This window comes from Hippopotamus amphibius, chromosome 1, assembly GCF_030028045.1.
Source record: "Hippopotamus amphibius kiboko isolate mHipAmp2 chromosome 1, mHipAmp2.hap2, whole genome shotgun sequence".
NCBI lineage: Eukaryota > Metazoa > Chordata > Mammalia > Artiodactyla > Hippopotamidae > Hippopotamus > Hippopotamus amphibius.
The window spans coordinates 121092874-121164962 of record NC_080186.1 but is presented as its reverse complement, the minus strand read 5'-3'; the positions used below and the strand labels follow the sequence as shown (position 1 = coordinate 121164962).

General features: G+C 36.8%; 2 protein-coding genes and 3 pseudogenes across 2 annotated transcripts; 2 read left to right on the top strand and 3 right to left on the bottom strand.

The window, feature by feature from the left end:
• Positions 1–1895, bottom strand: part of LOC130838432 (heterogeneous nuclear ribonucleoprotein A1-like) — a 2325-nt pseudogene extending 430 nt beyond the window's left edge.
• A 5591-nt stretch (positions 1896–7486) lies between these two features.
• LOC130837258 (olfactory receptor 6P1) lies at positions 7487–8440 on the top strand. Its single transcript, XM_057710075.1, has one exon. It carries the CDS (start codon positions 7487–7489, stop codon positions 8438–8440), a length of 954 nt encoding a protein of 317 aa, XP_057566058.1.
• A 12452-nt stretch (positions 8441–20892) lies between these two features.
• Positions 20893–21863, top strand: LOC130839167 (olfactory receptor 6Y1). Its single transcript, XM_057713100.1, has one exon. The coding sequence runs from the start codon at positions 20893–20895 to the stop codon at positions 21859–21861; it is 969 nt and encodes a 322-aa protein (XP_057569083.1). The 3' UTR covers positions 21862–21863.
• Positions 21864–30084: 8221 nt separating this feature from the next.
• On the bottom strand, positions 30085–43663 carry LOC130838386 (olfactory receptor 10R2-like; annotated as a pseudogene).
• Positions 43664–58473: 14810 nt separating this feature from the next.
• Positions 58474–59408, bottom strand: LOC130838331 (olfactory receptor 10R2-like; annotated as a pseudogene).
• Positions 59409–72089: the final 12681 nt, after the last annotated feature.

The following is a 72089-nucleotide window of genomic DNA, read 5'->3' as shown; positions in this document are numbered from 1 at the left end:
CTTACTTCACAGTTGTGGCCGTTCACAGTGTGGTATTTCTATATGACAATCTTGTCTACGGAGTCATGGTCATCAAAGGTTATGAAAGCAAAGCCTCTCTTTTTGCCACTGCGTCAGTCAGTCATGATTTCAATCACTTCAATTTTCCCATACTGTTCAAAATAATCTCTTAAGTGATGTTCCTCAGTGTCTTCTTTAATGCCACCGACAAAAATCTTTTTCACAGTTAAGTGGGCACCAGGTCTTTGAGAATCTTCTCTTGAGACGGCCCTCTTTGGTTCCACAACTCTTCCATCCACCTTGTGTGGCCTTGCATTCATGGCTGCATCCACCTCCTCCACAGTGGCGTAGGTGACAAACCCAAAGCCTCTGGAGCGCTTTGTGTTTGGATCCCTCATTACCACACAGTCTGTGAGCGTTCCCCATTGCTCAAAATGGCTCCTCAGACTCTCATCAGTTGTTTCAAAGCTCAAACCTCTGATGAAGAGCTTCCGCAGCTGTTCGGGCTCTTTGGGAGACTCTGACTTAGACGTGACGGCAGTGTAGGGGGGAGACGTCAACGATGCTTACTTGGCGGTGTCCACGGGCAGAAAGCACCAATAGCCATTTTCAAGATCTTCAGCTTCCTCTCTTTTCATAAATTCTGTCCTTCTTGTTAAATTTATCAAATGTGCTCCTGTTATATTTACTGATTTTTACTACTTCAAAGTTTACAAGCAGGAGACAGGCATAAAACCCAGGGCAACATTTCTAACTTATTGCTGCATGTGTCTGCCTCTTCTCTGAGCTTAGTGTGTCGAGACTGAACTCATCACTGATTTTCTCAGGTTATTCCCCCTTTGTGTTTCCTAAGAGTTAGCATCTCCTCACTCCTTCAGGCTAAAAACTCAGAGATATACCTTACAGCATCATCTAATCTGTGGTAAAAACTATTGTTTGTAACCTTGTTATTTGCAGTAACAAAAAACTTTATTGCAGAGAGGAGTGAAAATTACTTCTATTACAGTGTTCTGAGCTCACTCTCCAATATTGCATCCTCAGCCGGATGTTATTGGCCTCTGGTTGAGCAGTTCCAGTGATAAGAAGATTAACATATATCCCAGAAGATAACCTCCCCCTTTGGGGACAGTTCTAGTAGACTGAGAAACAAAGGGGCTAACCGTACATGAATGGCAGTCAGGAACCCAGATTTATGAGAGAAGAAAAAACAAATCATTTTCAAAAACATATTCAGATTTGTATCAGGAATCTGAAATTACTCCTCTGCTTATCCTCATCCAATTATCCTGAGGTCTTCCCTGGGTGTTCTCCAAGCCCCGTTCTCTTCACAAAAGAATTTTAAAAAGGGTAAACAAGAAAGGATGCATTCCTCATTGGAGCCTGTAGACTTATGCATGGGAAATAAAGAAGTTATCCCTCACACATAAACACATACAAGTGATATAAATGTAAAGGTGGACAGTTTGACAAATAATATTTTCTCAACATTTAATCATTTAAAGAGCCTGCAAGAATTAGTCCACAACTCTCTTGTTTTATTTTTTTTATTTCCTTAACAGAATTTCAGACTTGAATTATCTTTTTATCTATGTACTATGCAGCCAAATAGGCTCTTCAGTACCCCTGAGAATAGAATTTGCAGATGCACTAATAGATGACATGCTGGCAATGAACTCATTGACTTTATCCTGCATCCCTCCAGAGCTACATCCCTCCAGATTATGTTCTTTCATTGTATCATATATGCCCTAGAACAAATGGTCCCTGAAGTGACTTGGACACAGTCTTGTTGGGGAGAGGTAAGTCACCATGACAATGTGTCCTAAGGGGCTACATCCTAACGATGAGGTGATAAGGGCTGCCTGCTGCTCCTCCTGCTTGCTTAAGGGCCTCATCTGCTGAACCTCTTTCCTGCCATGCCACTAACTAGCAGAGACCATCAGGAAACAACAGCTTTACTGAAAAGTGGCTGGGGCTGCCCACACCTGCTTAGCAGCAACAGGTAACCAGCCTACTGATAAACATCGTTAGATGGGTATATGAGTGAATGCAGAGGACCGGCAAGAATAGAACTAGGCAAAACTCTATTAAAATATTTTCCTTACTTAGGTTAGATGCCCTCAGATTCTTCATCTATTCCTTTTGGTTTTTTGATCCTTCATAATCCTGAAAATCTCTCAAATTTCTTCAGATGCTCAGTTGGCTTAAAAATCTCAAAAAAGTCATCCAAATATCTTTACCGAGTACCCTGTTCTTTTACACATATCCAAATGTTTATTATTAGGGATTTGTTGCCTAAGAAATACATCTGAAATGTCCACAAATATAAAAATTGTTCTTAAGCTAAGTAGTGGTGAAGTGCTGGAGATCATGAATGTGATGGAAAAAAACCAGGAAATTGTGTATGGAAAGGGGGATCCAGAGAGCAGAGGCCAATGGTAGGAGAATCAGGTGCCAATCTTGTGTATGTTCAGACGGCAGCACCTCCTTGCCCTTGACCGGGCCCAAAGCCATACCTACCACTGAGTCCATATCCATTCAGCTCCAACATAAATGAGATTGTAAAGAACTACTGATGGAATCTGACTGTCATGCACAGATGAGCTAAAACACAACACAACAAAAGAAAATTCTTTTTTGACCTGAATTAGTGAGTTCATCTGGCTATACTTATGAACATCTATCTATTTCCTTGGAGGACATATAGAATAATGATTAAGCTTCTTCCCATACCTCCATGACTTGTTGGGGAGCTGACTTTACCCCAGCTTCATATTTCCTAGATGTGTGATCTTGAAAAAAATCACTCATCTTTCTGTGTCATTTATAGAGAAGACAGTGCTTAAACTCATTGTGGTCTTAGGACTAAGCCAGCATATAAAAAGTACTAAGTGCCTTGGACATAGTAGAGTTTTATTTGTATGTCTTCTTTAAAAGCCATATAGACACAGGCTACTATAGTCATTGTAATGATTCCAGACAGTCCTCAGTTGTTGATTCACCAAGTTCTTTGCTGAGTTATGAGTATTCAATTTCTGATGATCTAATGAAGACTTCAAAGAAAACAAATCAAACTTAATTTTCTCTGAAAATGAGACATGCCAGTATAATGGGCCCTGCCCAGGGTGTCTCTAGATAAAGGTACGTGCGTCTTCCTGAAAAGCACCACTGGGAGTCAGGAAATGTACTGCTTCATTTATGTAACATCTAGGAGGTAGAGGCTGTGTAGAAATCGAAGCAATTACGCTGGCAAAAATAGATGTTTGAGGTGACCCAAATCACCCCATCCAGCTGGGGAAAGTGTGGGTTTCTGACCCACAGACCTCTGGAATCACCAACGTGTTTTAAAACATGAAGGAAGTTTCACACTCTGGGCAAATCATTCTCTCATAAATTGTCCCTTTGATTGTCACAGAAGCCAATGAAGTAGGAATGACAGGGACCATCACCAGTAGTAGCAGCATCCCTATGTGATAAATTTAAAAAACAGGTTAAGCCTTCTACCCGTGAAATAGAGGAGGACTTTTATTTCCCAATATCCTAAGTTGTTACTTTATTTATTTATAATTCATTCAATAAATAGTTATTGGTTACCTATTATGTGTAAAGCACTTAATGAGGATAGAGAAATGAGTGAGTTCTTCTGCTCTTGAGGAGGAAAAATTCAGGTAAATCATAATTGCCCCATAGATCTGTTAATAGAGTCATAGTCACAAAGGCAGATGTTAGGGGTCTACTAGACAAAGTCTTCACAGAAGAATTGATGTTTGTAATGTTTATCATGTGCAAAGGACCAGAGGTAGAAAGCAGAGTGGTGTCTTAAAGAATTCTGACATGACTGGAGGAATAAAAGAGTGATGATTGATAGATATATGGAAGAGAGGGTGACTATGAAAGGGAACATTTGAGAGCAAGTAACAGATGAATTGTAAAAAAGACCATCAATATCATTTAATCCTGAGAAGACCTATGGATAAAGAGCTGCTCTTGGTTCTAAAGGGAAGTGCAATGAGAGAAATCTTAGAGGTCTTCCTCATTAATTGTATTTTGGAACTTAAGCTGTCAAATGAAGAAGGGTGTGTTCAAAGAGCTTATCTGTGTGTGAATGTTGAAACTCCAGGCTCATCTGCCCAGTGCTGCCCTGGTGCTAGAATGCTACCCTGCTATCATAAAAATCCTGAAGTGCCAATAAAGGAGGACTATTGTTCCAAGAATGACAAGTGAGGAAACACATAAACCAGAAGTTAGAATACACAGGAAATAAAAGAGGGGGACAAATAATACAAGAATTCAGTGTACACAGTACACTGGTATACTCAGAGCTTCCTGGGGGATCTGAGTACTGTCAGTAGGGAAGGTAGATTTGCAGCAGGGTGTAGAAAATGGGGAGAGACAGTGTCTGGCAGGGATTAGGAGCCAGAGTTGCTCTGGCTAGAGAAGAAACTCCTCGGCGATAGCAGTCCAGTCTAAATAGCAAATAGTATTCTGTTTTCAATCACTGCGCTCAAAAGTTGTGAAGATTATGATGTAAAATGATATTGAGGAGTGGATAGGAGTTAGGGTCATGGGCATCTCTGGGCACAAGGGACCCTTCTTCAGGCTTGCATTTGAATCAGCAGACTATGTTAACCACTGTGGGCTGCAGACCAAAACAAACTTCAAAAACCTTGTGATCCAGAGGATGAGTTTCCCATGGTGCTTCCCACATGCCACCCCATTTTCTAACAACTTCTCTCCCCTGTCCCTCAGGACTGGTTCTGGGCCAAATGGGATTTCAGCCAAATTTGTGTTCTGTTTGTGTAATTTACAAAATATGTATCTGAATGATGTAAATTATTCTAGTGCACAAACCAAGACTGAAACTCATTCCACTAATATTTTTTGAGTGTCTACATGTTCTAGGCACTGCTTTGTATACTGAGCATAGAGGGATGAAGACAGGTCCCTCTGTAGACTTTGTCATTTCTCAGTCTACTTCAGCATCTGAATTCTCTTACCACAGCAATTTTCCAAACATGAGTCATTGTGCACTGGAAGGTGCAGAAGGCTTTCCAAGATCCAGGTATAAATTGTTCCAAAGGAATCATTCCCTGATCTTCAACTCCCTTGTCAGCTCTTCTTAAAATTGATATGCTAGAGAAAGTATTTCTTTTTCTTCCCCACTTTCCTTTTCAAACTTTTTCTCCTTCTGCAAGGGAATGCTTAACTGAATCTTACTGTGTAGAGGTGCCTCAGAGTATAAGTTAGTGTCAGCGCCAATGTCAGTGCTGAGAGAGTGAATGACTGGGTAACAACCTTTTGCATATCAGTGGTTTCCAACCTGTTTCTTTCAACACGATTGAAATGGAAGCTAACTGAGTTGTCAGCTAATAGATCAATAAAAATCATTTTGATGATAGATCAGTGTGTAATTTCTGACACAAGACTAATAGAAAGTTCAAATAATTTACTGTTATTACTATAACAAAACAATCCATTCCCCGAGCTATGGTATATCAATGTCATTTATGTGATCTAGTTTCCTCAGTGTTTATATCTCCAAAATGAAAAGTAAAAATGGAGTAGATGCTGAAACCTTTCTCATTATGGTAATAAGTAGTCTTCAGGAATGCACACAAGAACTGCAAGAAAGTACAATCCAATTATAAAATGGTATTCCAATAAATTTTTAAAATGTTGCTTTTTAAAATTTATTATTTTTTACTACTTTTTTGAAATATATGCTAATCATATAATAACATCCAGAAGAAAATCTTTTTATAGCTTCAAGAGTACAGGAAACAAACAAACAAAAATGTAAGTAGGTATCATAGATAGAGATAGAAGAATCAATAAAAGGCTTGCCATTATAAAAATGTATTACAATACCATGAATTATGAGTTTAGTAAGAAAAATAATATAAAATTTCCATTTTTAAAGATACATGAATCACATAATTATTTAAACAAGTATTAATGGATATCACAGTACCAATATTTAGATTTCACTGAATGTAGAAAAGGATCGATATAATAGCTTCATTTTAAATGTCAATACTCACAATGCAGTGGAAATTAGGTTCCTTGCAACTATTTAAAAAAATAGATGACAAATTTAAAACATGCAAGCTGATGCATTTTAAAGTTGCTGAAAGGAAAAAAAAAATGTGAAGACAAGTGCTTAAGTTTCACCAAAAATGAAAATGCTTGATGACATCCAATATATGATCCAATTTCAAGTTAGATTTATAATTTTACCAGATGCCCTCTGGAGATGTCAGGCCACTGGCAATATCCATAGGAGATTGGAAAGGCACAGAAGGATGATCAGGAGGCATATGACTGCTTCTTCCACTTTAATGCCTTACCAGCGATGTCAGATTTCTGTGACTGTTGTAACAAATTACAACAAATTTACTGTCTTAAAACAATAGAGATGTATCCTTTTACAGTTCTGGAAGCCAGAATTTTGAAATCAATGCCACTTGGCCAAATTCAGGGTCTTGGCAAGGCCACACTCTCCCTACCCCCCAGAGGCAGGAGCGTAGAATCTATTCTTTACCTCCTTTAGCCTCTGGTGGCTGCTGGCATTCTTTGGCTTATGGACACATTACTGCAGTCTCCAAGGTTGGTATCTTCAAATCTCTGTGTTCCATCTTCACATTACCTCTTCCTCTGTGTGTCTATTTCAAATTTCCCTTTGCCTCTCTGCTATAAGGACCTTGAAATTGCATTTAAGGATAATCCAAGATAATCTCCCATGTCAATCACTTTGTCATAGATGCTATATTTACAGGTTCCAAGAATTAGGACATGGGCAGCTTCTTGTGGTCCGTTTTTCCACTTGCCACCTGGGAATGAAACAATATAACTCTGGCACAGAAAAGGTACTCAAGAACACTTGTAAAATGAATGAAAAAAAAGTTACTCCTTTCTGGAGCAGAACTCCATTTTCTACAGTGAATTATTTCTCCAACTGTGAATAAATACTTCCCAAATCAACCTTCCTCCTCCCATGCTGCTTTGCATTACAGCTCAAGTAGTCTTTGAGCTACTACTTCCTCTTAATTTCCCTTGAGAGAGAAGCTCTCAGGCTCCAGCTTGCTATCATTCCTTTTTTATCCATTCATTCAACAAATGTTGAGTAAAGATTCTATGGGGGTTAGGAGTTTGTGGAAAGTGAAAAAAGAACATGTCATAGATAAGGAAGCAAAAGTTGAACTATTAAGACTTGTTCCACTTGAAACCACCCAACGAGTTTTTATCAAATACTCCCTGTAGTTATGATTGCTAAGTTACTGAGTACAATCCTCGTCTGAGAGATTTTCCCTTGAGGTGGGAGATGACACAGCAAAGTGAAAGAACAAATGATGTAATAAGGATTGATCATATACCACTGAGTATCTTCAGAAAGTTGTAATCTGGGGATGTCAGCAGTTTGGTCCATCTGTCTTTCAACATCTTGTTCTTCCTATTACTTTTCCAGGCAATCAAGTAGACAGAGATCATGAGAAATTTGAGTGGAAACCACATAGCAGAGTTTGTTTTGGTGGGCTTCCCTACCTCTCCACCCCTCCAGCTGCTCCTCTTTGCCCTCTTCCTTGTAATTTATTTGTTGACATTGCTGGAGAATGCACTCATTGTTTCCACCACCTGGCTCACTGCAAGCCTTCATCGCCCAATGTACTTTTTCCTTGGCCATCTCTCCATTCTGGAGTTATGGTACATCAATGTCACAGTTCCCCGACTCTTGGGAGCATTTCTTACCCAGGACCGTAGAGTCTCCTATGTAGGCTGCATGACCCAACTCTATTTCTTCATTGCCTTAGCCTGCACTGAATGTGTCCTGTTAGCTGTCATGGCCTATGACCGCTACCTGGCCATCTGTGAACCTCTCCGTTATCCTAGTCTTATGCCCTCCAGCATGGCCACTCGGCTTGCTGCTTCCTCTTGGGGTAGTGGCTTCTTCAGCTCCATGATGAAGCTTTTTTTCATTTCCAGACTGTCCTACTGTGGACCCCATATCATCAACCACTTTTTCTGTGATATTTCTCCACTACTTAGACTCACCTGCTCTGACAAGGAACAAGCAGAACTGGTGGACTTTCTGTTGGCCCTGCTGATGATTCTGCTCCCTCTGCTGGTTGTGGTCTCATCGTATGCTGCCATAATTGCAGCCATCCTGAGGATCCCTACTGCCCAGGGACGCCACAAAGCCTTCTCCACGTGTACCTCTCACTTGGCAGTGGTTGTCATCTACTACTCCTCCACTCTCTTTACTTACGCACGGCCCCGGGCCACGTACACCTTCAACCACAACAAGATCATCTCTGTGCTCTATACTATCATTGTGCCATTCCTCAATCCAGCCATCTACTGCCTGAGGAACAAGGAGGTAAAGGATGCCCTCAGGAAGACAGTGTTGGGCAGATGCCGCTGTCCCAGAGATGTCCCAGATTGATGTACAATAATGCCTGGCAAGAAGGAAGAAACAGCATCTTAATAGTGACATACCAAGGAATCATAAAATAGGCTTAACAGGAACAAAATATCAGTTAATACACAGTTTCTTTAAATAGTGTCAGGGAGCTTCCTGATACAAACAAAAGTTTGTGAATCATTGGTCTTACACAAGAGTTCCCAAACTTGTGCTAATTTGGTTGTGCTAGTTACATAAGCATCTCCTGGAGGTTTGTTAAAATGCAGATTTCCAGAAAAATCTATGGAGAATCTGATAGAGTATGCCTTGTTTGCAACCGTGCCATGTATAATTTTCAACTTCTTAAGAACTGTTGCTTCACAGCCAGTTTGAGATTCCCTACTTTAGACCAAGGCTATTGTTTTACAAGTGAAAAAATATAATAAAAGAGATTTGCTGATGTATATGTTGAGACAAAATGATGTAGGCTTTGTTGTAGCAGTTTCAAGGATCCAAATTCACAAATCCTAATTCTATGAGAATCACAAAGGTACAATTAAACCCCAAGAACTAAAACTCATGTCACATAATGCATACCCATCTCTAAAAGTCTTATACCCACTGCAAGTCAAAGGAGGAAGAAAATGCAGCACTGGTATTCAGCTATGTGTGTGCCAGTTATTACAGCTACATAGTCATCTGCATCTCCTTTATTTTACTCTAAGAGGGATACACAGCTGATCGACCTAATAAGTGTTGATTAGGTAATGGATCAAATGCATTAGAAAACTTTTGTGTAGGTTGCCTTAGAATATTCTCCAGCACTATGGCCAACTTCTGTTTCAACTAGTTGCTGCCTGAGTCATACCAGTTGCCAAATATTTTACATTTTGCCCCTGAGGCAAACGACCACAAGAACAGAAAATAATAAGAGACAAAATGAGGGAACAGAGACATCTCTGCAGTGAGTGGAATGCCTCAGGTTCAAAACCTGAATTATAGACATTTTTCCAAGTTCTCTTTATTTTTGGAAACTAGCTTGAATTACTTAGATTTCACACCCAGATTCCAGGCTAATTTCAGATTAGAACTAAATTCAATGTTTCTTTGATGTGGGATGTGTGAAAGAAGAAAAAAAATGCTATTGAACAAATACTCATAAACACAAATTGTCTCCCAGTGCACATTTGCCTATTCTGAACTGGGCTTTGGAAACAAAGATAATTGCCCATTAAAGAAAACTTCTTGATCAATAATCATTTTAGGTTTTCCAGTATCTAAAACAACATAACCAAAAAAAAATAAATCTGACACTAAGTTGTTTTATTTTCCTTGTTTCTAAATAGTCTTTTAAAGAAACATCCTTGAGGGACTTCTCCAGCTGTCCAGTGGTTAAGACTGTGCTGCCAATGCAGGGCACGCAGGTTCCATCCCTGGTCAGAGAATGTGGAGCAGCCAAAAAGAAACCAGAAAACAAAACCATAGAAGCAACTCTGTATGACTTTGGGCATAGGCAATGGGTTCTTACATGTGACACCAAAAGAACAAGCAATGAAAGGAGAAAAATAGATAAGTTGGACCAAATCAAAATTAAAAAAAAATAAAATGAAAGTTAAGAAACATGCTTGAAACTGGCTTAATTTGCCTTACATTCAGTACATTCTCTTTTCCTCTCATAGAGTTAAGGAAAGCATAGAGTTATATAGTTAAGAATTCTGCCCCTAGAGCCAAGAAATTTGGTTTAATTCTGGTTCTACAATGAATATGTCCCTCATAATGCAAGTAACATCATCTACCTCATATGCTTGTTGTGAATATTAATTGTGTGTGATGAAAGGATTCAAAACATCTTTTCTCTGTGTGGATAAATTTTACCTCAGATTACTTTCTTTTCTCCTCCAGCTTTATTGATGTATAGTTGGTAAATAAAATTGTAAGACATTTAAAGTGTGCAGTGTGCTGATGTGATATACATATACATTGTGAAATGATTCAACTTGGGTTAACTTTATAGTTTAGTCTCTTGGAAGCCTGCTAAATGTTACTAAGCAGCATTGCTTATGAGACAAATGTCTCCTGATTAGTAAAAGTCTTCTGGACTGGGAGAATAATGAAAGTATTATAAATATCTTGTAGTAAGTCACAGCTTCGAGCTACTTTTATAATTTGGCATGTCTTTTTCAGGAAACTCTGGAAAGTCTGGATGCCCAGGAAACTGTTGTAAGAGATATTGGCTCTTGTGGGGCTTGAGGATTCTAAGTCAAGGTGGCTCCTGCACCCCTTTGTGTGAATCTCAGGTCCTCACACCTGTGCTATGACTTTGCATCCAGATTAGCCCCTTGTCTGCATTCAACACTCCTTCCACATAAGAGAAAATCCTTATGCTGTCGTGCTGCCATGCTGTGTTTTTATCCTACAGTTCTCTAAGTAAAACTGTTGCCAAGTGTGACCTTTGGAAGTGTGTGAGTTTGATTGGTGAAGCCTAAGAAGATCTGGCTTATAACGAGTCACAGTAAGCATTCAATTAATGCTAATCCCCCGATTTATGTCAATTATTTCTCAACAAAATTGGAAAAAATAAAAAACATAATAAATGCTAAGCCCTCATGTTTACTCTCAATTTGTCATTAACAATTTGATTATGTGCTTTCTAACAGATGTGCCTGTTCTATTGATCATGTATCACACTGTTATTTTGTGAGATTGGATGATTGACTGGTTTCTCTAGAACATACGTGGAAAGCAAGGCTGCAAGCATCCTTGTGTAACTATGTGGAGATGATAATAAGTTGAGTAGACAGTTTAGCATTTCCAATGATCTAATCTAAAATTTTGCCAAGGTGTCATTGTATTGAGTCAGTGAAGTTCACGTCTTTTAAAATGATCAAAACATATCATAACTCTTTGTTAGAATATTAAACATAGAACATTCTTCTCCTCAATCATTTTGGCCTTAGATTTTGTCTCGATACTTATCTTCTACATATTTGTCTACATATTAAAAAAGGAAGAGCTAGAGAGTGTCAGCTGATAAAATCCTCTTTGTATGACTCTTATGTCACATTCTTTCCTAGGATTGGAGGTTGGCCCTCTTGATTTGTTTTTCCTCCAATGTTAGAGATTCCCACAGTGCAATAATTGGTATAGATAGTTTATTTTTCTTTGCTGTAATAACCCAATTTTTTTTTCAAGCTGCAAATATGTTGAACCCAAACAAGGAATCTGTGTCTCTTTGCCAGGTGTTTGATTTATTAGCTTTTCTTGCAGCTAAGAGTGATCATGTACCTCATCATCCAATAAAATGTAGGTGGAATTCTGCTGTGGAGGCTTTCATTTAGGACAAATGTAGCTGGCACTGGTGCTTCCTGTTTCTTTTTGTTGAGCTTGGATATAATGCCTGGAGCTCCATCAGCTCTCTGTAAGACAACTAACATAAGGAAGAAAGGCCAGCATATGGAGGCTGGAGGTGCAGAAGTATTTGTAAATCATGGGTCTTTGATGGCATGATTGAGAAGTTGAACCAACACCAGCAAATACCTATACTCATTTTTTAAATTAAATGATAAAAATTAAGTGCCATTTGTTGAAGTTACTGTCATTTATGCCTTTTTAAAATTTTCAGCCCAATATATTTGATATATTCATCTAGTTTTTTCCTTGCAGTCTTCTAGAATTTTTCAAATAATTTTTAGTTTTAGGTTTTTAATTTTTTTTCAAATGAGATATATTTTTCTAAGTTTCCAGAGAAAGATCCTGACTCCTCCCACAAAATCTCATATTTTGTCATTTCATGAAGTCAATTTTATTTTATTTTGCTACACTTTATTTTATTTTGTTTTCTTTAGGTTATAAATGTGTACCCAATATAGCCAACTTTTCACCAGAGAGGGATAACAGAAAGGGAACAAGGAAGTAGTAAATAGTCAAGTTATGATTTTTTAAATAAAATCAACAGTCTCCTTTCAAATTGGAGAATTATTCATCACAACTGACTAAAAAAAACATAAATTGTGTGAGTTTTATTCATAAAATGCTGCATGGAAAGCACAAAATCTGGTTATCTGTCCCATATTTTTATAAATTAAAAGAGGAAATAGAAAATGTACAATTTTCAGAAATTATTGTAAAATATGAGGAAAAATATGTTTCCCCAGTAAACTTATTTGTTTATTTATTTAGGCTGCATTGGGTCTTTGTTTACTCACAGGCTTTCTCTAATTGTGGCGAGCAGAGGCTACTCTTCATTGTGGTGCATGGCCTTCTCAGTGTGGTGACTTCTCTTGTTTCAGAGTAGGGGCTCTAGGTGTGCAGGTTTCCATAGTTACAGCACATGGGCTCAGTAGCTATGGTGCAGGGGTTTAGCAGCTCCATGACATGTGGGATCTTCCCAGACCAGGGATTGAACCCATGTTCCCTGGATCAGCAGGCAGATTCTTAACCACTGCCCCATCAGGGAAGTCCCATGCCAGTAAATTTTACTTTATTCATTTAAAAATTTCTTCTTACTAAAGCTGAATGCATGTTCATCCTGAATATTTCTCCAAAGTCAGACACATTACAGTATATAAGTTCTGTACTTTTTTTCACTCAATTCAAAAGCGTAGTTTCTACTGATTTTTTTCAATATCATTCTTTAGTTAATCTTTTTTTTTCTTGAAACAGGAAACAATAAAGAGCAAACTTCAAATTCCATTTTTGCTTTGAACATTGTGTTCTATTTTTTTTTTACCAAGAACTAACTATAAATAATTAAAACAAGAAAAGACACATTTTTCTTTTATCAGTTCTAAATTTACAATAGTAACTACAAATATAAATTTTTTTTTAAAATTCTGAGATAGTAATTGTGGTTTTATCCATAAATCTCACCATAATAGTATTTAGTCAACCAGGTTCTTCTCCTCTTTCTCATCTTCCTCTGCATTAATGTGATACACTTATTATGGCATATAAATAAATTATATCATGGCATATAAATAAATTCCCCCTTTCCCTAACCCAACAGATTTTTAGGTGTCTACAAAGTACCAGACATGTACTAGAAATTGGACAAAGTCTCTGCTCTTGAGAACTCTTAGTCCAGGGATTTTTAGTTAATTTTTAAGAGACTCAATCTTTCTGTCTTCCACTAGATTTTGCCAATTAAATGAACAGAACTTTTATTTAAAAAGTAGCATAGAGTGCGCTCCACCACTAGCTTAAAATGAAGACTGGAAAGATGAGATAATCCCTGAAGAAGCCAGTTAATTCATAAGTCACTTAACTAGAAACAGCTTCATTATTCCATTCATATATTTAGGAAATTCCAAAAATGCCCCAAATTCTTATGTTCCTATGCAAGCATATTACAAAGGATATTGGAAATTAAATTAGTTAACTTTCTGAACACCTTCAGTTTGCTGGGAATAATATAAATACTCACAATAACATGGATTTATGCCATTCATTATGTGGCTGATTCTGTTCCAAATTCCTAATGTATGTTAATTGATTTAATGATCACAATAATTCTGACAGGTACTACTATTACCCCACTTTACCAACTGAGAATCTGGGACACCAAGTAATTTTCCCAAGATCATATGACTAGGACATGGCAGAGCCAGGTTTCAAATCTAGGCACTCTGAACTCCTGCTCAATACTAACTTTTGGTGAGTATCACCTTTTACAGTTGAAGAACATAATACTTGGAGAGGTTTGAGAATTTGTTTATATCACAGAGTTGCCAAGGAGCAATAAAAACCCATTTTTTTTAATTTGATATATTTGACATATAGTATTATGTAAATTTAAGGTGGACAATGGGTCGCTTTGGTACATTTATATGTTATAATGTGATTGCTTTTAAGTAGCAATATTTATCACATTATATAATTATAGTTCAGTGTTATTTATATGCATTATACTGTGCTCTAGAGCATTATGGCTTATTTACTACTTCTTGCAAGTTTGTACCCTTAAACAACATGTCTTACCTCCCCACCTCATGCCCTGGTAACCACCATTTTACTCTCTGTTTCTTATGAGTTGACTTTAAAAAAATTTTTCTTTTTAGATTGCACATATAAGTGATGGCATGCAATGTTTGTGTTTGTCTGACATCTCACTTCGTATAATGTGCTTAAGGTCCATCCATGTCATTGCAAATGGCAGGATATCCTTCTTTCTCGTGGCTGAAGAGTATAGTCTGTTGTTTATACCTACCACTTCATTTTTACCCATTCATCTAATGATGGACATTCAAGTTGTTTCCATAGCTTAGCTATTTTGAATAATGATACAACAAATATTGGAGTGCATGTATCTCTTGGATATTCTTTTTCATTCCATGTGGGTATATGCCCAGTAGCAGAATTGCTGGATTATATGGTATATCTATTTTTAATTTTTTGAGGAAAACTCCACGTTGTTTTCCATACTGGTTGGATCAATTTACATTTTCACCAACAGTGTGTGAGGGTTCCCTTTTTACCACATCATCACCAGCACTTGCCATCTTGATATTAGCCATTCTAAAGGGTTTGATGCACAAATCAAAACCATGCTTTTCCTAATTGAAAACCATGTACTCTTTCTGTTGCATTCAACGGCAGTTCTCATTTTCTGTATCATATTTTCTTTTTTAAATCAGGGGAATGATATTAAACTTCTGTTTCCTATTGACTGGAGTTTATGACAGAGTAGCTTCTGCTTCTTGGAGTATATCAGCAAATGCCAAGTGCTGAGTAAAATTATTACAGTAAAACTATTTGAAGGACTACTGACCCATGATCAGAATAATTCTTGAAACTTAGAAGATTTTCAATAAATATATACTGAATAAATGAATAGTCAGGCTCTAGAGACTGGTAACACAGAATATCTCAAAAAAAAAAACCCACTAATAAGCTAAGAAACTCTTTGGAAATGAAGTAGTGTCCCAGTTTTCTGTGGGAGAACTTCATTTTTAATTTTTTTTATTGGATTGGAAAATAATGAATACCAAATAGTAATTACTCCTAGAAATAAGAATTAGGGCCGTTGTGATCTGAGGATTTTCCTACTCTTTCTTAAGGAGGAAAAAGCTTTACTTTAATAAAAAGTTTAATTATGTATTTGAGAAGGTTATTTTATCTTTACTGTTCCTCATCTATCCCAACTCCAGAAAAGTATAGTTTCCTCCACTGGTCAATATCCCTCATAGTAAAGTATATCAAATCCCAATAGATATTGTTCACTTTCTGCCCTGGTCCTGGGCCTCTGGTTCTCAGGCTAACCATCCCTGGTATGCATATATTGCAACCTATGTACGGTATATATACCTATATACATCTAAAGAGATAATTGTCCGATTTCCACCCCAGTGTATGTTCTATACAGTCTTATTACCTTCTACCTTCTCTGAATAACTTTGTATTGTAGCTTCTGAATGTATACTATTTACATATAATATGAGTAAATATTCACATGTCCTTATTCCTTTTAGAAAATACAGGTATTGTATGAATGTAATACTTTCTCATATCTACTGAGTCATGTCGTTGTATAGAGCTGATATTTGTGTGCATGATATCTCAGTGTATTTGGAGTTTGTATACATGTGTGTATTCATAAACTTGGGTCTCCAAGTAAGAATGGGTGAATACCATTCTTATCTTATGTTGAATGACTTGGGTTATAGCATTGTCTCCTGCCAGAGGATCTTATTATTTGTGAGACCATCCTGCAGAAAGAGAGGGGGACACACATACACACACACACACACACACACACACACACACTCTCTCTCCCCCACATTCCTCTTCCCCAGAGTGTGGTAAAGAGAAGGGCAGTGTGCTGTAAGTCACTCTAAGTTCTCTCTTGTGCCTGGGGACTCCACTTAACTTGCCAGCTCTTCCCTTAACATTCCCCAAGGATCCCCTTGAGTCATGGAAAGGCCAAATACTTTCCTGAGGGCTGTGTCTGTTGGGAGGTCCTCTGTGGATGGAAGGGAGTTGTTTTTTTCAGTAGTTTGGAAGCAGGCAGAAGCACAAATAGATCCATTCCATACCTTCTTCAAGCTGAGCAGAGATACTGCCAGACTTGACAGCAATTCTCTAGGCTTAGGGACATTGCCTTCCTCCTCCTGGTTTATGTGATTTCTCCTCTTTTCTCCATGCAAGTTGTTCATGCCTGAATGAGGCTGGGAAATGTCATAAGTTCCATCACTGAGAAAAGAGTGAGTTGAAAAAAAGACTCTCAGATATTTCCAAAAGGGAAATTTGGCTGGCTTTTAATTATTCATTACTATAAAGGGAAGCAGAGAATAAATGAAAATCACTTTTATTTAAATAATTGATTCTTTGGAGCTTTCAGTTGATTGATTTTTAAAAATAGTTTGTCTTCTTTGAATCTATGAATAGTAATGTAGCAACAGTGTGTAGATGGAGCATAAACTATGTGCATGTACAGACTAATTTCAAAGCAACAAAGATTTCTTTAGCACCTATGTGTATTAAGCCATGTGAAAAATGTTAGGGATTTAGAGGTATTATGTAATATAGGTTATGACATCATTTTAATGTGATTGAAGAACACACTCTAGATGAAAAAAGCCCGATTCTCTAAAATTGCCCAATGGCCTGTTCTCCAGAAGATACCTCAAATTAATGCATCAGCCCAACACTATGCCTTGCAAAGTGCAGAGTCCAGGCATATTCTGACTCAAGAGACAGAAAGAGAAAACTGGAGAGAAAATAGAATTAACGTATGAGAGTACACAAATGAATTTGTGAATGTGAGGAACAGTGGTTGGAATATAGGTATGCAAATATAAAAAAATAGGTCTTTTTATGTTAAATAAATATGTTAAATAAGGACAAGGGCTGGTAACTGTGACCGTGGTTGCAGTTTTGATGACATAATGCCTCAGAAGAAAAAGAAGATTTCACTTTTCTTCATAGTGCCATGAGAGGAAGAAAGTAAACTTCCCCTTCTTCTGGGCTGATTGTTTAGAAAATTCATCATATGGTCACATTTTCCCTCAATTTTGGGTCCTGAGATAAACTGCAAGTATAATCATGTTCAAAATGAGACCTATAGAAATCAAGCCACTCTTGTAAAACTTCCTAGATGGAAATAAAATTATTTCAAAACAAAAGACATGGTTTTGGAAAGTTATAAAATGTGTATGGGACCAGGGATATGACATATAGATTTTTTTTCCCATAGAGTCTTCAAAATCAACTAATAGTAGAGACTAAGGGGAGCAGAGGGGTCACCACGTGGCAGATAATTTTCCTGTCCTGCTGCAAACGTGGGAACTGCAATGCATGTGGACCTGAAGCATAGTTGTTCCTAAGAGATTCTGGGAAAAGGGAGATGGACTGGAATTATATCCTTTTAAAACTGATTTGAAGGAGTAAAAATGTGTTTCTCCCCTTTAGAAAGTATCTTGTCATTGAGGGTCCAAGATTGGTATGTCTGCCTCTGACCAACCTATATCTTTTACTCATCTCCCTGCAGGAGTTGGTAGGTTGAGCACTAATGATTATTCTGCCACATCTTTCTCTACCTGTGTCCTACTCTGGAGATTTCTGGGATCCTCAGTTTGGCCAGACCCACCTCCAAAGAGCTGGCATGACAACTTCAAATGTCTCCACTTCTGGAAGTGTTTTGACCATCCAAATTTTCTCCTTTGCCACTCACTTCTAGCCTTAGGCATCTATTTCTCTGCAAATGACAGAACAGTTTCCATCTCAATCCCAGCATGATCACCGTGCTTATAGCCCATTACCTATTTGGAAGGCCATTTACATCCTCCCTGGGAAATCAGAACCAGAGCTTCCTGATCCTCTTCCTTGGAAGGCTCAGTGGGATAAGGCTATTCCTACTGACTGTTTTCAGAATGAAATTATTCCTTAAATACCATGTGTACTGTCCAGTTTTCTGACATTGCTCTTCATTAAATGTCCCAGTTAAACTGGGGTTATCCAAGTTGGATAACCACAAACTTCAGGGGGACTAACAATGAGACAAAAGGAAAAAATGTGAATGGTTTAGTCTAGAGAAAGAAAGACCTGAGGACATGAGGCAGGGGTAATGGATTATTTGGGGTAGAGCGGGATTTGAAGTTAATGGAGCTGACAGCTCTTTTCAAAGAGTGAAAGCTACCCTTGGACAAGCAATAAGACATTCTTTGAAGCCTCAGAAAACAGAAGAAAAACCCACAAATGCGGCAGCAATATGTTCTATTGGATAAAGCTCTGTATCTCTCAATTAGAGGTTTCTTTTTTTTAAAGTATGGCCGTATTTGTAGATATTGTTTTCTGTTCCTGGAGAGAATCAGGCAGAGGTTAGGCAAATACTTTATGCACTGGAAGTTCACAAATTAGCAAGGAGTGAAATCATTTGATCTATCAGGTTCCTTGCAGCTTTAAGATCCTGTGTTTCTGGAGCTGAACATAACCCTCTACTTCTTCAGTAGTGTGTGTGTGTGTGTGTGTGTGTGTGTGTGTGTGTGTGTGTGTAATTAATATAATTGACCATTAATCGTGAAAACTTATGAAATATAACCTTTTGAAGAACATTATGATTGTAAGATTTACACTAACTTTTAGAATTCTGTTAAAATCAGGCTAAGATTTAAGATGAAGTGCCTTAAATTATTGGTCCACAAAAGGAATTAAATTGAATGGAGTAAGATAACCAATTTACCAAGTGCTGAAGTATTATCAATAAATTGCTACTCTGCCACTATATAGCTGTTTGACATTGGGAAAATCACTTAAGCACTCTGGGATTCACTTCTGTTATATGAAAAAAAAAAGTTGAACTAAAATATCAGTGGTTTTAAAATACTATTATTCTATGAGCTAAGTCCACAATGGATAGTTGAGTGTGGGCTTACAAGGAACAGAACTGCTGCTAGCTAATATGTAAACATATTAAAAGGTCCAAAGTGCTAGAATCTTCACCTGGCTCTTGGTTCTTATCCTGGTACTTTGATTCTTCACTCCCTAAACTTTTATTCCTCAGGCAGGGTTTATTTAAAACTATTTTCAGAGGTAGAGTTTAGAGCTACCCTCTTAATGCACCTAGCAGTGTGTCAGTCTTGCAAAGGTACAGTTTAATGCTCAGAAAAAGAAAAAAAATACTTACTCAACCAGGAAGTATTCATACACCTTGCCTTGTTTTTAAGCTCCACTGTTGTATCACCTAGTGAATCCTAGACTAGTGAGCAAGGCCAAGTTTTGCGTCAACTGTGTGTGTGGGGTGGGGGGGGCATATTCCAAAAGAAGACAAAATTATTTGTTGAATTTGTACTGTTATAAATCATTTGCCATTTTGGTTAACTGTGTCTGTTGTTATCTCTAAACATGGATAATTAAGAGTTGACTATCCTGCCTTTCTTTGGGATCCTACAGCTGAGATCTAAGTAGAAAGAGGGAAATGGATGGGGTGGGCAGTAGTTTTATGACTTTTTTGCTCCATGATTGTTTCCTCAGGGGAAAAAACAGCCTTCTCCATTGTTCCACATATTTATGCCACAAAAGCAAGTTTGTTGAGAAGTAGAGGACACGAGTGACTGGCTCTGGAGAAGAGCAGAAGAGGAATCTAGCAGTAGGACTTAGAGAAAGACTGGAAAAGGTAAGGCATTCAGCCTCCAAGAGTTTTCGGAATGATTCTTAGCTCAGCTTAGAAGAAGGCCATAGGCTTTGCTGAATTACTGGTCAGGAATGCAGACTCATCACTAATGGCAAAAGGCATCTTTTACTTCATTTTGGATATTACTTTCAAACAAGTTATAGGTTCTCATATCTCATACCTTTGAAAAGGTCCTAAAATCCCCTCCTCCTTTCTTATTAAAAATGGCTGTTGTCTCCACCATTTACATCTTTGTTAATTTTTTGGCAGGCTATTGGGGGGATTAGTAGTGTGTCCTGAAAAGATAACAGCAAATATCCATAGGAACTTAATATAAAATCTAGAACTCGCTAGATGTTCACAAACTGTGATGTAATATTTACATACACCTTAGAAATAAAAGAACTAATATTCCAAAAGTTATGTAATATGTTCACTTAGTAGGGTGGGACAAAAGTGGGATTTGAATGTACTTTTTTTCACACTTCTAGTCAATCACCCTATATAATGAATTGAATCAAGGAAAACATTACTTTTTAAATTATCCATTCAATTTTGTTCTCTGAGAAGCTAGTGCATACTCATATTGAAAGAGTGATGTTTGGAAAAGTATAAAACAGAGTCAGGAGGTTCTGATTTTACTTCTGTGTGACTTTGTATGAGTTCTTGGCTTCATTTGAAAAAAAATTAAAGCATAAGCTCCCTAAAGTACATTTTGGCTCAAAAGTTTTTATTCTCTAATTATAATTTGGAATGAAGTAAAGATAAAAAGGCCGGAGAGCTTTTATCAGGATGAGTTTGTAGGCAGTGGGCTCTATAAATGTCAATAACCATAGGTTGGTGCTTGGGACATGGAAGGAACTGATTTTGTCTGTACCTACAGCCAGTTATGATCACCAAGGTTCTGGAAGTACATAATCACACAGTGACAACACATTTCATTCTTCTGGGATTTCCAACATGGCCAGGCTTCCAGCTGCTCCTCTTCTTTGTTTTCCTGGCAACTTACCTGCTGACACTTCTAGAGAACTTTCTAATCATCCTCGCCACTCACAGTGATAGACAGTTGCACAAGCCCATGTATTTCTTTCTGAGTGACCTCTCTTTCCTGGAGATGTGGTATGTCACAGTCATCAGCCCCAAGATGCTGGTAGACCTCCTCAGCCATGAAAAGACCATTTCCTTCAAAGGCTGCATGACTCAACTTTACTTCTTTGTGACCTTTGTCTGCACTGAGTACATCCTCCTTGCTGTTATGGCCTTTGACCGCTATGTAGCCATTTGTAATCCACTACGGTATCCAGTTATCATGACCAACCAGCTTTGTGGTGCCCTGGCTGCAGGATGCTGGTGCTGTGGACTCATAACTGCAGCAATTAAGATAGTTTTCATAGCCCGACTCCGCTACTGTGACACGCCTCTTATCAATCACTACTTTTGTGATATCTCCCCACTCCTCAATGTCTCCTGTGAGGACTCCTCACAGGCTGAGCTAGTGGACTTCTTCTTGGCCCTCATGGTCATCGCGGTTCCCCTTTGTGTAGTGGTGGCATCTTACACCACCATTCTCACCACCATCCTCAGGATCCCTTCTGCTCAGGGATGCCAAAAGGTGTTTTCTACATGTGCCTCTCACCTGACAGTTGTCATTCTCTTCTATTCCACGACCCTTTTCACTTATGCCCGCCCTAAGCTTATGTACACCTACAATTCCAACAAAGTGGTGTCTGTGCTTTACACCATCATTGTCCCACTCCTCAACCCTATCATTTACTGTCTGAGAAACCGTGAAATAAAGGCAGCCCTCAAGAAGACCATATTTGCAGAGGCAGTGGCCCCAGGGAAGATGGGTCTGTGATTAAGTAAAGAATGTGTAGAGTCCTTTCATGCCTGAATCAGGAGATGATTTCCACATAGTTCTTCCCACATTCCTGCCTTGGGTTATTTATCAACCTCTAGTACCTTAACACTGATTTTCTGTGTGTATGTGTGTGTGTGTGTGTGTGTGTGTGTGTGAGTGTGCACATGTGCACACACAAACATGGCTAGAGAACCATATCCACAAGAAATAGCTTCTACTTCTAGGTCAGCAGAAAAGTGTTAAATACTTTCCAAAAATTATTTGCAATAAAGACAGATTTTTCTCTCCCACTAAAATATAAACTATGCAAGGAGAGATTTTTTTTTCTGTCTAAAATCTTCTGTACATTCAACGTGTCTGGCACATAATAGGTGCTTCCAAAATATTGGTTGAAAGGATAATTGAATATATACATGTTTGAACACAGAAGATGAAGATAGGAATTTTGAATACATTTTGTGTTTTTTTCATTTTGATTTTTGTTTTTTTGGCTGTACTGTGCTGCTTTCAGGATCTTAGCTCCCTGACCAGGGATTGAACCTGCGCCCTCGTCAGTGAAAACATGGAGTCCTAACCACTGGACCTCCAGAGAATTCCGGTGAATACATTTGATTTTATGGGCCTTCCAGTTCCTCCCTCACCCCCTTCTGATTGTGTCTGTTCTACTTTATCATTTTCACTTATCTTTTCTTTCTTCCCTTATAAATCTCACTCTTTTTGTTTCATCTTTTCTTCTATAGATTTGTGGATTTATTCCCTCTCTTTCTCTGTGTCTCTCTGTCTCACTTTCTCTTTCCCTCCTCACTTTCTCCCATCCTCTATTTTTCCACAGAAGACATTGGCATGTGTTCATCTAAGTGAAGTTACTATCTCATCTTAACTCATTTGTAGATAAAAAAATTCAAAGCCAATGAGTGGCCCAAGATTTGTGAGAAACAAAGTAAAAATTTGGAAACATCCTTGTGTTTTCAAGATTTTAAGCATTAAAAGAACAGCTTTTCTATATTTCATTACCATAGATTTTATTTTATCTCACTTCTATTACAGTTAGCTTTTTCAAAATCAGCTTTGTAAAGTATGATTCCATTAATAAATTTCATCTTTTTCAAGTGTGTTGTTCAATGAATTTTGGAAAAGTATATAATTGTGAAATAACAATAATCACAATATAGAACATTTCCACTATCCTTAAAATTTCCTTGGGTCCTTTTTAATTAAATCTCTTACCCATACCCCTACACCCAGCCACTGGTAACTGATATGCTTTTTATCACTTTAGCTTTGACTTTAATTCATTTAAATGGAATCATATAGTATTGGGCTTCTCTGGTAGCACAGTGGTTAAGAACCCACCTGCCAATGACAGGGGACACAGGTTCTATCCCTGGACCGGGAAATCCCACATGCCATGGAGCAACTAAGCCCATGCGCCAGAACTACTGAAGACTGCATGCCTAGAGCCCATGCTCTGCAACAAGAGAAGCCACCGCAATGAGAAGCTGCACACCACAACCAAGAGTAGCCCCCCACTCACCGCAACTAGAGAAAGCTGGCGAGCAGCAATGAGTACCCAACACAACCAATAAATAAATAAATGAAAAAATAAATAAATTTTTTAAAATAAATAAACAAATAAATGGAATCATACAGTATGTACTCTTCTGTGTCAGCCTACTTCCACTTATCCTAACGCTTTTAAGATTCTTCTATATAATTTTAGATGTGGCACATATATACAATGGAATATTACTCAGCCATAAAAAGAAATGAAATTGAGTTATTTGTAGTGAGGTGGTTGGATCTAAAATCTGTCATACACAGTGAAGTAAGCCAGAAAGAGAAAAACAAATACCATGTGCTAACTCATATATATGGAATCTAAAAAAATGGTACTGATGAACCCAGTGACAGGGCAAGAATAAAGATGCAGATGTAAAGAATGGACTTGAGGACATAGGGTAGGGGGGCGAAGGGAAAGCCAGGACGAAGTGAGAGAATAGCATAGACATATATACACTACCAAATGTAAAATAGATAACTAGTGGGAAAATGTTGCATGACAGGGAGATCAACTCAATAATGGGTGATGAATTAGAGGGCTGGGATAGGAAAGGTGGAAAGGAGTCGCAGAGGGGGGATATAGGGGTATAAGTATAAATACAGCTGATTAACTTTGGTGTACAGTAACAACTGGCACAACAGTGTAAAGCAATTATATTCCAATAAAGAGCTTAAAAATATTCTTAATTTTACATATGTATATATATATATCAGTTGTATGGAATTGCTAAGAGCTATTCCATTACATGAGTAGAGCACAATTTGTTTTTCTAGTCACCAGTCGATGCACATTCAGGCTTTTCTCATTTGGGGCTTTTATTAATAAATCTATGAATGTTTAAGATAAAGTATTTTTTTTTCTTTTTTTGTAAATGTAAACTTTAATTACTCTTCAGGAGTTAAGAGTTGTTATGGTGTTGTTACTGGGTGGTATGTTTCTGCTTAAGTTTATGAAAAAGTTGCCAAATTTTGCAAAGCAGCTGGGTTATTTTACATTCCAATAAGCAATGTATGAGACTTTCAGTTGATTTACGACTTCACCAGTGGTTAGTAACGTTAGACTTCTCATGTGTTTTTTTCCGTATCTCATCGGTTTTATGTTGCATTGCCTTAATGTTGAGTATCTTTTCATTTACTTTCTTAAAATTTATAAAACTTCTTTGTGGGAGTGTCTAATCAAATATTTTACCCAATTTTTAAAATAAATAAATTTATTTATTTATTGGCTGCATTGGCTCTTCATTGCTGCACATGGGCTTTCTCTAGTTGGGTGAGTGGGGGCTACTCTTCATTATGGTGCACAGGCTTCTCATTGCCGTGGCTTCTCTTGCTGCCGAGCACAGGCTCTAGGCACACAGGCTTCAGTAGTTGTGGCACCTGGGCTCAATAGTTGTGGCTTGTGGGCTCTAGAGCACAGGCTCAGCAGTTGTGGTGCACGGGCTTAGCTGCTCTGAGGCATGTGGGATCTTCCCAGATCAGCGCTTAAACCCACGTCCCCTGCATTGGCAGGAGGATTCTTAACCATTGCACCACCAGGGAAGGCCTACCCAATTTTTAAGTTAGAGTTTTTGTCTTATTATATACTAAGCGTTAAGAATTCTTCTCATACTCTGGTACAATTCTTTGTCAGATATATTTCATTAATATGTTCTTCTACAAGATGGCTTGCCTTTTATTTTCTTAAAAAGGGTCTTTCAGAGAGCAGTTTATTTTTCTCACAGCCTTAAAGGCTAGAAGCCTCAGATCAAGATCCCAGCCAACCATTTCCTGTGAGGACTCGTCCTGGCTTGTAGGTAGGCACCTTTCCCTGTGTGCTAGCGGACTGGAGAGAGAGAGCACAGCCACATTTAACCTTAATTATCTGCACAAAGGCCCTGTCTTCAAGTGCAATCACACTGGAGCTTGAAGCTGCAACATATGAATTTTGAGGGAACACAAACATTCAGTCCATAAGAAAGAGTGTGTAGAATTGATATTATTTTCCCCTTAAACATTTGGTAATTTTTGCCAGTGAAATAATCTGGATCTGTTTCTATTGAATGATATTACTTCTGCTTATGGATTCTATTCCTCCTGCATCTTCAAATGTCTAGTATCTTTTAATTAGAAGTCAGAAATTATAAATGTCAGAAATTGTAGACTTTCTGTTTTTTTGCTGATAAATTTTGTTGTACTATTTTAAGTATGATTATATCTTGTTTTGGTCTGATGCTGTTTCATTTAAAATCTGTTAAATAATTTTAAGCCTTCTCTTAAGCTGTTTAAAGTACATCAGAACAACATTTAGACTGATACTGATTTATTCCAACTGCTAAGAAAATACCATTCTGAGGATTCTACCTTATGCTGTGTGCCCTACAAAGTCGACTCTGGCTGCCAGGAACACAAACTCTTCTTTCGTGATCTCTAGGAACAGCGTGGTTTATTGCTTACAGTAGTTTTTTCCCATATTTGATCAGAGGTAGTTTCTTCTCATAATTGTGTGTGTCAGTACTCTGCCAAAAACTTGATGGAATCCCTTTTTTTAGATATGTAGAGTTCTTTCTGTGTGCTTACACCTTTCTAGTTCTCTGTTTTGTAAAAAAGAAAATACCCTTTGTCCTCTCTGAACTCCAATCTCCGTCTTCTTAACTCAGTAAGATCCCCTGCCACTCTTTGGATTCCCCCTCTGCCAAAGATTGTGATAACTAAACTTTTAACTTTAGTACTTAAATTTTTTTTTGCATTTTTATATGAATTTTATTTATTTATTTATTTATTTTTTAATTTTTTTGGGGGGTACACCAGGTTCAATCATCTGTTTTTATACACATATCCCCTAGTACTTAAAATTTTAAAAATAATTTTCTCACTCATTATGATCACAGAGTAGTATCTATTATTTGTGTTCTGTGAAATTATTCACCTTCGACTTAGTTAATACCAAGACATAGCTACTAGAATAATAAACCGACCTAGGTAAATAAGTCAGTCAGAGACTGCTCTTTTCTGGCCTCTCTACCACCAACCTCACTTTCAGCATTTTTTAAACTAAAGGCAGCCTCCTCTAGGGTCTGATATTGGGGTTCACATACTCTGCTCTGCACTCTGGAAACTGCTTACAAGTTATAAAGTGGAAAAATTGTTTCTCTTCTCTCAAGGACCACATTTTATGCTGCCTGCTGTCCAATGCCTGAAAACTGGTGTTTTGCATATTTTTCCAGTGTTTTATTTTTTTAAGGTGGGGATTCCAGTCCAATTCCTATTAATTCATTTTGGGAAGAGCAGAAGTTGTTTTTCAATTAAATTGCACAAATGATATTTTTAATAAATTTATTCATTTATTTATTTATTGGCTGGGTTGGGTCTTCCTTCCTGCTACAGGGGCTTTCTCTTGTTGTAGCAAGTGGGGGCTACTCTTCATTGCGGTGTCTGGGCTTCTCACTGCTGTGGCTTCTCTTGTTGCAGAGCACAGGCTCTAGGTACGCGGGCTTCAGTAGCTGTGGCACATGGGCTCAGTAGTTGTGTCTTGTAGGCTGTAGAGCACAGGCTCAGTAGCTGTGGCACACGGGCTTAGTTGCCCCGCAGCATGTGGGATCTTCCCAGACCAGGGCTTGAACCTGTGTCCCCTGCATTGGCAGGTGGATTCTTAACCACTGCGCCACCAGGGAAGCCCTATATGTGACATTTTAATTTAAAAATGTGTAGGAAAGGAAACTAAAGAAAAACAGAAAGGGCTCATCATTTACTAAATATACAAGGGTGAGTCAAAAATTATCTGCACTTTGGTTATATTAAAACTTCTATAAATTCTACAGCCAGAGTGCGGATAATTTTTGACTCATCCTCGTGTGTGCATGTGCATGTGCGTGTGCTTGTGTGTGTGTAAAACTATTAGCAGCTTTTATTTAATTAAAAAACACTATTCTTCTCTGTGAGAGGAGTTTGGGGAAATACACAGTAGATTCAATATTTTTACAGCAGGAACAATGTTTATTTTATCTTTGTTTCTTCCATCATATAGCAGGTATTCAGTAAACAGTTAAAGAAAGAGTAAATAATTTATAGAATCTGAAAGCCGGCTTTAGCAATTTATGAAATTGATATTAGTAAGTTGATTTCTCCCCACATCTTCACTGTCCAATATTGATACTAAAGCTGTTTTCTCTTACCTAAAAAAACTTCACAAACTGTTACCAAGTCCAAGCTTGTATTGTTCACTATATGACAGGCCAATAAAATTGAGATGAGTTGTTGGGACACGGAATAGCAACTTAATTCAGATTGCCAGCAGACTGAGAAGAAGTGGACTAGTGTCCCAAAGAACCATCTTGCTGGAGTTAGAATTCAGGCTTCTTTTATACTAAAAGGGGAGGGGGAGTTAGAATTCAGGTTTCTTTTATACTGAAAGGGGAGGGGGTAAAGTCCTGGTTCCAGGATGTGTTAATTTATTCCTTCCTGCAGCCATTCACAGGTGGACCTGGTCAGGAGGTTTCCTGTGAACTGAATGGAGGTATTTTAGCTTAACACTCTTTACATGGGAGACAGAGTTCCCAGAGATGGACCATTATGTACAATTTAAGCTTTTAGATAACATCCCCCAGGTGATTAACTTGTAGCAAAAGCAATAGAATACAATGGTTAAAGTGAAAGAAATAGCTCCAATATGGAGTCAGATTTGTTCTTCCTTGTTACAAAACCATAGGGAAGTAAAAATGTCTTTAACTTGGGGCTGAACTGATCAACCCAAATGATCAGTTCCTTTGAGCTCCTCTAGCTTTCTTTAGATCTATATGTTGGAGGGCATCTATGGTCTAGTATAACCAGTCTGAAAGTGTCCAATCTGAAAAAATTTAGATACATTCATATTTTGAATATACTCACATGACTTCAAATCCTCAGTCCCTGTTTTCTAGGATGAAAAAATGAAAACTTAATTGCATGGAGAGGGACTCAGGGAGCACTGATAAGAAAGAGACACAATTCAGATAATTTGAAAAGGAAGAGGCATTTGTGAAAGCTAAAAAGGACTAGTTCTACTGCAACAGGAATAAAGAAAAAATATTAGAATAATTGTGGTACAAGTATGTTTGCAAATGCAGTGACAAGAAAAAGGGGGGATTTCAGTTTGATACCTTCCCTTTTCTCTAAAGTCTGATGCAATGTTATCAGGTAGCATTGTGTTTGGAAGGAGTGACAGAGAGGGCTATGCGAGGAGAGAGTAGCTCATTGTTGTTGTTTTCTTTTAAAATTAATTAATTAATTAATTAATTTTATTGGCTGTGTTGGGTCTTCATTGCTGCACACGGGCTTTCTCTAGTTGCGGTGAATGGGGGCTACTCTTCATTGTGGTGTGCGGGCTTCTCATTGCTGTGGCTTCTCCCATTGCAAAGCACTGGCTCTAGGCACGTGGGCCCCAGTAGTTGCAGCACATGGGCTCAACAGTTGTGGCTCACAGGCTCTAAAATGCAGGTTCAATAGTTGTGGCACACGGGCTTAATTGCTCCGTGGCGTGTGGTATCTTCCTGGGGCAGAGATCAAACCCGTGTCCCCTGCATTGGCAGGCAGATTCCTACCCACTGTGCCACCTAGGAAGTTCCTCATTGTTGTTTTAAGTAGACGTGAGCATATGTGCACATATGTGTAATACCTTCTTCAGAGAACAAAATATTGATAATTGGTGATAATTGATAAAGAACTATACAACTAAACTAAACAAATCAGAATAGGCTTCATAATGATAGGAAGGTGGATATATAATATAAAATCCTTTAGTCTAAAAGACATAGGGATCTGATAGGGGTCAGAGAGGAGCACACATGTGATAGAGCTTATAGGGAAATGATAGGGAAGAAACTTAGGCTGTATTAATATAAAATTGACTTCCAGGACAAGGGAGATGATTATCTCAAGTCATCTGGAGTATTATACACATTTCCTGGTGACTCTTTTGAAGAATGCTATTAACAAAATGGAAAGTACCTTGAGAATAATCCAGAGAAAGATAACTAGGACTTATCAAAGGAGTCATCAGCTAGGTTAAAGGTGTTTTAAGAAAAGCATACATCATTCATCTTCAAATATTTGAATTGCTGCTGTATAAGTGAAATATTAGCTATGCATCTCCAGAGATAATAAATGGGACCAAAAGGAAGAAGCTATATAAAAGTGGAGATTTATAACAGAGGTATTTAACAGTGGTTAAACTAGAGGCTGAAATACTGCATGTGAGATTCTTGCAATGATAGAACAGTTGGAAGTGATAGCCTTGGGTCCTTTCCAACACTAATAGCTCATGGTTATATTAATAATTTTCACCTTGATTTATTCCACTATCTCAATGATTTTTTATGAAGGGTCCTGTTAAGGTTTTTCTAAACCATTGAGAAGCTGTGATGGCTGAACCTTCTATACTGAATTACCATTCACAATATGTTACTTATTCTTCCTAGAAGAGTAAAAACATTCTTATTTAAGTTTTCTGAAAAATAAAAATCCTTCCCTGTTCAAGTTTAAGAGCATTTTAAATATGCCTCTGACTAACAATTACCCCAAGTTTAAAAATGCACTTCACAAAGCCTATCAAAATAACACCACAGAGAAGCTTTCACTATGAGATTTTAAAGTGCTATGTAAATCAAAGACAACAGTATAATCATTTCTATAGTTATTGCTATGTCCTCAGAAAAAAATCTTTTGTAGATGTGAAGTATTCTCATTATAAAGCTTTAGGATAAAATCCTCTTCTGCCGATCACTTTCCAAATGGCCATCTGGACATCTTTGTTCCTGAGGTTATACACCAGGGGGTTCAACAGTGGAGTCACAATTGTGTAGGTCAATGTCACAAGCCTATCTTTGCTGGATAAGTACTTGGATGATGGTCGCAGATAGACAAAGGAGGCACAGCCATAGTGAACGATGACTACAGTAAGATGGGAGGTGCAAGTGGAGAAGGCTTTCCGCTTGCCTTCAGCTGATGGTATCCTCAGGATGGTAAGAACAATGAAGCCATAAGAAATGCAAATTAAAGTCAGAGGGATCATGAATGCTACAATTCCACCAATGAAGATGACCACTTCGTTGATGTAGGCATCAGTACAGGCAAGCCGCATAACTGGTGAGATGTCACAGAAGTAGTGGTTAATCTTGTTGGGGCCACAGAAAGGTAGTTCAAAGACTAAGAGGGAGCCTATCAGTGAGAACAAAAAACCAATCACAGCACAAGTGGCTGCCAGTTGTCCACATACCTGCCAGCTCATGAGGATATAGTACCAAAGTGGATGACAGATGGCAGCATAACGGTCGTAACCCATGACACCCAGTAACATGCAATTAGTGACAGCAAAAACAAGGAAGAAAAACATCTGAGTGGCACAGTTAATAAATGAGATTGTTCTGAGCAGAGATAATAGATTTATGAGCATCTTGGGCAGGATGACAAAGGTGTAGCATGTCTCAGAGATGGAAAGTATCCCTAGGAAGAAGTACATAGGTATGTGGAGGTTGCGATCCAGGTGGATGATAGTGACAATGGTGATGTTTCCACTCCGGATAATCAGATATAGACACAGAAACACAGCAAAGAGGATGAGCTGGATTTCTCCAAGGCTGGAGAATCCCAGCAAAAGGAACTCTGTGACAGAGGAGAAATTAGTTTTGTTGACTTTTTCCCCAAGATTGATCTATAGAGAATAAGAATGAAGACATGTTGTTTACCATGACAAGTGTAGATAGCTCCACTATGGATTGAAGAATGCTAAATAGAAGGGTAAGGACTCATGCTAGTAGGAAATGCCCTATCAATCATGTCAATTTATGGAATTGTTTCCAAAAACTCAGATTACATATTTCTATTGACATTTCTGCATCTCTCATAGTGTTTAACTCTAGGAAATTATTTTCACACTCCCTACTTCAAATAGCAATTAGGGAATGAAAGTGTCTGAAAACTTCCTACATGTCAACTTAACTCTATCATTTATTATTATCTGTGTAATCCTCTGTGCCTCAGCTTTTTCATTTGTAACATAAAGATACTAATAGTACCTCTTTCCCAGTTTTCTTATGAAAATTAAAGCGCTTAGCAGAGCACATGCACATTGTAAACTTCTAGTTAATGTCAGCTTCTGCTACACAGGTTATTTAATTTTCAGGAAGTAGTACTAGTTTTTCTTAAGTTTCCTTTTGGAGATACTTTAAACATATATCTGCTTTAGGTTTTATTTTTTAATCGTGTTATTTTATTTTCAAAAAACCTACTGGACCAACATGCAAACCCAGCTCCTATTTGTGTGTATTTATGGAGACAATAATATTGTGTTGACTTTAGCTCATCCTTTTCCCTAATCAAACAACTTATTTGACCCACTCAATAGAGGGGAGTTGGGTGGGATCTTAGGGCATTTAAGTAGCTCTAGAGAAACACAAATTTCTCACAGTCAGTTTGGTAATTGATCTTACTAACCACCTACCATTTTGTCAAAAATATAGACCTGACTCAGAATTCTGCTGTAATTGCAGCTTCAAACTTCAAAAGGAAATAAATCCAACCCACCAGACTTTACTTCAATATGAACCATTACAACTCTTACATTTTCCCTGGATTTCCAACAGAACTCACCATTGCATAGGACACACCTAGCCTCAAGGAGTTTCAGCTCCTCCAATTTCTCCTTACTAAAGGATGACCAAATCCTTTCTGCTTTAATTCAACTCAAATCAAGTTTGAATTTGTAAAGTAATAAAACATTAAAGCAACCAAATTGTCAAAAAACATAAGGCACAAAAAAGGAATATAAAAAGAAAACTTTTTATCAATTGAAGAGACCAACTGACTCTTGATCCTATATTTTTGAGGTATATTTCTTAACCTACAACATCTTTGAGTGTTTTCACATCAGGTTCCCTCACTTTCAAGAGAAGCAGAAATATCAGTTTCACTTTTCTATCTGAGTGGAGCATAGTGACCAGTAAACTAATGGGTAAATTTGACACGTTCTCTGAATAGAGAAGTTATCGCTTCTATCAATTTATTTAGTCATTAATGTGTTAATTTATTGATAAATTAAATTCATATTTTCATTTACTACATGACTTTTTAAATTATATCTATCTGAGATTAAGTAAAGTACCACTCTTTATTGAAATAATAGTAAATCACCTTGCCTTCTTCAACAAACAGAAAGACTATGTCTTCCCATCTCTCAGCACCTCACCTCTGTGAGTTTGCTCAACTCTTTCCCTTCACCTGGAAAACTTTTATTCACTTTCTATCCAGTCTTGATCACCCAGACAGAAGCTGCAACCTCTGACTACTCTGGTCTCCAGTGATAAGAGTGATATGAACTTTCCCTTCTCTTAAATTATTTAGCAACTTTATATTGTGTATGAAACATATCATGGAAGTACCAGCCTCTACTTTCTCATATACCAGAGTGTAAATGCCTTGGTAGTAGTTTTCTATTTCCAATAACATATGAATACAAATTACTACTTAAGAACTATTTCTTTAATGAACTGTTGACTAAATATTTGATTTTTTTAAAGACGGCATCTGTAACAGGCATTCTGTAAGCTCATGAAAGAGATGGTGGAATTTTAAGCCTTATATGGAGAATCTGGGAACAGAGATTCAGCTCAAAACCTACCAGATCACACTGCAAGGTTACAATTGTGTTACCTACATATTAATGTGTTACACAATCAAGAAATTGTAGACCATTAACCAGACCAAGTTCTCATGAATGCTCCTACCATTGCTATTATTATTACTATTACTATTATTATTATTATTACCATTTGTACTCTGGTTCTTCCAAATACTTTATTACATCACTAGATGGGTAACAAAACAAACCACCAGCATATTCCCTGAGGAATGTAATTTATTTACCTCCTCAGTTCCCATCTATGAGGCTTATGCAGTAGATTATTTGTCCACAGAATGTTAGGACTGTGAGGTCTAAAAACAGCAGAAGGTCTGTAAGGAAAGATAACTTAGTTATATATTCATTTCTTTTATCCCCTCATTACTTATTACACTTTTCTAATATATCACTGTCACCAGAGAAGAGTTTCTTGTGACATTCAAGAATGGCCATTGAATGAACTAAATGTAGAAAATTCATTCTTGATATGGAATTAGCAGTTTCTGTGCCTTCTTTTTCAATCACCCAGGGGAGACTTTTGAAATGAATCAGTCTCTCAGAGATGGCTGATAGAGAGGGAGTCAGTTCCATGGGCTTGGGGACCATATTTCATGTTACTTGTTTGTATCCATCCCTGTGTCTACTACAGTTCATTGGTGGTGCCCCATTTATCACCCCAAAGCCCAGTATTATCCTCCATCTTCTAAATTTATCATATATATTTGTGCCTTGCTTTCCTTACATGTTCTTTTTTAACCATCACTAATAGATGATAGACTAAAGCTCATGGGATAATTAGAACATTTCTAAAATTATCATTGGTGACCGCCACTTCTCTATCACTAAACCCAAACACTAACTTTACTCAATTTTCCACATAAAATAACCCAACAGGGCCTATTTCTCTATGTTCCCTAGCAGAAAGCTATTAGAAGTCAGTGAAATGTAGAAATCTAATCAAATAGGACTCAAAAATTAATAGTACTGCAATCATTTCTATTTTGAAATAACTCCATTCTATTTCTTTCAACTACTGACATCTCAATACCCCCAAACTGTGTATTCTTACCTCCTCTGCTGAGAATTCTGAGAAGTATCCCCTAAAGCATCCCTGAAGAAATTTTCTTTTGTCTCTTATTAGTTGTGGCCCCAACATGCTGGTTTATAGTTATACTTTCCAAAACTCTAGGGAGCCATTATTGCAACATTATTTTTGGCACAGTTCCAATCCTTTCAATTAGTAAAGAGGATGCAGAAAAGAACATGGATCCTAAATCTCCCAGTGTCCAATAAGATAAAAATGTAACAGAAGGAAACTGACATTGTCAATTAGTTGGCAATTAGTCCCAGGTTGCCTGGTAGCTCATTAGAAGCTGAAGGCTGTTGCAAATTAAGAAAAAGAGAAGTAAATATAGAAAATCCATATTACAAGAGGTAACACACAGCTGTATTTTGTAAGATTGTTAGGTGAGGGAGAAACCCTTTTCTTCCTTGGACTTCACCAGGGCAAATAAAGCCTGCTATCATTGCAAAAGAAGAAGAAAACTTCTCCTTTTTAGTATGGGTTCATCTGAATTCTACAAATTCAGTTTCTGCACCAAGGAGAGGGGCATAAGAGCACAGTGTGAGGGATGAGGAAGTGTGATATCTTAGCTAGAAAAACTGAGACCTTGAAAAACAGTGGCAAAGAACAGGTTTGAGAACTGAAGGAAAGGTGTGGACTATTTAGGTGCAGGTCACATAGATGGTACTCTGCTTCTTCTGAGCTTCATGGAGATGAAAATATCTCCAATTAAGGGTTGGCCTCAAGGGTAGGGAATAGGATGAAAAAATATTGAGTGGCATCCTAGGAGGTTTGGCTAGTCCCCTAATTATTCTCATTCTTTCCTTCAGTTCTCTATTGGACTGACCCGAGACAGATGAGAGCGTTTGTGGGGTTGAAGGAAAAAGAGTTAAGTGCCTATTACACATTTGTGTGCCACTGTTTTACATATCCTGTATTTGAAATGACGTCAAAGTCAAGCTCTCTGTTGCTGGACTCAGTCAATAAAATTTCTAAACCTTTAAATTTTCTAGAAATGTTTATTCTTCCTCTTCTGTGAGATAATGAAGAAAAATTCACCCTCTCTACCCTCCCTCATGAGTCATGACTGACTCACAAGGGGAGGTTCAGAGAGGATTGCAGGCACTTAGCATCAAGTCTTCTCACACTTGACTCTTTGCAGATCCTGTCAGTGGCTCCCAGCAGAGATGTACCTGTGGGGTAGTCCCCAGAAGTCCTCAGAGCAGCAGAAACTCCCAACTGAGATGATTACTGACTCAATGTCTTTTTATTTCCAGTTATGCCATTTTCAGAGGCTACCAACAGAGATCTGACAGCAGCTACTGCTGCTTCCAGCAATTTTCAAATGTGCACAACAGTCCCTCCTAATAACTGCTGAATTCCTGGGTTTCTTGGACACCTGGTCCGCTCAGTGCATCTTCCAGAATAAACAATTCTGCACAGGGTGCTGGCCAAGTCCTCAGCCGTGGTGCTGCATAACGCTTTAAAGAAACCTGTTCAAAGACCCCTAAGGTATCAGAGCAGAAGTAAATCTAAAAAATACTGCAGTTAGTTACCTTTCTAGAATCACTTTTTTTTTTTACAGTAGAAAGAAAGTTGTTTATTAATCATCCTGGCAGTGTCTAAACCATGTAAATAACTTAACCATTTTGGATGGGCTGTACATTGTTTTAAACATACATCAAAGATGCTAAGATATGCCCTTTGAAGGGTGGAAGAAAGAATATGGCTAATGAAAATGTTTCTTCTTCCTTAGAAAAGAGAGGAAGTAGAAATAAAGAACAGCAGAATACAGGCCACATCCTCACCCCAGGTTGTAATATGTATAGTTTTGGAAAGTTGTGACCTAAGAATTTTTCCCAAATTGTCTGTCTTTAAAGGGAAAATTTCCTCAGATTTAAAAGGGCCTCCCTTAAAAAAATTACTTGAGTGTGCACAATACTTAACAGAGAAATGAAGTCATAGCAGGAATTCTAGAATGAAGAATTCAAGTTATAAAAAGACTTGAAGGTCATACCTTTCTGTTTAGCCTATAAATTCAAGATCCATTTGAATTATGTTGATACACTGTCAGGTAGATATTAGAATCACTTCTTGACATAACTGTGGACTTAGAATAACCTCCATAATTGTATGAGCCAATCCCTGTGAATAGAATGTACGTGAACACATTCTATTGATTTTGTTTCTCTGGAGAATCCAGACCAAGAAACAAGCCATACTCTGCACATAAAAGATAGATGGAAATGGAAAGTGTAAAGAAGAAAGCTTAAAAAATATAAAGACTGTGGCGTGTTAGTCAGTAGCTTTGATTTTCATGTGAATGAAGCACAATACAATCCACCATAAGGAAAGGGAATCTATTAGCTTAAATCACGGGGAAGTTCAAGACAAATCTGATCAGATATGGCTCAATTCATAGACTTGCATTACAATATTATGCTGAGCCTTGACTCAGAGGTCAACCTCTGGAAAACATCCTCATCTATAATTTACTTTTCCTCTTTAACATATATTACAATTTTATGTGCATTTATGATTGTATTTTCTCATTTACATCTCTATTTTCCATCTACATGGGAAATTTTTTCCTGTTTTGCTAAATTTTTTTAGCCCTATCTCTAAGATATTGCCTGATACTTAGTAAGGATTCAGTAAATATTGGTTGGATAAATGAATCGTTTTTCTCTTTCTGTCACTTGACTTTGCTTTCCCACTTTGTGCTAGATTTCTTTTGCAATAAGCTGGCTTTATCCAAATAACAGGGGAAAAATTGAAGATGGAAGTCTTAAAACTCCACTCTTAGCCATGCAATTCAAATGGTTTTCAGTGTCACACAGCTAAATATCAAATTTAATCAAAATTCTTTCTAGATAGATGTTGGAGCAATGTGTGATTCACAGGACTTCACCCAACATATGGCAAGGGATGGAGGAGGTAGGGCTTGTCCCTTGACTAATATACTTGAAATTGTTCCAGCATAATTTATGTCTATTGTACTGCAAAAAGTGAAAAAAAATCCAACTTATATTAGACTCACTAGATAAAAAGGAATCCAATTCATCGCTCCCATATCTGAACAAACATCAGAACATCAAATGTGGAGTTGCAGGCAAATTGTGAATAATAGACTATGACATCACCACAGGCTCAATTTGTCTGTTTTCTTAGCTCTCCTTTCTCCTCTATTTCAGTTTCATACTTTCTCAGTTTTCCCCTTGGCAGTAAAATGGAAGCCAAAGTTGAGGTCATCTTTCTTTTATCTTGTTTATATAGAGAAGCAAAATAATGAAAACCTGAGTGTGGAGAGTATACTATTGGAGCTAGACTCAGTTTCTGCTCCCTACTTTTGTGAGTGAGAAGACTGTAAAAATGTCACAGCAGCAGCAGTAGCGGCAGCATTTCTTTGACCTGTAGGTTTCAGCTTTGGTCAAGTTCTGTTAAATCAATAATTTCAGTGACAGATTCTTATTTCTTTCAAATTTTCCAATAATTTGTAGGCACATAATTTCTCTAATTAAATTTTCTTCTTGACATGTATATAATTTTATAGTTCCTGCATTAATTTTCAACTGAATCAGTGACTCAGTAGTAATTAAAATATGTAAATTGCATACAATATATTTTTTTTAATTTTGGGGTTGTAACTTTCATAAAAGTAAAGGCAAGTAGGAATTTTGCTTCTGGTCTGAATGAGTTAAGTACTTGGTGTGTCAAACCTCTTGAAGATGACAGCTACAAACTCTGAGAAAAAACACAAAGAGCAGCTGCTTGAAGACACTGGACATAGGATAAAAGCAGACAGATCTAAAATGCTTCCAACACTTGGAAGAAGGTAAATACACAGGATGATTTCTCTTTGATAGAGTTTTAGTTTAAATGAAGACCACAGTCAGCATTGTTTGTGAAAAGGTTAAGATTCAAAATGAAAACCAACAGACTTTATGGTATGAAGAACCAGAAGTTACAGTCTGGGGTAACTAGAACTGCTGGAAGATGAGGAGAGAATCCTGGAAGGAGAGAACCAGAGAGATAACTTCAAAACCTCTGTATATATTTTGTCCAAATTTCTGGTTAATTCCTGAAGCACATATGAGTGAGAAAGACTCAAAGCAGTCCAGAAGTATAAAAGAGTTAAACAAAGATTTGAACTACCACCCAAATGAAATTTTTTTCAATTTTGTTCTGACCAAGTTATTTACTTTCTAAAACTAAAAAGACCAACAATTGTCAGCTCAATAGAACAGAGTCTCTGCAACACAATATTCACCAAATGATAGTTTAAATCCAAAATAATTTCACATAAAGAGAGCCAGGAATACATGGCCATTCTCAAGAAATAAGGCGGTCAGTGTAGACCTAATGATGTCTAATTCAATTTTGAAATTAGTAGATTAGGATTTTAAAACATCTATGATAACTATCTCCCATGAAGGAAAGAAAATGTGCTTTCTTATAAGCATATAAGAAATCTTAGAAGAGAAATAGAAACCACAAAAAAAAAAATGATAGAACTGAAATACTTTATCTGGAAAAAAACTTCCTTGGATGAGATTAGCAGAAGAATGGAGACAGAATAAAGAAACAGTGAATATGAAGACTAATCAAAGGAAAGAATCCAATGTGAAGAAGATGGGAAAACAATGAAAAAAATGCAAACAACAATACCAAAGTTCAATAAACCTAAAGCTGGTTCTTAAACAAGATAAATGAAATTGATAAACCATTAGCCAGACTCAAGCAAAAAAGGAAGAAGATGCAATTCAACAGAATTAGAAATGAAAAAGGAGAAGTAACAACTGACACCACAGAAATACAAAAGATCATGTGAGACTACTACAAGCTTCTATATGCCAATAAGTTGGATAATCTGGAAGAAATGGATAAATTCTTAGAAAAGTACAGTCTTCCAAGACTGAACCAGAAGTAAATAGAACATATGAACAGACCAATCACAAGCATGGAATTTGAGACTGTGATTAAAAATCTCCCAGCAAACAAAAGCCCAGGGCCACATGGCTTCACAGGCAAATTCTATCAAACATTTAGAGGTGAGCTAACACCTATCCTTCTCAAACTCTTCCAAAATATAGCAGAAGGAGGAACACTCCCAAACTCATTCTATGAGGCCACCATCAACCTGATACTAAAACCAGGCAAAGATGTCACAAAAAAAGAAAATTACAGACCAATATCACTGATGAATATAGATGCAACAATCCTCAACAAAATACTAGCTAACAGAAGTCAACAGCATATTAAAAAGATCATACACCATGACCAAGTGGGGTTTATCCTAGGAATGGAAGTACTCTTCAATATATGCAAAGCAATCAATGTGATACACCATATTAAAAAATTGAAGGATAAAAATCAAATGATAATCTCAATAGATGCAGGAAAAGCTCTTCACAAAATTCAACATTGCTTTATGATAAAAACTCTCCAGAAAGTGGGCATAGAAGGAAATTACCTCAACATAATAAAAGCCATATATGACAAACCCACAGCCAACATCATTCTAAATGGTGAAAAACTGAAAGCATTCCCTCTAAGAACAGGAAAAAGGGTGCCCACTTTCTCCACTATTATTCAGCATAGTTCTGAAAGTTTTAGCCACAGCAATCAGAGAAGAAAACAGAATAAAAGGAATCCAAATTGGAAAAGAAGAAGTAAAATTGTCACTCTTTGCAGATGACATGCTGTTATACATAGAAAACCCTAAAGATCCCACCAGAAGACTGCTATCACTAATCGATGAATTTAGTAAAGAAGCAGGATACAAAATTAATGCACAGAAACCTATTGCATTCCTATACATTAACAACAAAAGAGTAGAAAGAAATTAAGGAAACACTCCCATGTACCACTGCAACAAAAAGAATAAAATACCTAGGAATAAACCTGCCTAAGGAGGCAAAAGACCTGCATGCAGAAAACTATATGACACTGATGAAAGAAATCAAAGACAATACAAAAAGATAGAGGGACATACCATGTTCTTGGATTGGAAGAATCAACATTGTGAAAATGACTATACTACCCAAAGCAATTTACAGATTCAACATAATCCCTGTCAAATTACCAGTGGCATTTTTCACAGAACTAGAGCAAGAAATTTTACAATTGTATGGAAATGCAAATGACCTCGAATAGCCAAAGTAATCTTGAGAAGGAAAGATGGAGCTGGAGGAATCAGGATCCCTGACTTCAAACTATACTACAAGGCCATAGTGATCAAGACAGTATGGTACTGGCACAAAAGCAAAAATATAGATCAATAAAACATAATAGAGAGCCCAGAGATAAACCCCCACATATATGGGCACCTTATCTTTGACAAAGGAGGCAAGAATATGCAATGGAAAAAAGACAGCCTCTTCAATAAGTGGTGCTGGGAAAATTGGACAGCAACAGGTAAAAGAATGAAATTAGAACACTTCCTAACACCATTCACAAAAATGAACTCAAAATGGATTAAAGATCTAAATGTAAGGCCAGATACTATACAACTCTTAGAAGAACACATAGGCAGAACACTCTATGACATAAACCAAAACAAGATGCTTTTTGACAAACCTCCTAGAATAACAGAAACAAAATAAAAAATAAAAAAATAGGACCTAATGAGACTTGAAACCTTTTGCACAGCAAAAGAAATCATAAACAAGACAAGAAGACAGCCCTCAGAATTGGAGAAGATATTTACCAATGAAGCAACAGAAGAAAGATTAATCTCCAAAATATACAAGCAGCTCATGCAGCTCAATATCAAAAAAGCAAATAAACCAATCCAAAAATGGGCAGAAGACATAAACAGACCGTTCTTCAAAGAAGACATGCAGGTGGCTAACAAACACATGAAAAGATGCTCAACATCACTAATCATTAGAGGAATGCAAGTCAAAGCCACAATGAGGTATCACCTCACACCAGTCAGAATGGCCATCATCAAAAAATCTAGAAACAATAAATGCTGGAGAGGTTGCGGAGAAAAGGGAACCTTCCCGCACTGTTGCTGGGAATGTAAATTGGTACAGTCACTATGGAAAACAGTATAGAGGTTCTTTAAAAACTAAAAATGGAACTACCATATGACCCAGCAATCCCACTACTGGGCATATACCCAGAGAAAAGCATAATTCCAAAAGAAACATGTACCACAATGTTCATTGCAGCACTGTTTACAATAGCCAGGACACAGAAGCAACCTAAATGCCCATCAACAGATGAATAGATAAAGAAGATGTGGCACATATATACAATGGAATATTACTCAGCAGTAAACAGCAGTGAAGTTGAGTTATTTGTAGTGAGGTGGATGGGCCTAGAGTCTGTCATACAGAGTGAAGTAAGCCAGAAAGAGAAAAACAAATACCATATGCTAACTCATATATATGGAATCTTAAAAAATGATACCCATGAACCCAGTGACAGAGCAAGAATAAAGATGCAGATGTAAAGAACAGACTTAAGGACACTGGGGTGTGGGGGGTTGGCTAAGGGGAAGCTGGGACGAAGTGAGAGAATAGCATTGACATATATACACCACCAAAATGTAAAATAGATAGTTGGTGGGAAATTCCTGCATAATATAGGGAGATAAACCCGATGATTGGTGGTGACTTAGAGGGGTGGGATAGGAGGGTGGGAAGGAGTCACGGGAGGGAGGGGTTATGGGGATATATGTATAAATACAGCTGATTCACATTTTTGTACAACAAAAACAACAAAAATACCACTTCAGGATTATATTTCCACTAAAGATGTTTTTCAAGATTAAAAGCAAGATAACGACAGCCTTATACAGTTTAAAATAAGAGAATTTTTTGTCAACAGATCCTCAGTACCTGAAATGCTGCAGGAAATTTTTTTTTTAGCCCTTTATTGTAGTATAATTGCTTTACATTGTGACAGTTTCTGCTATACAACAAAATGAATCAGCTGTATTTACACATGTATCCCCATATCCCCTCCCTCTTGCAACTCCTTCCCACACTCCCTAACCCACCCCTCTAAGTCATTACCAGTCATCGAGTTGATCTCCCTGTGTTATGCAAAAGCTTCCCATGAGCTATCTATTTTACATTTGGTAGTGTGTATATGTCAAGGCTACTCTCCCATTTCATTCCAACTTCCCCTTTCCCCACTGCCCCCCCATCATGTCCTCAAGTCCCTTCTCTACATCTGCACCTTTATTCTTGCCCTGCCACTGAGTTCAAAAAAGGGGAAGTTATACTAGACAGAAATGCAAATAGTTAGGTGTCAAAAAGTGAAAATTTTCATTTTTCTTCTTAGTTAGGCTTCCTGAGTAAAGAAAACTGAGATCTAGATTAAAGGAAACTTTTGAAACCTAAAATATACCAAAGAATTAATGAGAGATTTATCTTCCCATAATTATGTGTTTACATTTCAGTGGAGGGAGTTAACAACTATTCAACTCCTACATAAGCTCCAGATTTCTAATTTCAGGACTTCTATTACATAGTGCAGACGCTCATATATGTAGGATGATGACTGGCCCTCACAATCTCAGAAGGATTAGGTCAATAGAAAATTATTCAGTTATTGCTGTGAATAATAATAATAATCTATCCTTGCTCCAAAGCCTCACCTTTACATTAAGAACACTGTGAACAAACATAGATATCAAAAACTATCAAGAAGAAATGATGAGCGTTAAAATCATAAATATTTGAGTAAACATAAAAGCCTATTTTTTCTTTTTCTTTTTTTAATTAATTAATTAATTAATTTAATTGGCTGTGTTGGGTCTTCGTTGCTGCACATGGGCTTTCTCTAGTTGTGGCAAGCAGGGGCTACTCTTCATTGTGATGCGCGGGCTTCTCATGGCAGTGGCCTCTCTTGTTGCAGAGCACAGGCTCTAGGCACATGGGCTTCAGTAGTTGCAGCACATGGGCTCAATAGTTGTGGCTCATGGGCTCTAGAGTGCAGGCTCGATAGTTGTGGCACGGGCTTAGTTGCTCCACAGCATGTGGTACCTTCCTGGGGCAGGGATCAAACCTGTGTCCTCTGCATTGGCAGGTGGATTCTTACCCACTGTGCCACCTAGGAAGTCCCTATTTTTTCTTAATGTCTTTAGACTCTGTATGAATAAAGCAAAAAGTATTACATTTTCTTATGGGTTTTTAATGTATAGAGGTGTAATACACTTTAGAATAAAGTATAGAATAGCATAAATGGATCTATGTAATTCCAAAGCTCTTACATTTCAGGTAGAGTCATACAATATTAACTCTAAGTAGACTGTGTGAGGAGGAATGTAATTGCATTTCAGTTCTAAACTTTCTCTTAATTGCTCTACCTGTGATCCTGGAATATTTCTCCCTTGCCGGCTGACACTATACTGAGCTTTGTCAGTAGAAAGTGATAAAGGGATTCCAGAGAAGACAATTCTCTACCAGGTTCTGGTGTCCTTACCTCTGGCTGTAGGCTAGCAGCATGTAGGACACCCAGTGGCACTCCCTTTCAGTTTCAGCAGTACCATCCCCACAGGCATTTTCCCAGAGATTTCCATGCTGAGGCATCTTCACATGGATGGCTTCCTCCAGGACCCCAGAGAGTGGCTTCCCAGCAAGTTCTGAGGTATATCACCCTCTCAGAGATGGCTTCTGCCAGGAACGGATAGGGAATTACATCAGGACTTATTTATAAAGTTACATTTAAATAGACAGTTTGGTATTTGTATAAATGTAGACAAATAGATCAAAATATAGTGTCCAGAAATAGATCCGCATTGATATAGTCAATTAATTTTCTATGAGGCTGGCAAGGCAATTGAATGGTAAAAGTGATACGGACAGAGTAAAGAGGCAAAGTAGGAACAAGGAAACTCCCCTGCCTGATGTGGAGGAGGAGCTAATGATGGAAGTTTGACATCTATTAAAGAAGGTGGTCCTCTTTCCTTCCAGAATTTTCCTTTGGTTATAAAAATGTAACCCACTAAGCTTTTGGGGCAGCACTCCCTTGCTTGCCTCACAAGTGTCCTATACTAATAAACTCATTCCATACCTGTCACTGCCTCTCAATGAATTCTTTCTGCGTGGAGACAAAGAACCTATGCTTTACTAAGTCCTGAAATGCGTTCTGCAGTTTAGAAAGGATAATCTTTTTGAAAATGGTGCAATTTGGATAAGGAAAAAAAAAAAACTTGCACTTTTCTCATACCATATTAAAAAATCAACTAGAAATAGATTATATCCTGCCTGCAAAAGCTGATATTATAAAATTTCTTGAAAATAGTATTGAATAAAATGTAGAGAGCTTAGGTTTTGAAAATATTTCTTAAATATGAGACAAAACATGAACTATAAAAGTCAAAATCAATAAATTGTACTTTAGCAAAACTAAAAAAAAAATCTTTTACTCTTCAAAAGACATAAAAAAGTAAAGGCAAATCACAACACGGTAAAAACATTTGCATAGTATACATGTGACAAAAAATTATGCCTAGAAAATGTAGAGAACTCCTACAATTCAATACAGAGACAAATGATCCAACCTAATAATTGCAAAGACATTCCAATTAGGAAATGGAAAAAAGATTTGAGAGTAACTTAGCTAAATAAAATACAGAGATGGCCAATAGACACACAAAAAGATATTCAGCATCATTAGTCGTCAAAGAAATGCAAATTCCAGCCACAATTCAATACCACTGTGCCTCTACTTGAGGGATGGAATTAAGACTGGCAAGTTTTATTGATATGTCAAGCAATTGGTAACATTCATACATTGCTGCTGAGAGTATAAGATGGCAAAATTATTTGACAATCTCTTATAAAGTTAACATATATAAATGTTAACTATATAAATATGTTCAACTATGTAAATCACCAATTCCACACCTAGTTATTTGCTTAATAGAATGAAAAATATCTCCATACATTTATGTAACTGCATACATACAAATATTTGTGCAGGTCTCTCCCTAAGACCTATAAATTGAGAAAAAACTAAATGTCCATTGTCATTTGCCTAAATAAAGTGTAGTGTATTTATACAGTGAAACAAAAAGAATGAACTACCACATCACACCTAACATGGATAAATTTCAAAAATAAGTCTAGTGAAAGAAACCAAAAAGCAAAAATTACATACTATGTGATTCTATTTATATGAAATTCTAGTACTGTCAAACAAAGTTTTAGTGACAAAGAGTAATCATTGGTTTCCTGGGACTGGTGGTGATATAGGGAACTGATAGGGAGGGAGCATGAGGGGAAGTTTCAGGGTGATGGATATGTACTGTATTTTTATCATGGTGGTGGTTACACAGGTATACATGCTTGTCAAAACATATCAAACTGTATACTTTAAATGGGTGTCTTATTGTATTTAATTGTGCCTCAATGTATTCAGTTAAGAGATGAAACATAAACAAATTAAGCTCACAGCTGCATAAAAACTAAAGGTATAAAACTTCTAGAAGTAAATATAAGGGAATGTTTCTTTAGCCTTGGTTTAGGAAAATGTTTCTTAGACAAGATGCAAGAAACAGCAAGAATTTAAAAAGTGCTAAAGATAGAAAAAAATTATAAGTAAATATATGTATATATATTAATTCCCTATAAAACATATGGCAAAAATAATGTTTTTATTCATCTATAAAAAAGAATGCTATCCTTTTTATAACAACACAAATAGATCTTGAAGGAGTTATGCTAAGTGAAATATGTCAGTCAGAAAGCCAAATACCATGAGATCTCACTTATATGTGGAAACTAAAAAGTTGAACTCATAGACATACAGAGTAGAATGGTGGTTGCCAGGGTTTGGGGTTGAGGGAAAGGGGGAGATATTGGTCAAAGAGTAGAAGCTTCAATTTATAAGATGAATAGTTTGTAGGGATTTAGTATACGGTGTGGTGACTATGTTAACAATACTGTATTACATAATTTAAAGTTACTAAGAGAGTAGATCTTAAATGTTCTCACCAAAAAAAAAGAGATAACTATGTGATATAATGGTAGTGTTATCTAACCTTACAGTGGTAATCATTTTGCAATATATACATGTGTCAAGGTGTACATCACATTGTACACCTTAACCTTCCACAATGCTATTTGTCAATATATCTCAATAAACCTGGATAAGAGAAATACTGTGTTTTCCTGAGGTAGGGAGTCAACTAGGAAATGGCATAAAATAATATGTAGGTGACAAAAATACTGTATTTCTTGATTAGTGTGATGGTTTAATGAATGAGTGTATTTGTAAAACACAAATAACTTACACTTAAAATATCTAAATTTTATTTATGTAAATTATCTCTTAATTTTAAAAGTAAGATAAGGAAAAATATAAATGCAAAAGGTAACTGAGACCCCCAAGGCCACATTTTCAAAAAGCAAATCAACAAAATATACTCAAGGAACTCAAAATATGGTATTAAAAATTGTGAAAGAGAAAGCAGAGAAAAAGAGCAGCCTTTTTCCTGGCAGTCCTAATATCAGGAGAGCAACATGAGCTAAAAACAACTTCCAAAGGCAGTAGCTTAAAAATCTATTGGCCAATCTGAGAACATTAGCCAAAAAAACAGAAAGTCTACAGGCTCCAGTTAAGAGTTGAATACATTCTAATGACAGCACAAGAGGGAGCTCTACAGTTACATAACTAGGAATACTGTAATAGACCAGGCTTTCCTTCTAAGAATACAAGATCGGTCTCACAGAAACATGGGCCTAGAAAAAGAGTATGCTCAGATCCCATATAAAGTTATTACATAGGAGAAAAAAAAAAAAAACAGAACAACATCCCTATAGGAAATAACTGTGCCTTTGTAGTGAAAACCAAGATGCACTGTGCAGATTCTCCTTCAAACAAAGGACTTGTTGCCCCATCCAATGCAGTGTATGGGTAGGCAGGCTTCAGCTGTCTGCCTCTCCAGACTTTTTGGCAGCAAGATAGGCACATCACTCACATTACCGCCCTTTCCTGTATCAGCCTACACCCAAACACTGACCAATGCAGTTTTATAAATGCTTGGCCATCTTGGCCCAACAGAGGACACCTCTAAATGGTCATTCCACTACAGAGCCCACCATCGGGCCAGCTGAGGCTGACACTAAGAGTGCTTTCAGCTTGGTTTCTCTCCCTGCCCAATACATCCCCCTCACTCCACATGTGTTAATCCCAGGCATTTATTAATAAACATCCTACATGCCAAGGACTCTCAGAGTATGCTTCCCAGGGAAAAGCCTGGAAGATATACTTCTAAAATAAGTGAAAGCTAACCAAATATTTCAAAATAAGCTAAAAGAAATTTAGGAGTGGTAGAATGTGTGAAATAATAACAAAGATCACGATTCAAAATAATTCAGTTATGAGTGCTTGGAGAAGGAGAAGTTTTGGAACCAGAGGAACATCAGGAAGCAGTTAGAAATTAAAGTAAAACCATTTCAGGGAATGTAAATTGGTGCAGCCACTGTGGAAAACAGTATGGAGGTGCCTCAAAAAACTAAAAGTAGAACTACCATATGACCCAGCAATTCCACTCCTGGGTGTATGTCTGAAAGAAAACAAAAACATTCAATCAAAAAGATACTTGCACCCCAATATTCATAGCAGCATTATTCACAATTGCCAAGATGTAGAAGCAACTTGTGTCCATCAATAGATGGATGGGAAAAAAAAGAGATGTGGTATATATATATATACATATATATGTGGACAAAATTTTGCCATTTGCAACAACATGGATGGACTTGGAGGGCATTATGCTAAGTGAAATGTCAGATAAAGACAAATACTGTATGATATCATCCATGATATGGAATTTAGAATATACAACAAACTAGTGGATAAAATAAAAGAAAGTAGACTCACAGGTATAGAGAACAAATTAGTGGTTACCAGTGGGGAGAGGAAAGGGGGAGGGGCAATAAAGGGTAGGGGACTAAGAGGTATCAACTATAAGGTATAAAATAAGCTACAAGAATATATTGTGCAACACAGGGAATATAGCCAATATTTTATAATATCGATAATAATAAATGGAATATAATCTATAAAAATTGTGAATCACTATACTGTACAAAACAGAGGAAGTTTCAAAAAGAAAAAGAGAAACAATTTTAGGTATTGATGAATCCAGTGACAGGGCAGGAATAAAGATGCAGATGTAGAAAACGAACTTCAGGACACAGGGTGGAGGGCGAGGGGGAAGCTGGGACGAAATGAGAGAGTAGCATTGACATATATACACCACCAAATGTAAAATAGATAGCTAGTGGGAAGCTGCTGCATAACACAGGGAGATCAACTTGATGATGGGTGACGACTTAGAGGGCCAGATGGGGAGGTTGGGAGGGAGTCACGTAAGGGAGGGGATATGGGGATATATGTATAAATACAGCTGATTCACTTTGGTGTACAGCAAAAACTGGCACAATAGTGTAAGACAATTACATTCCAATAAAGAGCTTTAAAAAATAAAGGGAGAGAAACTATTTTATAAATGAAATCTAAACCTGGAGAAAACTGAGACTGAATAACATGATGGACAAGGCCACAACAGAAAAAGCAGATATGAATAGAGGGGGAAAAAACTGGAGAAAACTATAAAAATAGTTCTAGAGGATACATTCTCTAGAATTTTAGTGTTATAAAGTTTTAAATTAAGCAAATACTAATGCATGATATTAGAAGGCATGAGTGTTGTTTCTGCTGGAGAAGAGGGAATGAGTAATGAGGTGTTTGTAATATTGTATGTTTTGACCCATTCATGTTCACTTTGTGATAATTTACTGATACCCTAATCAAAATTTGTCAGCTTTTCTGTCAGTGTATTTTGTTTCCATAAAAAAGTGAACATAATATACTGTTCTTTCATGGATGCAATATATTTTATATGAGTACACTAATTATAATATTTTCTATACTGTGCATCTTTTTTTACATTTCCTCTGAGAATTTGTATGAAAATGTACAGTGTGGGGAATATATGAATGTGAGTCAAAAATTATCTGCGCTTCAGTTATATTAAATCTTCTATAAATTCTACAGCCAGGGTGTGGATAATTTTTGACTCACCCTCATAGTCAATATTTATGTAATATCTTTGTATTGTGTAATATCTTTGTATGGTGCCATATAACGTGATCATTTTGAAACCTGTAGAAATACTGAATTGCTATGTTGTGTAACAGTAACTAACATAATGTTGTAGGTCATTTATACTTCAAAAACAAATAAACAAAAAAACGCATACAAAAAGAGATCATGTTTGTGGTTATCAGAGTTGGTGGGTGGGAGGAGGAGGAATTGGACAAAGGTGGTCAAAAGCTACAAACATCAAGTCATAAGATAGTAAGTACCAGAGACTTAGTGTACACCATGATAAATATAATTAGCACTGCTGTATGATGTATCAGAAAATTAAGAAAGTAAATCCTAAGATTTCTCACCATGAGGAAAGAATTTTTTCTGTCTTTAATTTTGTATGTATATGAGGTTATAGATGCACATTAAACTTATGATAATAGTTGCTTAATGTATGTAAGCCAAGTCATTATACTGTACACATTAAACTTATACAGTACTGTATGCCAAGTATATATCAATAAAAGGAAAAAAAATAAATTGTAAGCATTAAGCAACTTTTATAGAGTTTGATACTATTGAAACATCTAATGAGTGAACACATATTTTGAAATGATAATAGAAGAGCTTTTTCATCTCTTTTTTTCTGCCAATTCATTTTTTTAAAGCGCTTTATTGTAATATAATTGCCTTACACTGTTGTGCCAATTTTTGAGGTACACCAAAGTGAATCAGCTGTATTTATACATATATCCCCATATCCCCATATCCCCTCCCTCCCACGACTCCCTCCCACCCTCCCTATCCTGGTCCTCTAAGTCATCACCCATCATCAAGTTTATCTCCCTATGTTATGCAGGAACTTCCCACTAGCTATCTATTTTACATTTGGTGGTGAATATATGTCAGTGCTATTCTCTCACTTCGTCCCAGCTTCCCCTTTGCCCTCCCCCATCCCGTGTCTGCAAGTCCATTCTCTACATCTTCATCTTTATGCTTGCTCTGTCACTGGGTTCATCAATACCTTTTTTTTTTTTTTAAGATTCTATATATATGTGTTAGCGTACAGTATTTGTTTTTCTCTTTCTGGCTTACTTCGCTCTGTATGACAGTCTCTGGGTCTATTCACCTCATTACAAATAATTCAATTTCATCCTTTTTTATGGCTGAGTAATATTCTATTGTTTATATGTACCACATCTTCTTTATCCAGTCTAAAGGAACTCCTCTAGGCAGTAAACACAAGACAAGGAAAAGACCTACAAAAACACTGCCAATTTATTTTTATTGCATTTTGCTGAAGTATTGGTTTGTGATCAAATGGAAAAAGAAAACTAATTAGTTCTCCACGGCAGATGACTTGAGAAGCACTGGCTGAGAAGGTGCGTACCTTAGGAAGACATTCAACCAAACTTACTCCTTTTGTGTCATCTGAGAAAATCACTTGTGTGGAGGATGTTCAGACAGTTCTGTGCTGTGAATTGGTCGCTTTTGTTTTATTTCCTACCTGGTCCTAGTCTATTTTCAGCAGTCACTCTTCTACTTGGAACTAATTGTTTTGCTTCTATAATTTCTTAATATCTCTTGTGTACTGTCCTTTTCTGTTTGACTTCTGAGTTTTGTTGAGATATATATGACATACAATAAACTGCATATATTTAAAGTGTACAATTTGATTTTTTTCTTATTAGTCATCAGTTTTATACATTAGTGTAGATATGTCAATCCCAATCTCCCAATTCATTCTCACTCCCAGCTTTCACCTCATGGTTTCCACACATTTGTTCTCAACATCTGTGTCTCCATTTCTGCCTCACAAACTGTTTCATCCACACCATTTTTCTAGATTCCACATAGATGCTTTAGTAAATACAATATTCGTTTTTCTTTTTCTGGCTTCCTTCACTCTGTATGACAGTCTCTAGGTCCATCCTCATCTCCACAAATGATTCAATTTTATTCTTTTTTATGGCTAAGATTCCATTATATATATGTACTACATCTTCTTTATCCATTCATCTGTCGATAGACATTTAGCTTGATTCCATGATCTGGCTATTGTAAATAGTGCTGCAATGAACACTGGAGTGCATGCATCTTTTTGAATTATGGTATTCTCAGGGTATATGCCCAGTAGTGGGATTGCTCAGTCAAAAGGTAATTGTATTTTTAGTTTTCTAAGGAACCTCCATACTGTTCTCCATAGTGGCTGTATCAATTTACATTCCCACCAACAGTGCAGGAGGGTTCCCTTTGCTCCACACCCTCTCCAGCATTTACTGTTTGTAGATTTTCTGATGATGCCCATTCTAACCGGTGTGAGGTGATACCTCAGGGTAGTTTTGATTTGCATTTCTCTAATAATTAGTGATGTTGAGCAGCTTTTCATGTGCCTCTTGGCCATCCATATGTCTTCTTTGGAGAAATGCCTATTCAGGTCTTCCACCCATTTTTTGATTGGGTTTTTTTTTTTTAGATAGTGAGCTGTATGAGCTGTTTGTGTATTTTGGAGATTAATCCTTTGTTCCTTGATTCATTTACAAATACTCACATTTTCTCCTATTCTGAGGGTTATCTTTTCATCTTATTTATGGTTTCCTTTTCTGTGGAATAGATTTTAAGTTTCATTAGGTCTCATTTGCTTCCTTTTATTTCCATTACTCTAGGAGGTGGGTCAAAAAAGATCTTGCCCTGATTTATGTCAAAGAGTGTTTTTCCTATGTTTTCCTCTAGGAGTTGTATGGTGTCTGGACTTATATTTAGGTCTTTAATCCATTTTGAGTTTATTTTTGTGTATGGTGTTAGGGAGTGTTCTAATTTCATTCTTTTACATGTAGCTGTCCAGTTTTCCCCATACCACTTATTGAAGAGACTGTCTTCTCCATTGTATATTCTTGCCTCCTTTGTCATAGATTAGTTGACCATAGTTGTGTGGGTTTATCTCTGGGCTTTCTATTCTGTTCCATTGGTCTATACTTCTGTTTGTGTGCCAGTATAATAGTCTTTTTTTTTTTTTTTTACCACAAGACTGTTTATTTGACAAATGATTTTAAATTCCGTAGCCACAATTTCCCCACATTTTTACATGACGCACATTCTTTTTGTTGGGCTTTTTAAAATTTAGATACAGAGTTTGTCAAAGTTTGTTAAAAGTTAGTTAGAAGTAAAAAAGGGAAAGACATTCTTTCTGATGAATAAGATATCCTATTTAACTTAAAGATGATTAATCTTTTGGACATATTGTCTTGATTACTGTAAATCTGTAGTATATTATAGTCTGAAGTGAATAAGTCTGATTCCTCCAGCTCTGTTTTTTTTTCCCCCCTCAAGATTGCTTTGGCTATTTTGGGTCTTATGAGTCTCCATACAAATTTTAAGATTTTTTTGTTCTAGTTCTGTGAAAAATGCCGTTAGTAATTTGATAGGGATTGCATTGAATCTGTAGATTGCTTTGGGTAATATAGTCATTTTCACAACATTGATTCTTCCAATCCAAGAATATGGTATATCTCTCCATCTGTTTGTGTCCTCTTTGATGTCTTTCATCAGTGTCTTATAGTTTTCTGAGTACAGGTCTTTTACCTCCTTAGGTTGGTTTATTCATAGGTATTTTATTCTTTTTACTGCAGTGGTGAATGGGATTGTTTCCTTCATTTATCTTTCTGATCTTTTGTTGTTAGTGTATAGGAATGGAAGAGATTTCTGTACATTATCTTTGTTTCCTGCAACTTTACTTTATTGATTAGCTTTAGTAGTTTTCTGGTGGCATCTTTAGGATTTTCTATGTATAGTATCATGTCATCTGCAAACAGTGACAGTCTTACTTCTTTCCAATTTGGATTCCTTTTATTTCTTTTTCTTCTCTGATTGCTGTGGCTAGGACTTCCAAAACTATGTTGAAAAATAGTGGCAAGAGTAGACATCCTTGCCTTATTCCTGATCTCAGAGGAAATGCTTTCAGTTTTTCACCATTGAGAATTATGTTTGCTGTGGGTTTGTTGTATATGGCCTTTATCATGTCAAGGTAGGTTCCCTCTATGCCCACTTTCTGGAGAGTTTTTATCATAAATTGGTGTTGAATTTTGTTAAAAGGTTTTTCTGTATCTATTGAGATGATCATATGGTTTTTATTCTTCAATTTGTTAATATGGTATAACATTGATTGATTTGCATATATTGAAGAAAACTTGCATCCCTGGGATAAATCCCACTTGATTGGGGTGTATGATAGTTTTAATATGTTGTTGGATTCTGTTTGCTAGCATTTTGTTGAGGATTTTTGCATCTAAATTCATCAGTGATATTAGTCTGCAATTTTTTTTTTTTTGTGGTATCTTTGTCTGGTTTTGGTATCAGGGTGATGGTGGCCTTGTAGAATGAGTTTGGGAGTGTTCCTCCCTCTGTAATTTTTTGGAAGAGTTTCAGTTGGATGGGTATTAGTGCGTCTCTAAATGTTTGATAGAATTTGCCTGTGAAGCCATCTGGTCCTGGGCTTTTGTTTGTTGGAAGATTTTTAATCACAGTTTCTATTTCATTACTTGTGATGGATCTGTTCATATTTTCTATTTCTTCCTGGTTTAGCCTTGGAAGGTTATACCTTTCTAAAAATTTGTCCATTTCTTCCAGTTTGTTCATTTTATTGGCATATAGTTGGTTGTAGTAGTCTCTTATGATGCTTTGTATTTCTGCAGTGCCCATTATAACTTCTCCTGTTTCATTTCTAATTTTATTGATTTGAGTCCTCTCCCTCTTTTTCTTGATAAATCTGACTAAAGTTTTATCAATTTTATTTATCTTCTCAAAGAACCAGTTTTAATTTCACTGATCTTTACTATTGTTTTCTTTGTTTCCATTTCCTTTATTTCTGCTCTGAACTTTATGATTTTTTTTCCTTCTACTAACTTTGAGTTTTGTTTGTTCTTCTTTCTCCAGTTTCTTTAGGTGTAAGGTTAGATTGTTTATTTGAGATTTTTCTTGTTTCTTGAGGTAGGATTCTATGGCTCTTAGAACTGCTTTTGCTGCATCCCATAGATTTTGGATCATTCTGTTTTCATTGTCATTTGTCTCTAGGTATTTTTTTGATTTCCTCTTTAATTTCATCAGTGATCTCTTGGTTATTTAGTAGCATGTTATTTAGCCTCCATGTGTTTGTGCTTCTTACTTTTTTTCCTGTAATTTATTTCTAATCTTGTAGTGTTGTGGTTGGAAGAGATGCTTGACACAATTTCAATTTTCTTAAACTTACTGAGGCTTGATTTGTGATCCAAGATGTGATCTACTCTGGAGACTATTCCATGTGCACTTGAGAACAAAATGTAATCTGCTCTTTTTGGATGGAATGTCCTATAAATATCATTTAAATCTATCTGGTCTGTTGTGTTATTTAAAGCTGTGTTTCCTTATTGATTTTCTGTCTAGATGATGTGTCCATTGGTGTAACTGGGTGTTAAAGTCCCCCACTATGACTGTGTTACTGTTGATTTTCTCTTTTATAGCTGTTAGCATTTACCATATGTATCGAGGTGCTCCTATATTGGGTGTGTATATATTTATAATTGTTATATCTTCTTCTTGAATTGATCCCTTCATCATTATGTAGTGTTCTTCCTTGTCTCTTATAATATTCTTTATTTTAAAGCCTATTTTATCTGATATGAGTATTGCTGCTCCAGATTTCTTTTGATTTCCATTTGCAGGAAATGTCTTTTTTCATCCCCTCACTTTCAGTCTGTAACTGTCCCTAGGTCTGAAGTGGGTCTTTTGTAGACAGCATATATATGTGTATTGTTTTGTATCCATTCAGCCAGTCTGTGTCTTTTGGTTGGAGCATTTAATCCATTCACATTTAAGGTAATTATCTACATATGTTGCTATTACCATTTTTGTAATTGTTTTGGGTTTGTTTTTGTAGGTCCTTTTCTTCCCTTGTGTTCCCCACTTAGAGAAGTTCCTTTAGCATTTGTTGTAGAGCTGGTTTGATGGTGCTGAATTCTCTTAGCTTTTGCTGGTCTGTGAAGCTTTTGATTTCTCCATCAAATCTGAATGAGATCCTTGCTGGGTAGAGTACTCTTGGTTGTAGATTCTTCCCTTTCATCACTTTAAATATATCATGCCACTCCCTTCTGGCTTGAAGACATTCTACTAAGAAATCAGCTGTCAACCTTATGGGAGTTCCTTTGTATGTTATTTGTCATTTTTCCCTTGTTGCTTTTAATAATTTTCTGTCTTTAATTTTTGTCAACTTGACTACTATGTGTCACAGCATATTTCTCCTTGAGTTTATCCTAACTGGGACTCTGCACTTCCTGGACTTGGGTGGCTATTTCCTTTCCCATGTTAGGGACTTCCCCTATGATTTCTTCAAATATTTTCTTGGGTCCTTTCTCTCTCTCTTCTCCTTCTGGGATCCCTATAATGCAAATGTTGGCATGTTTCATGTTGTCCCAGAGGTCTCTGAGGCTGTCTTCATTTCTTTTCTTTTCTTTTTTTTTCTTTATTCTGTTCTGTGGCAATGATTTCCAACATTCTGTCTTCCAGGTCACTTATGCATTCTTCTGCCTCAGTTATTCAGCTATTGATTCCTTCTAGTGTAATTTTCATTTCAGTTACTGTATTGTTCATCTCTGTTTGTTTGTTCTTTAATTCTTCTAGGTCTCTGCTAAACATTTCTTACATCTTTTTGATCTTTGCCTCCATTCTTTTCCTGAGGTCCTGGATCATCTTCACTATCATTATTCTGAATTCTTTTCTGGAATATTGCCTATCTCCACTTCATTTCATTGTTTTTCTGGGGTTTTATCTTGTTCTGTCATCTGGGACATAGTCCTCTGCCTTTTCCTTTTGTCTATTTCTCTCTGATTGTGGGTTTCATTCTGTAGGCTGCAGGACTGTTGTTCTTCTTGCTTCTCCCTGTTTGGCTTCTTAAGTGCTTTTTTTTTATACTCCTGCTATAGGTTTTGGTGTGTTTAGGAGTAGAATATATATGTTAAATCTCATGAGATTTATTTAGAATTAATAAAAAGATTCCATAACAAAATTAGTAAGTCAATATTGCTAGAAATATAATAAAAAAGCTAATTTGCAAATGCAGTGAAGTATTTGGATTCAGTACCTTTAAATTGTGATGGGTCCCCTACACACAAAACAAAAAGTAATATATATCCTGAAAATTAATTTAATAAAAATACTTCACCAGGAATAATTTGAAAGAAACAAATAATTAAACTCCAATAAATTTTAAAACTAGAACTTACATAAATCACATTCTCTCACTAATACACACCAAATAAATGCTATAAATAACAGAAATTATTTAGATATCAGTAAGGAAATATCTATAGTAAATAAATTCTCCAATTCTAAAAAAATACTTGGGCAATAAAATTGCAATTGCAAACCTGTTAGGAAGGAAAATAAAACAGAACAAAATAATGGAGATGACCAATGATGCACTTATAGAGAAATTTAGTAACTTAAATGCCTTATTTATTTAACTAGTAAGAATGAAAATAATACAAAAAGACTTAATCCAAAAACTGAAAACAGGGATCCAAAAATAGAAATAGAGATAGTAATTTTAAAATATAAGAGAGCATTATTGTAGTTTTATACATTTTGATTTGAAAATCTAAATAAAATTACAAGGGAGAATACAGTTACATTTTACCTTGAAAATGGACATTCTACATGAACTATGAATGTCAGAGTTATTCTTTAAGCTTTAAAAAGAATATTGAAGGGATTCACCTGGAGGTCCAGTGATTAAGATCCCATGCTTCCATTGCAGAGGGCATGAGTTTAATCCCTGTTGTGGAACACATCCCATTTGCCTGTGGTGTGGCAATAAATAAATAAATAAATAAATAAATAAATAAAACAAAAAGAATACTGATAATCGGCAGCACATATAGAGGACTGTGCACAAGAAGGTGAGGTGTCCAAAAATTCAGTCACTTGAGTAACGGGAACAGATCAGATTATCATCATAACTGTCTTAAACCTCTGTGAACCAAGATTAGACCTCCTGTATGACAGAAGAGGCAGAAAGTATGAAGATCACAAAGAGGGAAATATCAGCTTCAATGAGGGAAAATAATAGGGAAAATATCTAATGAGATAGAAACAGCAAGAGAGTACATTTTGTGAAGTTGCTGATAATCAGTGTAGGCGTGGAAATACTGATGAAGAAATTTCTGTACAGGTGAATGGTAGGACAAGATGACCACTGAAGGAATGCTGAAGGAAAAGTAAGTAATTCCAGTCACACATTTCTGGCAAAGGGAAATCAGGTCAGGTGCCCTAGAAGAGTTTGTAGCTGAATCATAACACTAATTCTAAAACAGTACCTGTAGTTCTAAGGCAAATTAATTTTAATGAAGAGTGATTCCTTCTCTCCCTTATGTAGGTAGTCAGATGGAAACTGGGAGCTGCTCTTCTTAATAAATTCAGTGTGAAAGGCCGTGTAGACATCTGTGGCCTGCTTTGGGACTGGATAGTTATTATTTCTTTCATCAATTTCTGTAGCATATGTCCTATGTTATCTAAGGAGTGATTCAAATGAGTGGTCAGAAAAGACACCCAGAAATATCATTTTTGGAGAATTTGAAAGAAATAGAAGTTCCTTGCAGAGATGTGCAAAGCCTTAATTGATATAATAAAAGTCTTAAGTTCTGTCCATCTTTGAATTTTACTTATGCTTACTTTCACCTTACCCATTAGATACAAACAAAAACCCTGTAAAGGAAAAAAGGAAAATTGTATTATCCCTCTATTCTATATTTATAATTTAGATTTGGAGAACAACCATAGTTTTCTTAAAGTCATGACTTAAATAGTAATTAGTAATTCTAGTTACTAGTACAGTAACTTTTCCCCATCATGTCTTACTCCTATATCCACATCACATTCAGGCCTGAGCACCTTACTTCAGCTGGACATAATCTTAAAGAAAGAGGGCAATCATAGATTTGGGGCTAACAAGCCAAACATAGGGTCAGAGGTAATGGTTGCTAGGGTCCTTTTGAGAACTATCTCTGGAGGAAGAGGGGGAGTAAAAGAGTTGTTGTTTAGTGACAGATGCTCTGATATGTCCCTTAATTTTGCAAGAAACTTGAGAAAATATTACAAGTCTGCTTTACATAAGAGAACATTACAGCCCTCACAATGTCAAATGACTCATCCAAGGCCACACAGTTATACAGATAAATAGACTAGAAAGTTTTATGACTTAAACAATTAGTGACACATTTGACCCAAATGTGTGTGAACTGTCGAAAAATGTTTTCATTTTAAAGTCTTAACAGGAGACCCAGTCTTCCCAATCACTTTCCGAATGGCCAGCTGTACGTCTTTGTTCCTGAGGCTGTATACCACAGGGTTCAACAGTGGGGTGATGACAGTATAGGTTAGTGTCACCAGCCTGTCTTTGCCTGATGACGTATATTTGGCTGAGGGTCTCAAGTAGACAAAGGAAGCACAGCCGTAGTGGATGGTGACCACAATGAGATGGGAGGCACAAGTGGAGAATGCTTTTCGCTTGCATTCAGCTGACGAGATCTTCAGGGTGGTAGAGACAATAAACCCATAGGAGATGCAGATGCAGATCAAGGGCACAACAAGTACCAAGACCCCACCAATGAAGATGACAAGTTCATTAATGTACGTTTCAGCGCAGGAGAGATGGATGATGGGTGAAATATCACAGAAGTAATGGTTGACCTTGTTGGAGCCACAGAAAGGGAGGCTAAAGACCATAGTTGTCCCCAAGAGAGATATTAGGAAACCACTAACAATACAGGTCACTGACAGTTGCCCATAAACCCTCCAGCTCATGAGAATGGGGTAGTGCAAAGGCTGACAGATGGCAGCATAGCGATCATAGCCCATCACTCCCAGAAGCAAGGAATTGGTGACAGCAAAACCAAGGAAGAAGTACATCTGTGAAGCACAACTCACGAAGGAGAGTGTCCTGAGAACAGAGAGCAGATTGATAAGCATCTTGGGCAGGATGACAGTTGTGTAGAAGGTCTCAGAGGTAGAAAGGATGCAGAGAAAGAAGTACATGGGTGTGTGGAGGCTGTGATCCGAGCAGATGACTGAGATGATGGTGATGTTTCCACTGAGGATGATCAAGTAGAGGCAGAGGACAACCACAAAGAGGACAAGCTGCAATTCCCCGAGGCTGGAGAAACCCAGCAGGAGGAACTCAGTAACACAGGAGGAATTGGCCATGAAGAGTTGATCACATGGAACAAAGTCAATATGATCAAATCCAGAGACCTTTGGAAGTGAGAAATCAAGAAGACTTACCCTTCATAATGTAGCCAGTCTGGTATGAAAGAAAGACAACAGGCATGGGAGAGAAAAAAAGAAAAAGATTGTAAATTAAGCAAATTTATCCTAAATTAATGTGCACCCACAGTGCTATTTCTCTGCCAGTGCTTTTAGCAGTGAATTTGGGGAAAATGTTCACGTAAAATGTATAGACATTTGCTCAAAGAAAGCCTGCTCTTCAGACCCCTTCCTTGCAGACTTATATCATCTCTGCTTAATTTTTTGGTAGTCTAATTCTCAAAAAAGCCTTTCTCTACGTTAATTATGATTTTAAATGGTCACAGTTCTATCCACATTACTGATATACATTTCCACAAGCAATATCACCCATGTCTGAAGATCTGCATCCCACCTGCTTCTAATACTTTCTTCATCTAGGTCACTAACCATTGATTCATTTTTGTGTTGCCTGTCCTTAAAGAACAGAATTCTCTTTCATTACTCATCATATATCTCATTTCTGTGCATTCAATCACTTAAATTAATTTGGCTTAGAACTACAGCTACTGTCTTAGAATTAGTGTTATGATTCTTCTACAAACTCTTCAAGGACACCAGGCCTAATTTTCCTTTGCAGGAAATGTGTGGCTAGAATTATTGTTTTTCTTCAGCATTCACTGTTTGCCCACTTGTTTATATATCTTATCCTTGATATACTTGTCTTGGAGACCCAACAGACTATCCTTCCCAGTATTTGTCTCTGAATTCCTGAGAAGTGATGCTCAGATACATTCCCTGAAGCCTCTGGAACAGTTCTTATTGTTGGCATTAGATTATATATTTTTACTTAAAACATTCTTATCCTCTGCAACCTCCAACCTCCAACCCAGATCTATTCCTTTACCTGGATTCTGTATCTCAATAATAAGTTTCCAAAGTTTCTTAGCCATCCAAGCTGTAAATTTCTGAGGCATGTCTGAACACATGATAATTCTCATCCTCCACATCCAATCAATTTTTTTTCTATATACTCCTAGGATCCATTTCTTCCATTCTTCCAGAAATTAGCTCTTACCTGGATTAGTATAAGAGCATTATGAAGGGACTCCTAGGATTCGATCTCTTCCCACTTTAAGCCACCATTCACAATAGCAGTAGAGTTGTCTTTCTATAAGACAATTTCTATCCTATTAACAAAACTAAATGGCCTTCAATTATCTATAAAGTTAAAACAACTATATTCTGTCTTTCATACTTGTCCCAAACGTATCTTTCCACTCATAATTGCCACTATGTATTTCTTCTCATGCACTTTAACATTGAGAAAATTTGAACAATCATGTCCTTTTTCATACTACCTCCTACATCTGCAAATAGTCCATGCTTTATGTTTTTTTTTCATTTTCTTCTTCTTTTAATTGTGTAATTTTCTTTAAATTCTCTGTTAAATAACACGTACTCATTGATCCTTCCAACAACTTCTTAATTGAGTTTTATTACTTTCCTTGGGCTTCCTTAGCAATCATTAGAATCTTACTTGCTTTGCCATTAGTACTGTAAGTTCATCTTTGACTCTGCAAATTATAACTCACCAGAGAGAGAAAGTGCATCCCCGCATAAACCATAGTGTCTGGTATATACCAAGTACTTGAAAACTTGTTGAAGAACCAAAGTGAACAATGACCCGAGTTTCTCTTCTGAATTATTTCAAAACTCATGAGTAGATGGCTTTTGATTTCAGGGATTTCCTAAACTTGTTCCCTTGATATTAGTCTAGCATAGAATATTAATCTTCTGCTTCAACATCTTGTGATGAAAAATCTCTCTAACATTATTCTCTAAATGCAGACACAAAAGATCCATTAAAAACTGTTGTCATCCTCCCAAAATATAATTAACTCCTCTGTATGTTGTATTAAGGTTATTAAGAGAGCAAATCCTAAGAGTTCTCATAACAGGAAAAACTATAATTATTAGTAGTTTTCTCTATTTCTTTAATTTTGCACCTATATGAGATAATGGTGTTCACTAAACTTATTGTAATAATCATTTCATGATGTATGTAAATCAGATCATTACACCTTAAACTTATACAGTGCTTTATGTCAATTACGTATGTCTCAATGAAACTGGAAGAAAAAAAGTGCAATCTTTTCATTTTCTTTTCTATCAAATTGTTTTATCCATTATCTCACTAGCTAAACTTTTTAAATTTTAATAGCACTTTATTGTTGGCCTTAAAGTCCTTTACAAATTACACAATTTCTATTATTGTTTGATCGTTTGCTTAGGCAAAGGTTTAGTAAAGTTTTGAAATGGGACTTTTGATATCTTTGAATTGCCTTATCTCTAAACTTTATAAATAAGAAGTACAGACGCCCCAGGCTGAGTCCCGCGCTCCCAACCACGACTTGTGGCCGCTCTCACAGCCCTGGCGCCTGGGCCAAAGGAGAGAAAAAGATGGCGGCGAAGTAGAGAGACGTGGAGTGCATCCCTCTCCACAGATGCATTGGGAATGCACGGAAGGACACAGTCATTCCCACAGAGAACCAGCTGAACACCAGCAGACGGCCTCGGACACCGGAAAGGGCTGCGGAGAACCTGACATAGCCGACTGAATATTCGTCTAATCCAATACTTGGACATTAGTCTGAGGCTTGGACAGTCTTCTATAAACACCTCTATCACCAGGACAAGCAACCCCAAAAGCTTGGACAACCATGAGGAAACAAAGAAACACCATGCAGGCAAAGGAGCAGGAAAAAAACCCACAAGACCAAATAAATGAGGAGGAAATAGGAAAAATGCCTGAAAAAGAATTTAGAGTAATGATAGTAAAAATGATACAAAATCTCGATAACAAATTAGAGAAAGTACAAGAAACAGTTCATAAGAACTCAGAAAAACAAACAGCAATGGATAACAAAATAACTGAAATTAAAAATACTCTAGATGCTCTAACCAGCAGAATGACTGAGGCAGAAGAACGAATAAGTGAGTTGGAAGATAGAATGGAAGAAATAAACGCCACAGAGCAGGAAAAAGAAAAAAAAATAAAAAGACTAGAAGACAGCCTCAGAGACCTCAGTGATAACCTTAAACGTACCAACATTCGAATTATAGGCATCCCAGAAGAAGAAGAAAACAAGAAAGGGTCTGTGAAAATATTTGAAGAGGTTCTAGTGGAAAACTTCCCCAACATGGGAAAGGAAATAATGAACCAAGTCCAAGAAGCACAGAGAGTCCCATACAGAATAAACCCAAGGAGAAATACACCAAGGCACATATTAATCAAACTAACGACAATTCAACACAAAGAAAAAATATTAAAAGCAGCAAGAGAAAAGCAACAAACAACATATAAGGGAAAACCCATCAGGATAACAGCTGACCTTTCTACAGAAACTCTGCAGGCCAGAAGGGAATGGCAGGATATACTGAAAGTCCTGAAAGAGAGAAACCTACAGCCAAGAATACTTTACCCAGCAAGAATCTCATTCAGATTTGAGGGAGAAATCAAAAGCTTTCCAGACAAGCAAAAGTTAAGAGAATTCAGCACCACCAAACCAGCCTTACAACAAGTGCTAAAGGAACTTCTCTAAGTAGGAAACACAAGAAAAGGAAAACACCTACAAATACAAACCCAAAACAATTCAGAAAATGGTCATTGGAACACACATGTCAATAATCACTTTAAATGTAAATGGATTAAATGCTCCAACCAAAAGACACAGACTGGCTGAATGGATACAAAAACAAGACCCTTCTATATGCTGCCTACAAGAAACCCACTTCAGACCAAGGGATACATATAGACTGAAAGTGAAGGGATGGAAAAAGATATTCCATGCAAATGGAAGTCAAAAGAAAGCTGGAGTAGCAATACTCATATCAGACAAATTAGACTTGAAAGTAAAGACTATTAAAAGAGACAAGGAAGGGCACTACATAATGATCAAGGGATCCATCCAAGAAGAACATATCACAATGGTAAATATCTATGCCCCCAATATAGGAGCACCTCAATACATAAGGCAAATGCTAACAGCTATAAAAGGGGACATCGACAGTAACACAATAATAGTGGGAGACTTGAACACCCCACTTACATCAATGGACAGATCATCCAAACAGAAAATAAATAAAGACACACAAGCTTTAAATGACACATTAGACCATCTCGACTTAATTGATATTTATAGGACATTCCATCCAAAAACGACAGACTACACTTTCTTCTCAAGTGCACACGGAACATTTTCCAGGATAGATCACATCTTGGGTCACAAATCAAACCTCAGCAAATTCAAGAAAATTGAAATCATATCAAGCATCTTCTCAGACCACAACGCCATGAGACTAGATATCAATTACAGGAAAAAAACTGCAAAACATACAAACACATGGAGACTAAACAATTCACTCTTAAACAACCAAGGAATCACTACAGAAATCAAAGAGGAAATCAAAAAGTATCTAGAAACAAATGACAATGAAAACACAACAACCCAAAACCTATGGGACGCAGCAAAAGCAGTTCTAAGAGGGAAGTTTATAGCAATACAGTCCTACCTTAAGAAACAAGAAAATGATCGAATAAACAACCTAACCTTACACCTCAAACAACTAGAGAAAGAAGAACAAAGAAACCCCAAAGTGAGCAGAAGGAAAGAAATCATAAAGATCAGAGCAGAAATAAATGAAAAAGAAAGGAAAGAAACCATAAGAAAAATAAATAAAACTAAAAGCTGGTTCTTTGAGAAGATTAACAAAATTGATAAACCATTAGCCAGACTCATCAAGAAAAAAAGGGAGAAGATGCAAATCAACAGAATTAGAAATGAAAAAGGAGAAGTCACAACGGACACCTCAGAAATACAAAACATCATGAGAGACTACTACAAGCAACTATATGCCAATCAATTGGATAACCTGGAAGAAATGGATACATTCTTAGAAAAATACAATCTTCCAAGACTGAACCAGGAAGAAATAGAAACCATGAACAGACCAATCACAAGTACAGAAATTGAGGCAGTGATTAAAAATCTCCCAACACACAAAAGCCCAGGACCAGATGGATTCACAGGCGAATTCTATCAAACATTTCGAGAAGAGTTAACACCTATCCTTCTCAAACTCTTCCAAAATATTGCAGAAGGCGGAGCACTCCCAAACTCATTCTATGAGGCTACCATCACCCTGATACCAAAACCAGGCAAAGATGTCACAAAAAAAGAAAACTACAGACCAATATCACTGATGAATATAGATGCAAAAATCCTCAACAAAATACTAGCTAACAGACTGCAACAGCACATTAAAAAAATCATACACCACGATCAAATGGGGTTTATCCCTGGGATGCAAGGATTCTTCAATATACGCAAATCAATCAACGTGATACATCATATCAACAAATTGAAGGATAAAAACCATATGATCATTTCAATAGATGCAGAAAAAGCTTTTGACAAAGTTCAACATCCATTTATGATAAAAGCTCTCCAGAAAATGGGCATAGAAGGAAATTACCTCAACATCATAAAAGCCATATATGACAAACCAAAAGCCAACATTGTTCTCAATGGAGAAAAACTGGAAGAATTCCCTCTAAGAACAGGAACAAGACAAGGGTGTCCACTCTCACCACTGTTATTCAACATAGTTTTGGAAGTGTTAGCCACAGCAATCAGAGAAGAAAAAGAAATTAAAGGAATCCAAATTGGAAAAGAAGAAGTAAAATTGTCACTCTTTGCAGATGACATGATACTATATATAGAAAACCCTAAAGACTCTACCAGAAAACTGCTAGCACTCATTGATGAGTTTAGTAAAGTAGCAGGATACAAAATTAATGCACAGAAATCTCTTGCATTCCTATACACTAACAACGGAAGAGCAGAAAGAGAAATTAAGGAAACTCTCCCATTCACCATTGCAACCAAAAGAATAAAATACCTAGGAATAAACCTGCCTAAGGAGGCAAAAGATCTGTATGCAGAAAACTTTAAGACATTGATGAAAGAAATCAAAGATGACATAAACAGATGGAGGGATATACCATGTTCCTGGATTGGAAGAATCAACATCGTGAAAATGACTGTACTACCCAAAGCAATTTACAGATTTAATGCAATCCCGATCAGATTACCAATGGCATTTTTCACAGAACTAGAGCAAGAAATCTTACGATTTGTATGGAAACGCAAAAGACCCCGAATAGCCAAAGCAATCTTGAGAAGGAAAAATGGAGTTGGTGGAATCAGGCTTCCTGACTTCAAACTATACTACAAGGCCATAGTGATCAAGACAGTATGGTACTGGCACAAAAATAGAAAGGAAGATCAATGGAACAGAATAGAGAACTCAGAAGTAAGCCCAAACACATATGGGCACCTTATCTTTGACAAAGGAGGCACGAGTATACAATGGAAAAAAGACAGCCTCTTCAATAAGTGGTGCTGGGAAAATTGGACAGCAACATGTAAAAGAATGAAATTAGAACACTTCCTAACACCATACACAAAAATAAACTCCAAATGGATTAAAGACCTACATATAAGGCCAGACACTATCAAACTCCTAGAGGAAAACATAGGCAGAACACTCTTTGACATACATCAAAGCAACATCCTTTTGGACCCACCTCCTAGAATCATGGAAATAAAATCAAGAATAAACGAATGGGACCTCATGAAACTTAAAAGCTTTTGCACAGCAAAAGAAACCATAAACAAGACTAAAAAGCAACCCTCAGAATGGGAAAAAATAATTGCCTATGAAACAACGGACAAAGGATTAACCTCCAAAATATACAAGCAGCTCATGCAGCTTCATACCAAAAAAGCAAATAACCCAATCCACAAATGGGCAGAAGACCTAAATAGACATTTCTCCAAAGAAGACATACAGATGGCCAACAAACACATGAAAAGATGCTCAACATCACTCATCATCAGAGAAATGCAAGTCAAAGCCACAATGAGGTATCACCTCACACCAATCAGAATGGCCATCATCACAAAGTCTGGAAACAACAAATGTTGGAGAGGGTGTGGAGAAAAGGGAACTCTCCTGCACTGTTGGTGGGACTGTAAGTTGGTACAGCCACTATGGAAAACAATTTGGAAGTTCCTTAAAAAACTACAAATAGAACTACCATATGATCCAGTCATCCCACTCCTGGGCATATACCCAAAGAAAACCATAATCCCAAAAGAAACTTGTACCATAATGTTTATTGCAGCACTATTTACAATAGCCAGGACATGGAAGCAACCTAAATGCCCATCAACAAATGAATGGATACAGAAGATGTGGCATATATACACAATGGAATATTACTCAGCTATAAAAAGGGATGAGATGGAGCTATATGTAATGAGGTGGATAGAACTACAATCTGTCATACAGAGTGAAGTAAGTCAGAAAGAGAAAGACAAATATTGTATGCTAACTCACATATACGGAATCTAAAAATGGTACTGATGAACTCAGTGACAAGAACAGGGAAGCAGATACAGGGAATGGACTGGAGAACTCGAGGTATGGGAGGGGGCGGGGGGTGAAGGGGAAACTGAGAAGAAGCGGGAGAGTAGTACAGACATATATATACTACCAACTGTAAAATAGTCAGTGGGAAGTTGTTGTATAACAAAGGGAGTCCAACTCGAGGATGGAAGATGCCTTAGAGGACTGGGGCAGGGAGGGTGGGGGGGAATCGAGGGGGGGGCGTCAAGGAAGGGAGGGAATATGGGGATATGTGTATAAAAACAGTTGATTGAACCTGGTGTACCCCCCAAAAAAATAAAATAAAATAATAATAAAAAAAAAAAAAAAAAAAAAAAAAAAGTACACACTGTGCTTTTGACCAGAACAAAGATCACCCCTATAATTTCTCCTGGGATATCATCTCTATTTTTCCAACTTCCTTTGAGCATTTTCTCTTTTATAGGATGATCCTCAGAAAGAACAGTAACTAGTTATCTGAAGAAAGATGGAGGTTCTGAAAGGAAAGAAAGGCCACATAACTCAATGGCTATTCTGTGACCCTCTCCTGCCAACCCCTGTGATATGTCATCTACTTTTTCAAACTCATCCTTGGAAACTTTGTGGGAACTGAAGTTAGAGAATAAATTTACTATGGAAAACATTGACTGTACTTAACCCAGTCTGGGATGCTGCATAAAATATTTGGTAAATAGCAGGTAGTTTTTTTTTTTTGAAATAGCTATTGATTTATTCATTTGACAAATATTTATGGAGTCTCTGTTACATGCCAGGCACTATGCTAAGTACTATGGGTACATAAAAGGTGAAATGGCAAGGACCCTAGTTACAAGTAGGTTATAGTCTACTGGAGATGAGACCTTTTACACAAAGTAGAACATGAAGTGTCATAAAAGGAACATGGGAATTCTGTAGGGGAAAATATTTGTTACTTACAGATTCTGGGATCCGAGACAGCTGTATGGCAGAGAGATGGCAGCTGAAATGAGTTGGGGAGAATATTTTTGATTTGAACATGCAGACATGGGCAGGAAAGAAAATAAAGACTCTGCAGACCATTTCAAATCATTATGTCTTTTATAAAAGAGCCACAGTGAGGCTGCTGCCACAGTCCTCTGGGTATATAGACCAACAAGTGGTATTGCTGTTTTCAGAATTTGGAAAGGAGGATATTACACATTCAAAGAAAGCTTGGGGAAAATAAAAGGATGAAAAAAGAAAAGGACATATAGGGTAATAAGTTACCTTCTCAATAAGTGGAAAGAAAAAATTGGTTTTTCATTATTTTGCACAATAACTCTTCATCGCTTGTAAGCAAAGCCTATTTATTAGGTTTGTTTAAAAGGCAACTAATTTTACCCCCATCTACATTTGCAACCTAAATTTTAATCACACAAGACTTACACTAAAATACATAGAGTTTTCTATATATGCCTTTGTATTTCAAGACTTCATGATGAGAGTCAGAGAGAGAGAGAGAGAAAGATCTTAGCCTCAAGTATCCTTTAACTTTCTTCTGTAGCCCACTCATTCTTCACATGTTTCAAAATCACCAGTTATTGAACTTTCTCTAATCTATCTAGGAATAATTTGTTGTTTCTAGTATATTTAAAGCTTAATATATTTAAAGGGTGTTTCGTGTGTCTTTATCAAAATACTCAACATGTTACATTCAAATTATTGTCTCCTGATTGTCTCCCCAATAGGCCAGACAGCCTCAAGGATAAATACAACAGCATATGCCCTCAAAACATATCCCAATATTTAAGTATATGGAATATATGAAATACAAAGGCTTGATGAGTAATGAATAAATAAATAGTCCATTAATGAATTTATGATGATCTCAGTTCCCTGTACAGCAGCCTGGTCCTCTTGCACCACCATGTGTCTCCCAAGAAAAAACACTTTCTATGTTTTCCATATGTTCCACATTCTGCATAAATTTTTGTTTTCTTTCTTTCTTATACTGTATCCCCTTATGAAAAAAAACAAAACTTATCTTGTGTCCCTGCCTGCTTCTTGACCTTGATTTTTGTCTTTATCCTTACATTTTTCACCATCCAACTGCCCCTTCTATCATTTGATCATATTTTCTATTTTCCACTACTAGCAACTAGGGGAAAACAGATCACTGGCTCCAGGGAGAACCCAACAATTTTAAAATTCGACATACAAATAAGTGACTGGATTGTCACTGCTCTTCTCAATAAGAAAATAAAAGTCCCTTAATAAAAATAAAAATTTCACATTCTTTCAAATCGGAGTATAGTGCCCAGTGACATGCAAGTGTCTTCATTCTCAGACACATCCTGGACTCTTCTATGAAGGTTCCTAGCTGAAATTTGCTAAAATTATCTTCCCTATCATAATGTCTAAGGGCTCTTCTGCCATTTTCTACAAACTCTGGACCAGTATAAGAAAACCATCTACATTGCTCCACACAAAAATATCACCTGTACCTTGGATAGTTTAGGCATGTCCTCAATGAGTATGACAACCATCTTTTCTTTTTACATTAGCAATGGCCTAAATGCCTTGGTTAGTAATTGAGATCTATATCTCCATAGGGAGCTAATTACCACATTATGCCCAATGCTTGTCCATAATTTCCCCAATTAGCAGGCAGAGCTATGGTGATACACTATGAGAATTAGTTGGCCAAAGGGAAGGCCCTTTCTAATATACTGTGGAGATTAGTTGGTTTCCTCTTAGAAATCCTCTGGTGACTTATTAGAGAGGTGGAGGTTTTCTTGGTCCTATTCATTAAGAGAGACATAATGGAATTACCTCCTTTGAGTATCCCTACCTAATGACTCAACTTTTATTCTTAGTTTTGGGGAAAATGTCCATTTCACATTCACATTTCTGAAAGCTAGAAGAAGGGAAGAAAGATACAAAGAATAGAGGACAGAATATTGGAACAGCAGAGGCAACTTAAGTCTTTCAGACATGAGAAACTTATGTGTTACTGGAATATAATGGGAACATGATTGACATCTGTTCAGTAAATAAAGACAGCAAATTTGGTTTCTGGAATAAGATGTCATTTGCCCTGTTTAGGTATTATCTGAGACTTCTCCCTTAATATGACTACCTCCTAATTTCACATGGCATATTTATTCCATCTGCCAGTAAGTCGAAATTGGGAAATCCTAGACACTCATAAATGTCTTTCTTAGGGGCTCATGTGACCCACTCTTCTACAGTTATACCAGAGATGCTGCAGGGGTGGAAGAGGAGGAGAAAATTCCAAGATATTAAGTAAGAATTTGATGGCTAGGACTTGGTGGCTTCTCTCTCCTTCAGTTATGTCACAGATTGGGACCATGGCTAGATCCTTAGGAAATCTTTCAATAAGAAGATTCATCTGCAGGTTATATCCTTACCGTGAATCTGGGTAGGCTGAATGACTACTTGTCCCAATAGGTTATAGCAAAATTGATGTTACATTGGCTTATAAACTCTGTTCTCTACAGTCTGTCAGCTTCTACTTCCTAACTCTTGGAACTTTTATTGGAGGAAAGTTGATGAACAGTGTTGTGTTAGTTTCAGGTGTACAGCAAAGTGATTCAGTTATACATATACATGTATTCATTCTTTTTCAAATTCTTTCCCCATTTAGGGTATTACAGAATATTAAGCAGAGTTCCCTGTACTATACAGTAGGTCTTTGTTAATTATCTATTTCAAATACAGTAGTGTGTACATGTCAATACAAAATTCCCAGTCTATCCCTCCCTCCCCTCCCCCTACCCCTCTGGTGACCATAAGTTCATTCTCTAAGTGTGTGAGTCTGTTTCTGTTTTGTAAATAAGCTTAATATTTTTTTTTATGTTCTGCATATAAACAATGTCATATGATATGTGTCTTTCTATGTCTGACTTACTTCACTTAGTATGATAATCTAATGAAATAATTTCATTCTTTATCCATTTATCTGTCATTGGACATTTAGGTTGCTTCCATATCTTGGCTATTGTAAACAGAGCTGCAATGAACATTGGGATGCATATGTTCTTTTGAACCATGTTTTTCTCTGGATATATGCCCAGGAGTGGGATTGCTGGATCATATGGTAGGCCTATTTTTAGTTTTTTAAGGAACCTCTATACTGTTCTCCATAGTGGCTGCACCAGTTTACATCCAACCAACTGTGTAGGAATGTTCCTTTTTCTCCACACCCTCTCCAGAATTTATTATTTGAAGACTTTTTGATGATGACCATTCTGATATGTGTGAGGTGATTCCTCATTTTAGTTTTGATTTGCACTTCTCTAATAATTAGTGATATTGAGCATCTTCTCACATGTTGCTTGGCCATCTTGGAACATCAACTTTTATTCCCTACACAGCATGTTTTTGTTTAAATGAATTTTATTTTGTTTACAATACTATATTAGTTTCAGGTATACAACATAGTGGTTCAATTTTATTGTGGATTACACTGTATTTACAATTATTATAAAATATTGGCTATATTCCCTCTGTTGTACACTGTATACTGGTAGATTATTTATTTTATACATAGTAAGTTGTACCTCTTAATCTCCTAGCTCCATCTTGTCCATCCTGCCTTCCCTCTCCCCATTGGTAACCACTAGTTTGTTCTCTATATCTGTGAGTCTCTCTGTTTTGATTTAATCATTTGTTTTATTTTTTAGATTCCACATATAAATATAACATACAGTATTTGTCTTTCTCTGTCTGACTAATTTCACTAAGCATAATACCCTCCAGGTCCATTCATATTATTGCAAACGGCAAAATTTCATTCTTTTTATGACTAATCACCCCTTATGTGTGTGTGTGTATATCGTACATCTTCTGTGTCCATTCATCTGTTGACAGACACATAGGTTGCTTCCATATCTTGGTTATTATAAATAAAGCTGCTAGGAACAATGGAGTGCATGTATCTTTTTGAATTAGTGTTTTCATTTTCTTCAGATATATACTGAGGAGTAGAAGTGATGTATCATGTGGTAGTTCTACTTTTATTTTTTTAAGGAAACTCCACAGTGTTTTGCATGGTAGCTGCATCAATTTACATTTCAATAAACAATGTGCTAGGGTTGCACATACTTGCCAACATTTGTTATTTGTAGACTTTTGATGATAGACATT

What these genes read in the sequence shown, in the direction of transcription:
- LOC130837258 (XM_057710075.1), top strand. Translation starts at nt 7,487, where the DNA reads ATGAGAAATTTGAGTGGAAACCACATAGCAGAGTTTGTTTTGGTGGGC.
- LOC130839167 (XM_057713100.1), top strand. Translation starts at nt 20,893, where the DNA reads ATGATCACCAAGGTTCTGGAAGTACATAATCACACAGTGACAACACAT.